Below are 72,089 nucleotides of genomic sequence, written 5' to 3' on the forward strand. Positions count from 1 at the left end.
TAAAATTGTTAATTTAAAAAATTCCATAAAAATTGTTATTAAAATTACGTAAATTTTTCCTGCAAAAGGAATTATCTCTGTATTATACAAGCAGTTTGTAACGTAATAAAGTTACAGTTACCAGATCTCGCGTTTAGAAGGAGAAAAAAAAGCCCATATGATAAATCTAAAGAGCTAAAATAAAAACTAAATTCAACAAACAGTTTCTAAAGTTTTTAAACAGCTGTTTGTGTAATTCACAATTGTGTAGGTTTTGCAATGTTTAATAGATTAAATCGATTTCTATAAACATTATCAATTTTCATGTAATTTCTAAAAACCTAAAATGTTTATGCATATATTTTATTTTTAATAGACAATTTTTTAGAATAAAGTTTTCATTTTTTTATAAACGTAATATAAAGATCATAATTTTTTGATATTTGCATGCATCATCGTATTTATACTTTCAAATCTTATTTATAACAAGAGTGATGTATTTCGTACAAGCTGTCATATCATATAATAAAAGCACTTTTTCATTTATAATTTTATATTTTCAAAAAATCGCTTCTGTCATAGCAATACGATGTTTATTTATATTGTTTATTACGCAACTTGTTCTCGACTGTCATAAGTCATATAAGTTTCCAAATATTATGGTAATTATAATTTTAATATAACTTTCATGTATTATTTTATAAATAATTATATTATATTATTTTAGAAAATATTAGTATTAAAATTATGATTTGCAGTTTATTTTGGATAAATAACTTTTTTTAAGCGGACTTATTGAATATATGCGTATTATTATGTCAATTCAGCGATGCACATCTATATTGACACACAATGATAATATGATACGCAGATATGTAACAAACCTATATCCGCCTTTAAATGTCATATAAATTTAAATTGAATACAGCAATATCGTTTGTTTGTATCTTCATACGTTAGAATATTGTATTTAATTTTAAATATCATAATGTATTTTAAAATCTGATGACAAATTATTATTATTATTATATATATATTAGTGATATTTAAATAATAATGTATGTAACAAAATCCAAATGTGACATAAAACATATTGCGAATCGTAATTTTAATACGTATTATACTATATATCAGTTAAGCTCAGTAAAAATATTATTTTAAAATTCGTGTAAAATTCAAAGAAGCTTTTTAAACAATTATAAAATTATTAAAATTCCTAAAAAATTCCAAAAAAAAAAACGAAAATTTTTTACCATGGGTGTATTTTTTTATGAAATTTGATAATATACAATCACTATTGTAATCTAATCTTAAAAGTGAATATATAACTATCATTTATTATGTCAGAGCTACTTTGTTACTTCTTGCAATTTTAACACGAAACTTCTGGTAATTAGTTTCTTTTCTTCAAAAAAAATTACCTTCTTCCTCCATGTTCACGGATGAGATTTCCTCGAGCTTGGCCTCAATCCAAATTGGTTTCCTCCTACGGGTCGAGTATCATCGACGGCACGTTGCTTTTCTTGTGTACTTCACCTTTTTCGCGACATGTTTATTCGTTGCGTATTGTACGACGTTCCCAAATCTCCAAAATGTACCATCCAGTAAAGCGATCCAATTTCGCGCTACTCGTCTCCGCGTACATCGAATCCGGAGCGGATCATAGACGAATCCAATGCACGAGTGCAAATATTTACCCTCTCGGTGTGGAATCCAATTAAATTTTAAATGCGCGAGTTCACACAATTATCGTTGGCAGATGCACAGCTTCGTTCGACGGTATCATTATTAATTGTTTATTCGTTCTCGATCTATTTCTCTTTTATTTTTTTTCTTCATGAGAGAAATCGGCCAAAAGTATTTGCGCATATCAACAAAAATGATATAGCTAGTCGCAGAATTGAGCTCTTGCTTCACCGTAAATCAATCACGAATTAATTTTCAGTAGATTCAAGAATTAAAAGCGTTACTGTAATTTCAATGCGGTCGAAACTTGATTTATTATATAAGTATTATTTTTAAGAAAGAAAAACCTTTCTTTTAGGCCTCTCCTGCGATCTGAGATTTTTCACAGATTTTCCGTCCAACCGCTTTCGCAGCCGCGAAGCTTGCAACTGGTGGCCGAATTCCCACGTCGGGATCACCGAGACGCTTCCCTACAATCCCTTCGCGGTAACTCCGTTGTAAGCTGCGCGAAAGCTCGTGTCATTCGTGACGCTTTAATCCAGGCATTACCGTCGAGAGACTGTTTGTATTTTCAAGGCGTTCACACGTTTGTTCATCTTTGTAATCCATTTTTATATACGCCAAATTTAAAATTAATTTGTAATACGCACAAAAAACACTTTATTGTATCGGGTTATCATAATTAAACATCGGATTCTTATATGTAATTTTATATTTTTTAGAAAGCGGATTGGAAAGTATAACATTAAAATAGAAATTTGTTTTGTTGCAAAAGCATTCTAAAAATGCATATCTATTTGCGTAAATTTGTATATTTGTGCAAATTTGAATATTTGTGCATATCTACAAAAAATATCTGTATAAAAAATCCAATGTCTAATCCAGTCTAATCATGCATAATCATATTAAAACAAATTTTTTTTAAATGATACAATTTCAAAATCATGTATTTTTTCTTACGAAATCTTAAGGTAAACAATTTTCATATCGTGATATTTTTTTTAAGAATTTTTCATATTTTAAGTTATAAAGATTTGATGAAAAATGTCTACATATGCTACCATTATATTATTATTATGCATCAGGGTCGTTGGCAGGATCGGTCAGTGTGGTTTTGACCTGGATTTAACTGACATGATCAAAATCGGTTTTGGCCACTTGATCAAAATTTGAATCAAAACTTAATAATAAGGTCCAGTAAACAAACTGACGTTATTTATAATCATTTTGACATCAAAATGACAACAAATAACGTCAGTTTGCTGGAGTACTATTTTATTCTACATTACTGCCATTAACACAGTTTTTAAATTAATCCAGCTTAGAATTAAGATAAAAAAAAATAAAAATTAGATTAAAATAAATCAGAAAATTGTATTATATATATATATAATATATATATTTAAAAAAAAAATATATATATATATATATATATCAATTGATTGAGGAGGAGGCAAGTATGACACAATCTTTAAGAAATACAGAAAGTACTGTTGTAATAAATTTAATATTATTTATGAATGCTGAATACAATTTGCGGTACTGTATTATATCTCGTTTTTATAACTTGTTATTCTGGATAAAACATAAAATAATTTTTTTATACATATAAAACTTTAAACAAAACAAGCATTGTTGTATGTAGTAATATGTGACACATACGTCACATGCATAATTACATAAAAAATATATTTTTCAGTTTACTTAATTATTCTTAAAGCAAATTTGTACTTTGAGTTTTTAAGAACATTGCACTAAACTACTAAACAAAATAAAATACCCAGGTAATTGACAATCTGATGTTTATCATTAAATTCAATTGTACCATTGAATTCTTTGCTTTTTAGATTTAAAATTTGATACACGTTTACCAATTTTGTTAACGTTACTAGATTTAATCGATTTCTAAGTTTAGACTGTAGGAATCCGAAATTAGAAAAAGTTCTTTCAATTCCAGCAGAAGAAGCGCAAAAATGCTATCATGAGAAATGTACGAATAAAGATGTATTCTTTATTTTACATACAAATAGCAATAAATAATTTGCTAATTATAAATTGACATAATAATTATAAATAAGACATTAAAAAAAGTTCAGAAATGTCTTTTTTATAAAACACTTTAATAAGCGATACTTCTAAAAATATACACAAACTGAAAACTAAGACAAATATTTTCACTTGCAATAGTGTTTACAAATAAAATGTACACAGATTGTATTTATTTATTAATCATTTGTCAAATAGTTATATATCACAATTTTATTACTTTTTTCATTTTGTGATAAAATAATATTATGTATATAGCAATTTACATAGCACAATATTACTAAATAATTTCTAGCAAACATATTGAATCATAATATTTATGTATAAGTACATAAAATTTACATATTAAAGAAAAGGAAAATTAGAGTTAAAATTTTCTAAAATTGTTCTTACATTTTTTAAAAATATATATACAAAATCTATCAATACTAAACGATTTGACTTATTTTATTAGACAAAGTAAAGACAGAAATGTTAATTTTTAAACAAAATAACATTTTTACCATTGATAAATGAATCACACAAGTGTTTATTTTCGTATTTATATATATTTTTTATTTTCAATATGCATCTGTATGTTCAGCGTATTATTTATATGTGTGTGATTACATATATATAAAATACAAATTCTTAAAGAAATTCCATTTCTCGCTCGATGCCAACAAATTTGAGTTGCTCCGTTGGTCCATATCTAAAAATTGACATTTATAAAGTTCAATTACATAATTGATGAATCAATTAGTGTTATATATATATTATAATATTAATTGATAATATACCTATAATCAAAAAATAATTCTTCACCAGGTTGTATTGCTCTTTTAGCAAAAATACCTATTCTGTGATCACCGTTCACCATCATTACTTTTGCGTAACAATTGGGATTTATGGAATGATTGGCGAATCTTATTTTATTCCCTTTTCTTGTTGCGTCAACGACGAAATCTAGAAAATATTCTTCAATTTATATCATTTTCAATCATTTACTATATTTAATGTATCTACATTGTACTTACCATTATTAAGATTGAAGAGAAAACTGCACATATATTTATCATATACTTTTCCTCTTCTGTCGGCTTCATCTTGACTAATAATTTCGCCGCAGTATTCTGAAATAAATTCATTCTTCGCCGCTGACTCTTTTAGGAAAATTCCCCATCCTGCTACATCTGAAGGTGCCATTAGAAGATGCTTGTCTACAAATAATATTTTCTTATACCTTGTGTACATATTTATTATTTGTAACAAAGTAATATATTTAAAATTTATTAATCTTACGAAGACCACGTTGCACGCTGACATTTTTACAGGATATTTTAGTGATATGGAATTGATCAGCGCCACACGTTTGACAAAGATCCGGGTCACATTCTCTTACAGCTAAATAACACGGGCATTGTTTCGTGTTGCACTGAGCTTTACATCTACAACCAGGAAATCGATTTTGACACTCGCTGCTGCATTGACAGAATTTTTCGCAAAAATTCTGTGCCTGTATGCAGGGACATGAATTGTCGCACTGGCGACCTGGATGATCGCAAGGTGCGAAATTATGAACATGATTAGCACCTATCGAAAAAGATATTATTAAGAATAAAAAAAAAACATAATTTTGACTTAAAAATTTTTTTAAATTAATTAATAAATATACCAGAATCCTTCTTAAGTTGTATCTTCCTGCAATGCATAGACCATAACCGATGCTTCTTTTTCTTTTTACGCGGTGGCGTGAAGTCCTTCAGATTTTCTATAGCGGGAATATCCGAAGCCTCTTTTTGTGCAAATTCATACACCTCCTGGCAAGTTTTCGTTAATATAATTTGTGCTAATGCACATGGATTGCCGGGGAAAGCTTTGTGAAGAGCTCGAAACAAGCTCTGTTCTGAACCTGTCCATGAGAATTCACTTTCAGTTTTACTTCGTTTACCAATTCCTAATAACGTGAAGGGCGCTTGATTTTCAGGCTGTGCTTGATCTTCCATCATTTCTTCAGATTGGGAGTTTTTGTTAACGTTTTGCTTAAAGTCTAATTTAAAAAGAAAAAAATTTCTTAAAGAAAATTTAATTAAAATTTAAAATTTAAAACATACATATGTAATCTAATGAATTATAATATATTAATGAATTATATATTAACCTTGACAACTGCCTCCTTGACCATACTTATTACTATCGTTACTATCCTCGCTGCTCGCTTCATTTCCAGAATCAACACTCGCTTGTTTTCGTACTTTCCTAGGACCACCACGTTTCTCATCGCCTTCTTCTTCTTTTATATCCGCCGCTTGTGCCGCCAGCTTTTCCTTCATCCCCTCCTACATAAAAAGTTATATCAAATCTGACTTTGAGAATAACATTCTATTAAAGTATAGTATAACAACATACCAAATGCATGTAACATTCAGTCCCACATGGCTCTGGAAACGGTTTCAAATCGGGTCCTTTCCGCTTCAGCAAATTCGGACCTGGATGGCAAACTTGAAGACCTACAAGCAACATCATAAATTCACTATGTACTCTTGTCAGCTAATTTGGCATAGTGAATGGAGAAAAATTTAGTAGACACAGCGATGAACGATGAATGAAATATGATTGCAGATGAGCCCTTGACGATGCCTCTGTGCTAAACAAAAAAAAGCTTCCGATCGATAATGCATTAGTTTATATGCAATATTGTTCTTTACCTTGCGGCGAGGTCCCCCTGGCTGCTACGATAAATCAGGAATCACAAATTATTGTAATTAATAAACATTCAATATAGAACACTTAAAATATTATACAAGACTTTAGTAAGTTGTATTTCAGCAAGGTATTTTTACATGTCATTGATTATTTCTAAAAGTATTATCCTGTATTATATAATAAGTGAGTAGATATAATAAGTATTAAAAACTATATTATTTTTGCGATCTATTTCATAAAATACAACTTAAATAATTGAGAACTGTTTTACTGCAGTATACTCACGATGTAAGAAGCAGTCGTACTTGAAACATCTCCTGCAGAACAAAGTATGAAAAGAATGCATCGTTTGTTCTCTAGGTACACTTCTTGCATTTATACCATCTATATTAGGCGTACATTCTGGCGGTAAAACATTTGGATCAAATCTTTCTGTTAATTCAATATATTTTTCTTTTAATTCTTCGGGTCTTCCTTTATCGGGAAACATGCTTGATATAGCCTAAAAATAATTATAAAGCAATTATGTTAAAGGATTATACTATATAATTTTGCATTATGGTATTTATATAAGTTTTTTACATTAAATATATGCATTGATGGAAATGGAGTAACAGCTGTCTTCCCACTTTCAGTTTTTTCTGTTTCACCTTTTGTTTCATCTTTCTTGTCGTTTTCCTTTTGGTTTTCTTTCTCTTTTAAGGGTTCCTTTCCTTTCTTTACTTGGTCCTTGTCTTTATCTTCTTTCTCATAATTTGCTAGAGCATTCACCAAATCGACAAAGATAGAATCATCCATAAAACCAGATTCTCTGTCACCATGGACCTGTAAAACAAAGTTAATAATAATAAAATTCAGTACACAAGATATTTCCAGCAAGAAATATAGTTAATATAACATAATGAATCATTACATCCTTATTGCCTGTCACCTGTCAATGTTAAACAAGAATGAATATAATTCAGTGTCAAGTCCATGGTACACAAAAAAATTTTAGCAGCAAAATATAACCAGTAAGAAAATCAACATGTTGGATTTGCTACTGCTTTTACGTTATAGTATTATGATTTCTAGTCATTGGTTAATTCTCTTACTGTTCACATTTTATTAAAATTATTATTTAAATTTTTTGTATACCATCTGATACTGTGTCATCTGTATGTCTTACTGAAAAATATCCACAATTACTGTCATTTTTTAATTATTCTCCATACCTTTCCATCATAATTTTTTATAAGCTCCTCGATAAAAGTACCATCTTGATCTAAAATTTCATCACCCATATAAGGAATGTTATGCAAAACGGTTTCATCCTCTACCATAAAGTTCTGTTGAATGGGAGCCCATGTATACATGGTTGGTATAGGAGTCACTGCATTAATTATTTTTACAGGACAACTTTGTACATCGCCATCAGGACTAGTAATTTCAGCTTTCTTCATACAAGAAAGATGAGGTGGAATGTCTTGCATTGACAGCCACATTGCCTTTCCATCTGTCCAACGCTTTTGTTCAGCCATAAGAAGTTCTATTCAACATGTAATCATAAATAATTATTGTAATACAAAGTTGTATGTTAATATTAACAAGTAGTCATTATTATTACTTTTTAATATCATGTTTAGATGGCAAGTAAAATAATAACATAAAAAGAAGTTGAAGGGCCAAAAAGATAAGAAGATAGAAGCAGCAATATAATGAAAAAGGCAATAAAGAAAGAAGAATGATTAAAAATTGAAAACTACAATATGGAGACAATAAATAAGAATTTAGCTGCAATATGTAAATATAAATAAACATTAGAAGTTGATAGAAATAGAGAAAAAGAATTAAGATTCTATGGAAAAGAAAATTTAGAATAAAAAGAAATAAAGAAGAGGCAGAAGTATAAATAGACTAAAAAGATCAAATAGGAATAACATTGGAGTAATATTGTAGTTGAGATTAATAAATTAGGATTTAGATAACATAATGGACGGATGGATGTGAGAAGGATAAAAGAAAAAGTATGAACCACTTCCCCTTCTTGCCTTTGTAATGTAAAAGAAAATAAAGATTCTGTTCTCTATATTATTTTTTAGCATTGCAACGGTAAATATTTACCTGTCATAATCTTACGATTCTGGTTCCACGCGATCTTGACTTCGTCCGCTCGTTTATAGCGTTTCATTTGCCGCAATCGCATGTATTCCGACTTTACCCTCTTCCTCCATTCCGCTGTAACTTTGGCTTTCGACATAGTAACATAAATGCACGCTTTTCGAATAAAACTAATAAATGCTATTATACATATTGCTATATATCTTCTTTCCCTTTTACGGCAGATGATCTCCGAAAACAAGTTCGATAAGGCTAATATATTATTGCTAAATGTACGTCAAACCACGTCAAACAACATAAATTAACATAAATCGCCATTCGGTCGTGAAGGGAACGCGTGACGCGAAGACCAGCGATGACTGGAAACAGCTGGCGCCACTATTCAAGTGTAGATGCGCTGTATCGTTGCGCAATGTCGCACATAAATAACGTTATCTTATTGGTCGTGAAGACTGCACTCTCCATGCAAGTTGTTGAATCTCTTCGGTTCTAGGTGGTTCTAGTCTTTCGTGATCGTTCGTCCGCAAATACGAAAAAAGCTAGTGTTTTCCGGTCGTTGCGTTATCGAGTATATTAAGTTTAGGTTAAGTTATATATTAAATTTCATTCTTTGACGTGTGGGCATTAGTGAATGGGTCCGATTGAAGTTTATTGAAATATTTATTTGCGCATACGATTCGAGAGACATATATTGCCTTATTGTAAATCTCACGAAATCCGAAACACTTTTCTTTCTAACAGCAAGCACAACACTAATGGATAAAAGGTTTAGTTGAATTGATTGTTTCGTGAGATTATATGAGTGTTCAAGTAACTGCATTTTTACTTAAAGCATCGACAAAGTACTATCAAAGACCGACGTTTTATAAAAGTTTGCTTCACTGCCAAAATTTGAATGGTTAGTTTATGATATTAATTTTATGACTTCTTTTATTATTCTCATGTTTTCTAGTCATATATATATATATATAATATATATCATATATAATTAATATATATATAATTTATATATATTACACAATAATATTCGATTTTATTTAGATGCTGCATTTCTATTGTTATTATTTGTATTTGATTATATCTATTTATACAGATGATAAAATTATATAAAAGAAAATGTAGTTTGGCAGCAATGTATATGTAAAGGTAGGTATCTACCAAACAAGCATTTTCTTACAAACATTTGCAAATATCTGTGAATATTTTGTATGTAATGTTTTCTCTTTTAATTGTATGTGTTTGAAGATTTTGCCAAATTTATTCAGTTTGAAAATGCTTGCAAACGTTTTACGGAGTTGGTAAATATCCATCTTAATATTATTGTGTAAATATATATACTTATTTATAACACATCTAATAAGAAATATAAATTTAATTATTACCTTATAAGTTTATTACTAAAATTTATTTATATTGCTGGTTGAAACAGTTGATAAAATCAGTTATCAAATTATTCTTTCAACTCATTTGACAGTTATGAAAATTTACTCAGAAGTGGTAACTTTTAACGGAACTTTTATTGATGCTTGAAGGAAGGAAAGAACAAATGTTATTGGACTCTACATACATATATATTTCGTCAAACAAAATATTTTAAAGAAGTAACAAAGCAACTATTTTTTGGTGAGATATTATGAGTAATTATGTATCGTCATTTTAAGAAAATATCTTTATTTTTACTTTGTTATATTATTTAAACAATTTCCTTTAAATTAAATTAAATTAAGTAATTTAGAATAATTATTCTAGAAATTTTTTTAATTCTCTGCAAAGCAATAAATATTTCTATATGTTAGTTGACAATTAAGTAAATTTATTTCAATGTATTTATATATATACACATATCTCTCTATTATAAAATAATTTTTTTCTAACTATATAAATAATTTTTTATTTTTACACTGTTAAAAAAGTTATGATTGATGTAATTAAATCATTCTAATAATAATATATAATCTGTGTGTAATACCTATACAATTGTGCCAAAAAAGATATATGTATATAAATTATTTATTATTATACATTCATATATAGTTTTTTATTATTCTTAAAACTTAAAGTATTTCAAACAATAGCAAAAATAATTATTTTCTTTTTACTGTAAAATAAGTTATTCTTATTTACATAAGTTATATTGATTTTTATGAATAAAAGAACTTTCTGTGGAAAAGTAATTTTCAATTTTATAGTTTTATTAGATAATCTAGCATTTTTTTTAGTGATAATAATATAAATCTTTTATATAATTATAAACGAATTCTTATAATTCTATAATCTGAAGTTTTTTTTATAAGAAAAATTAATACAATTTATGTAAATGAAAATAATTTACTTTACAATAAAAAGAAAATAGCTTTTTTCGCTATTATTTGTAATATTTTAAGTTTCAAAGAAAATTTTATTTACAATTGTGGTTTTATGCTTAATATTATCAATTTTCAAAATATATAACGTCATTGATTATCCATGAAATTAGAATATATATGTAATCTAATTTTGTTATCAAGTCGAATTGCGCAATATATCTGACGAACATAGGCGCTTCTTCGAAGAAGCGTCCACCAATTGGTGAAAATAGAGTGACATAGAAGTGACTCGTAGTAAATGTAGGAGCGCGTCAAATTTTCAGACTGTATTCCACGAAGTAGACGTCACCGCTACGCGGTGTCGTCGTTACCGTCTGCCGCACTGATCCTTGCCAAAAATGTTTTTCTAAGAATTCCTATTTTGACATACAAAACAGAACAGAAGTCTTTCAATGGTGCGCAATCTTATATGTTAAATTTAACGATTAAAGATACACTTTTATTGACATTGACTGGTTTAATTCATGAGAATATTGTGTATAGATTGAACCATTATTGATAGTCTCTCTCTGAGGAGGAAATGATTCTACACAATAAAAATCGAATAGAATACAATTTTTTTTCTTTTTGAGAAAATTGGATATACAAACTTGAAAATCGATCTCGATAAATCTTATTTATCGATGTATATTTTCTTCGTCTTTTACAAAAAAAAAAACGATGGCAGCAATCGAAAGTAAAAGTGAATTTAATATACAACTTTAGCATAACAATTTTATTTTTAACGATTTTTTTAAACGCTTATGATTTATGACCAGTTTTTAACAAAGGATTGTTGTAAAATATTTTTATATTTCGCAAGCATACATGTATAACATTTTTTGTAATTCATACAAAAAAAATATGTACAAATAATTAATTTAATAATTTTACTATTTATATTATTATTTACGTTATTAACTTATAATATCAGTTAATATCCGTTATTTATTTCAGACTGGACTGCTATGTTGATTGCGGTGATTTGGTTACGAGCGTACAAACATGATGTTGAGAATGGTGTGTCCAAAATGTCAGCATCATTTTCCAGTAATGGGATGCTGTTTAAAATGGAATGATGAAACTAATGAAAAAGAAATGAAGGAAGAGGAGGAGGAAGAAAAGAAGAATAAACAAAAGGAAAAGAATGAAGAAGAAAAGGAAGGAAAAAAAGAAAAGGTAAAAGAGGAGGTAAGAAAGGAAGAGGAGGATGAAGAAGAGGAAGAAGATGAAGAAGATGAAGAAGAAGAGGAGGAAGAGGAAGAGGAGGAAGAAGAGAAAAAGGAAGAGCAGATAGCTGCTAATACTATCTGTTCAACGACAGCAACCTATTACGTTAGTAGTCTCCCACTGTCCCATGACTGCACCAGCGGTAGCAATTGTTTTATAAATCCATCTACAAAGATTCAGGAATCCACCTTTCAATCGCATGCAATCAACTCGTGCGGCTCAAATGTTGAAATTACTGATTCTGATACACTGGAACTCTTCTATGATATACAGACGTCGATGAAACATAATCACCATCCGCTATTAACATCGCCAATACATCAATCGAATGATCAAGATCCTTTCATTACAGTAACAGAAAATCTTAACTATGAGATGGCACCATCGGAGCAGTATGTCGCAACTACATGCAAGCTCACTGGCGGCAGCGTCACGATTGCTACACCTGATATACAGTCAGGTGGTTGCTTAATACAACGTACAGAACCCGAAATTCTGCTACAAACTTCGCAAATCAAAATTGAACCAAAGCTTACCGGTGGCGGTTGTCTTGTGCAGAAGAAATTGACCGTTGAAGATGAACGATTAGCGACATCTAAATGTACAAAAAATTTCGCAGCCAATAATCAAACATTTGTTACGCCGCCCAATGGTTATTCAGAATTACCTACGAATATAAGGGTGACATCATCTGAAACGATAAGAGATAACGAAAATAACGAAATAACAAGTACTGAATCAAGGCAGCAAAAGATACCAAACATGATCAAAACAAATAACTGTTGCGATTGCAAAAGTACGTTTCAGCAGAATCATTGTCAGTATCATCATAGACGGATATTTGATGCATCTCTCGCGGATAATCGTGACTCATTACTATTAGAGCCTATTGGTAACAGCGTACAATTCAGAGTAAACGCTACTGTACAGCTACCTGCAAACCTGGGTCAGTGCACTGTAAACATCACAGCGACAACGACAACGCCGCCGAATCAGGTTGTGGCAATGAAATTGCCAGGTCGTGGTAGAAATAACTTTCATGGAGGTGGTCTCGTGCAACCAAACGAGTTGGACTGCGCAATGGTGAATCAGATTGTTGCAGAAAACAAGAGTTATAATAGTACCGAGCAAGTGGATGAAACGTTAACAGCTCCAATGTCCTGGCCACTAACTGCCTGGAGCCCGGATGTACATGTAAATAAATTACGCGAAGTAAAAAGATTATTACAGATTTGTGGTTGGTACCATGAGGGCATCAGTCGGCAGCAAAGTGAAAACCTTTTAAAGGATGCATCCATAGGTCGGTGGCTAATGAGAGACAGTTCGGATTACAGATTCACTTTTGCAGTATCTGTGAAAACAACCAAAGGCCCTGCTTCTATTAGAGTGCACTATTTCCTCGAACATTTTCGGCTCGAAACTACCGATCCTAAGTTAGCATTGTCGATGCCATTTTTTGATTGTCCTATTAAAATGTTGGAGTACTATGTCGCGTATTCAAAGAGGATGGATGAGCATCGTAGGGAAGTGTGGGTTGACTATAGTGGACAACTATATAGCCAGATCTATTTGACCAGTCCTTTTGTTAAAGAAGTTAGATCACTGTCGCATTTAGCCAGACTCGCCGTGAATCGAAACAAGTTGCCTATTGACTGTTTACCACTCTTAATTAAAAACTATATCAAGGAATATCCATATACGCTTTGAGTGTGTAATCAGAATCACATCACGATGTGTTTATCTTCCGATATATATATGTACATATAAGCAAAAATTTATTTTTATATACTGCAATACGGATTTCTCTGATGACTTATTTTTCGATAATGAACCGATTATGCCTTCAATTGTACTGATTGTGAATATCGTGCAAATGTAAAAAAGAATTATGAATGTAATTATATAATACAAAGGAATATAGACACAAATATATGTGCACGAATGCGTGTGTGGATGTAGTAATAATGTGTATATGTATGCGTAATAAATCAATTCTATTTAATAATTTTATGATAGAATTTATTTTATTTTTATATATTTGTGTACATATATAAATATATATATGCGTGCATTATATATATGTATATATGATAAATAAATTCTATTATAATAATTACTTATATTATTATATATTATGCATATTTATAGTTTAAATAATTTAAATTTCTTTCAAGTTTCATTAAAACTTTATGCTTTGATGAAATAATTTTTGCATAATTAATGATGAAATATTGCGTTTATTTGTATTCTTTATACATTGCAATATCATATGTTTGTGGAAACTTTTTATTTGTAATTTGATTTTACTATATAAATTATATAGATTGAGCACGATTTTTTTCGATTTTTATATGTAAAACAGATGTCATTTTAAATTATTATATTTAGCACTAGTATGTAACAAAGTATGAGTATTCAAAATTCTATTATTTTTTAAATTTATCGGATTCGTATTAAAAATAAGTTTTAACTATCAATTTCAAGATATTTTTTATTTATTGTATTGAAAGAAAGAAATAAAAAGATAATATGACAATGGATTTCTTCGTTTTGCGTAAAACATATATTACATGTGTGTGAACAAATAAATGTATATTAGGCCAATAGAGGCAGAGAGGAAGAGAAGATTCCTATACAAAAAAAAATGCAAGTAACAAGAACAGATCCTTTATATCGCTGTAAGTAAAAAAATTTCTAATAAATTACTTAGAAATAAATAAAATATATTATATAGAGCTCTCTGATATATATGCGTCGAGAAATCGTACCGTGTGTCGTATAAAGTCGATTAAAATTAAAATTAATCTAAATCGAAAGAATAAATTTGAGAATGTGTGAATATAGAAAATTATATATTAATAAAAATTATATAAACCATTCCAAAAGCTTTTTTATATATTAAAAAAAATATATATATATTAAAAATAAATATTAATATCTTGTAAGAAATTCAAATTTCGCCCGCGTGGTATCTTTACACATTAGACATCAGAAACAGTCTAAATTTGCCTTTATTACTTAATTATTATAATTTGACGAATATGTTTCATGTATATAGATAATTTATTAAATCTGAAAAAAATTATACCATTATTCACATGTTAAATATATCATGTTTTTAATTTTTTTTGTATCAAATTTTAGTGGTCAAATTGTAGCATGACGTGTCTCATCAGCATGTATTGAACGCATGCGCAATGCCGCCTTACGTGGCAGTGGCATCGGCAGCAGTCACATCCAGTGGATAGCTACATCAAGTTACATTGACGTATATTTCTTGTACTTTTCGTGTGTAAACATTTTCCGGGATATTAAAATTGTTATGATTCAGTTTAAAACACATTTTACGATATAACGTACGTATATCATATATTTAACATAATTGTATACAAAGTTTATTGGTGTTTCCACATGTAATAATTTTGGGCTTTAAAACGTCGCATATGTATTTATTTATTTCTAATTGCTAATATTTAATGTCTTTTTGTACTTTACGTTCTATTTAAATGGGAGCTTACGTTACGCATATACATGGAGCATGTTCACATTTTCTACTTGTATTAAAAAACAAATATGATACTGTTTATGTAGGTTACCTTTCACTTTTTGAACGTGTTAAATTTTTATTTTGTTTATTTTATCTTGTCTATATTATGTATATTTTATATATGTATATTAACAATTATAGATATCTAATAATAAAACTATTATAGTACCTAGTATATTTTTTTCTAAATTTTGTACTATTCTTATATAAATGAGATATCTATATCATAGCATATCGTAATTAGTACACTTTCAATGCACTTAAAGTTTATATTTGTAATAAATTTTGTTATGACAGATGCAGCATATTCCAGACGTAGGAAGGCAGCATCCGTATGCTGAGTCTGTGCCACCAATAAAGAATCAACAAAACTTTATAAAGCCACCGATTGCAGGAGAACAGAATTTATCAAATTCACAAATGCATTCTTCCTTACTGTCGATGCCACCTGGAGATCGCTCCCAAATAATGAGTCCTCCGATGACAGGTATTCCTGGCTCTCAAATACCCTCACGCGTGCCTATAGGATCTCCTCTTGGACATGGGCAAGCTTCTGTGGGTTATCAAGCTCAAGGGACTAATCTGCTAAACGCTAGCCTACACCAGTCTGGAGCAGCACCATATAATTCTGTGCCACCATTGCCACCATTACTACCACAAGTTAGAGCACCTCCAACAGATCCAGGGTCTGATCCATCACAATTTACTCCTCTTTCAACAACAGGACAATCTATAATAAGTTCTCCAGGATCCAACTTTTCTCAAGCTCGACAAAAGCAATATTTACCAACTATGCCTCCAATGGCAGATCAAACTACAGCGAATACTGTAGGACCAAATGTAATACAACCTGGACAAAGACAATATGGCTCTACTATGCCTCCATTACCAGGGCAAAATTTATCCAGTCCTCTAGGAATGAATTGTGCACCACCTGGTACCACTTTAGGCTATCAACAACCAGCGTATCAACAACCAACGTATCAACAACCAACGTACCAACAACCAACGTATCAACAACCAGGATATCCTAACCAAATGGTATATATTAAAAAATTTTACTATTTTAAGAGTAACTAAGACTTTTTATATACAGAAAAAAATGAACTATTTTTCTTTAGCAGGATATGTATAATAATCAAAGAAGCCCATATCAAAGTACACCGAATGCTACAGGATATCAATCAGGATTGCAATCTCAACACTCTAGACGACTTGATCCAGACCAAATGCCGAGTCCAGTATGAATTTAATTTTTTGAATTCATTTTATATGCTAATATTATTTATTGTCTCAAATCAAACTATCTTTAATCCAGATTCAAGTAATACTAGATGATCGAAATGCAAAAAGTGGAGTATTTATAACGAATCAGAAAGGCCTTGTACCACCTTTGGTAACAACAAATTTTGTAACTCAAGATCAAGGAAATGCTTCACCCAGATACATTAGATCCACTATGTATACTGTACCTACTAGTGCTGATATTGTAAAACAGGTATATATTGGAATACAAATATATATATATATATATACACACATGTTCTGACTCTATAAGGCATTTATCATTTCTCTTGGATTTATTCAACCGAGTCAATTTTATTAAGTTATATATATATATATGATATATATATATACATACATATAGTATCTTACACAGACTAATATTCCCCTTGGACTTGTGATAAGTCCAATGGCTCGGATTGTGCAAGGAGAATTTGAACCACCAATTGTAGATATGGGTGAAATTGGACCAGTACGTTGCATACGTTGTAAAGCTTATATGTGTCCATTTATGCAATTTATTGATGCTGGCCGAAGATTTCAATGCATGTTTTGTAAAGCAACTACCGAAGGTAACAATTAATTAAGAATTATTTTGCAAATATCTACAATTTTTGTATTAAATATTTATATCTATGTTTTTTATGTTTAGTTCCAAATGAATATTTCCAACACTTAGACCACACAGGTCAACGCTTGGATCGTTATGAGAGACCCGAATTAATGTTGGGTACATTTGAATATATAGCCACAAAAGATTATTGCAGGGTAAATTAATTTAATATACGTACATATAATAATTATTATTTACATAGATCATTCAATAAAATTATTTTTAAATTTTATAACAATATATAATTAGTAAATAATTAAATTCAATATTTTAGAAAGTTAAAAAGTAAAATAAAAATTTAAATTTATCTAAGTCGTTAAAATTATAAATTTATATGTTAATTTTCATACATTTATTCTTTTTGAAGGACAACATTTTTCCAAAATCACCCGCCATTGTGTTCATAATCGATGTATCGTATAATACAGTTAAATCAGGATTAGTGAACTTATTATGTACAAAGATGAAATCCATAATAAAAAATTTACCTATTGATGATGGACAAACTAAAAGCAACATGAAAGTTGGTTTTATAACATATAATAATACCGTGCATTTTTATAACATCAATCCTTGTCTTGCTCAACCACAAATGATGGTTGTTGGAGATATTCAAGATGTATTTATGCCACTGTTGGACGGATTTTTATGCGATATCGAGGAGAGTGAAGCAGTTATCGACAGCCTTATGACACAGATTCCTCAAATGTTTGCAGACACTCGAGAGACAGAAACGATTCTTGCTCCTGCTATACAAGCTGGACTAGAAGCATTAAAGGTACTTAAATAAATAGTACAATTATAATCTGGAGAAAAAATAAGACAAAAAGTGTATATATAAATTTTTTTCTCATTAATGATTAAATAAATTTAAAAAATTCAGTAATATATACATAATTTTGTGTATATTAATACTATCATAAAACGTACATAATTATGATTCCAGGCATCGGAATGTGCTGGCAAATTATTAATATTCCATTCATCTTTACCAATTGCCGAAGCACCTGGAAAATTGAAAAACCGTGACGATCGTAAGGTACTTGGAACAGATAAAGAAAAGACGGTATTAGGTATGTATTTTACAGCATTAAGAGTAGTCATGATTTGTAACTTATGTAAAATAATTTTATTTTTCACAGTTCCGCAAAACAATGTCTATAATAATTTGGGTCAAGAGTGTGTTGGTGCAGGTTGTAGTGTAGATTTGTTTATCTTTAATAATTCATATGTAGATTTAGCAACAATTGGTCAAATTTGTCGTCTCACTGGAGGAGAGATTTATAAATACTCTTATTTCCAGGTGAGCTATAGAGTACAATACAAGTATACATATATATATATATATATATATATATATATATATATATATATATATTATATTTATTAAAAACAAAAATATTTAGAAATATAATCTAGGGATTTTTCCATTGCAGGCTGATATTGATGGTGAAAGATTAATTACAGATATCATTAATAACATTAGTAGACCAATTGCTTTTGATGCTGTTATGCGAGTGCGTACATCAACAGGTATTAGAGCAACCGATTTTTATGGACATTACTTTATGTCTAATACAACAGACATGGAATTAGGCAGTATAGACTGCGATAAGGTACATTAGTTATCTCATAATTAGTTAATTACTGTAATTATTTCTGTAGAATTACATTAATTATATTAATGTGCGCTACAACAGTATTGAATAAGTTATTTGGTAGTATTTATATGCTTCAATTTTATTTTAATTAATTCTTTTAAAATTTTTATTTTTAAGGCTATTGGAGTAGAAATTAAACACGACGACAAATTAACAGAAGAAGAAGGTGTATACATTCAAGTGGCTTTGTTATATACTTCCTGCAGTGGTATAAGAAGATTGCGAATCATAAACTTGAGCTTGAAAACTTCAATGCAAATGGTTGAATTATATCGCACATGCGATTCAGATGCCATATTAAATTACGTTTTTAAGCAAAGTAAGAAAATTAAGAGTATTATAAAATTATAAAAATAATACTTACTTAAATAATAACATGTGATTATTACCTTTTATTAGATGTTTTTAAATTACTGGATTCTACACCAAAAACGGTGAAAGATAACTTGATCGCACGATGCGCAAACATATTGGCTACATATCGAAAGAATTGTACAACACCATCCAGTGCTGGACAATTAATCTTGCCAGAATGCATGAAATTACTTCCACTTTATTTAAATTGTTTATTGAAAAACGATGCATTATCAGGAGGTAAAAATATATTTTATATGCATACATATTCAGCTAATGTATTTATTTAACATTGTATTTATTTACTTTTTATTTAGGAGCTGATATGACCATTGATGATAAATCTTATGTAATGCAAGCAGTTGTAACAATGCCTATTCCTATATCCGTTGCATATATTTATCCTAGATTATATCCTTTACATGACGTTGATCTTCAAGATACGGAACTGCCTCCATTGTTACGTTGCTCTATCGATAAATTTACAGAAGACGGCGCTTATTTACTTGGTAATATTAAAATTACATAGAACATTGATATACTGTACATATTTAATCAAAAATATTGACTTTTTAAACAATATAAAATTATAAATAGCAATTTAACAAAATCTATTTTTAAATAAAAAAAAGAATATAATTTTTTTTACAGCATCTTTTTATACTCAATTATATGCAATTCTAGTTTTTAAAACACTATCGTATAAAGTATCGTACTACAAACAACTTTAACATTTCATAAACTTGTGATTGTTATATCTTTATTTTTAAAATATGAAAAGCCATATCAGTATTATGTATTTTACGTTTTATTTTACAGAAAACACTATTCATATGTTCTTATGGTTGGGTATGGCACTTTCTTCTGAATGGGTACAGAATGTTTTTGGAGTACCTTCAGTGATCCAAGTCGATACAGATCGTCCGCTGCCGATCTTAGACACTCCTTTAAATAATAGAATCATGAACATTATCAAACGAATACGCGCCGAAAGACATCATTGTTTAAAAGTAAATAATTTACTTAATACATCATTTATAAATAGATTATACTAGATCGTGATACCATTCTATTTTTTTGTTACAGTTAACAATAGTAAGACAACGTGAAAAATTGGAAATGGTTTTACGCCATTTCTTGGTTGAAGATAGGGGAAATGATGGAAGTCCTAGCTATGTCGATTTCCTATGTCACATGCACAAAGAAATAAGAACACTTCTTAGTACTCAATAAATAATTTTTTAATGTATTCACAGCTAGAGCTTGTATTCGAACTCTGGCTCTCTCGCATCGATGATTTGTTATCTCATTACCTAAAAAAATTCGAGCAAGGCTTTGTATTCGATCATTATATTTTTGTGTGCATCTAAACATGCATTGAACGTTACACAGACTACACACACATACACACACACACACACACACACACACACACACACATATACACATGAAATGATTTATATTCACTATCTTGAATAAAAAAAAATTGAAAAGCTATATAAGATTTTATGATGAATAGGCAAATATAACGGTAATATATCCGTCATGCATGGTAAAATGGTTAACATAAACATTCTATATATAAAAATATTTCAAATAATAAATAGAAAGCGTATAACAATAAATTAATATAAAAATAAGGTATCTAAAAATTAATAGCCATCTCCTGTCTCTATATACATTAAAATTTGTGTATATTGCTATCACATTACGTGTGCCTTGTGTAACACTATAAAACTGTGCAGTTTCAATTTTTTTCTATTTAAAATAATAAAAATATGCAAGGTGCTCAAGTGGATGATCGTATATGCATATTAAGCGCGCGCACGAATGTGTATGTGTGTGTGTATGTGTGAGGCAGAGAGGTAGTAAATTTACAGTGTTTGTGTAAATTTGGAAGAAATTGAAAAGAACAAATGTATTCTTTTTTCAGTAAATATAGTAATATATAATTATTTTTTCTGGAAAGAAAAAATAAATTATAATTATGTAATGATTTTATAAATCAATGTTATAAAATAAATTATATATACATATATATACATTTCAGTAAATTATGATCACGAAAGTTAATATTTATTTATTTTTTTTTACTTTACGTACCTCGATAACCGTTTAAATAATCATCAGAACGATTAGTAATATGTAGCATTATTCAAAACTTTTAATAAAAAAAAGATTACTTTTGGTAATTAAATTTTCATTTATTGATATAAAATTTTTAAAAAAACTTGAAAACTTTGGAATGAATACATATGTACTTTTCATCATTTATTTTAAATTTATTTTACTTTTAACCGACATGTATACACAAACTGGCAAATAGATTTGAAAGAACACAATTGATCATTCCGACAGATATCGATACGTACGAAGAAATATAGTTACGTTACATCTTTCAAACGTACAGAAAAACACATAAGTATCTATACAATTGTATTACTTTATACTTTAGATCATTAATGTTATTACGTTAATAAAGTATATAAACTATAAACTTATATGTCAATTAATATTTGTGTTTCAATAATATAATAATATCAAAATTAATGTTATACATTAATGTCATTTATAAAATCCCAGATAATTAAGCAGTGATAAATCATATGGAGCAAACTAATTTATTGCATGAGTTATTGAATAGTTGTTTAGTTGCTGTCATCATATCAAGTATCTTATCATACTGAGTAACATAAATGACTATACAAATACTTAGTTTTATATACAAATACTTAGTTTTATTATACCATACAAATACTTACATAAAATTTTAAAAGCAATCAATTAGAAAAAAATATTAGTACGATACTAGTAATGTGACGACTACATAACGACAACTAATGATTTGTTGGTGTATATAGTATTTTTATAGCAATATAAAATGACGGTAGAGTGATTATAGTTGAATTTGTGTTTCTAACTATAAATTAAAAATGGATAAAAATGTAAATGACATAAATTGTAATTATTATAACGAAATATATATATATATATACATATAGAAGAAGAAAATAATATATTATAATAGTGATTGGATGATAAATTATCGAAACGTTATACCTACCCAAAACAAAAATTTTCTAATAATTACGTTGTATTTATACAATGGCATAATAGGTAGCATCGTTAAGATACATACAAGATTTATATATCAAATAATTGCATTTAAAAAATTTAATTTTTTAAAAATAATTGTATATTGTACATGTGTGTGCGCACGCGCACACGCACATATTGGTTGTGAGGAATTAATTAATTCTCTCTCTCTCTCTCTCTCTCTCTCTCTCTCTCTCTCAACAATTTGCATAAATACCATAACTAACATAACTTTAATATATATTTTAATGTTATAAAAATTTGGTAAAACACATACAATATATTGTATAAACTGTCCCGAAAATAAATGGACGGATTAAGGAAATGTATATTTTATTAATTATTCTATAATTGATTTATCCTCAATATACTTTCTGTTTTGCTAAAAAGGTACGCTCATATTTGCAATAGTGTTAGTGATTAATGTAGGTCTTTACTTTCACTCTTCAGCCATTCGTGCTTAGCACTTGATGTAATCGCAATTCTGATATTTTGCGATATTATTAAGAAAAGTCATTTTGTTACCTCAGTCAGGCGTCGCTACTCGCTACTACCATTGTGTAAACTTAAGCCTCGTCAATTATTATATAAATATAAGGAAAAATAACGATCTCGTAAAATTTTTAACAGTGTAATATTTATTTGAGGTCTTTCATATGGAAGGAAACAGATGTTACGGGGACTTTAATATCACATATGTCAATTGCCTGTGTATTCTATCAATTAAGAATACGCATTTTATTACAATTTAAATACAGTTTATTTTGATAACGATATTAATAATGAACAAATTTGATTGTTCTTACGATCGTTTAAAGTTCGATGAAGCTTGCGTAAATGTGATATCTGACAATGGAAACCTTAACAAGTGGTTGTACTCGCTCTCTATGGATTGTTTATCAGTAAGTACAATTATTATATTTTATATGCATAATTTTTAAAATATAATTTATCTAATGTAAATAATCGTATATTGTCTCCTGATTTGTATTACATTTTTAATAGTAATTTGTAACAATAATAAATTTGTACAGTAAACAATAAAAAGACAAATTTGGTTTCGTCTCACACACACACACACACACACACACTGAAAAATTTCATAAAATTTATTTATTAATTTAAACAATATGGACTTTGATTACAATATCTACTATTTTAAAATCAAATTTTCAAAGAAAGAGCAGAATAGATTATAATTAACAAATAATTTTTAAATAAATTCATGTAACGCAAAATCTAGCTTTTTGAACAGTACATAAGTTTGTAGGCGCATAATAACTAATGTATTTGTAACTCTTCGTCATATTTTTTTAGTGTCCATATAAACGAATAGTGCAGATTTCAAACAATATTAGCCTAAAATTCAGTACAATTGAAACATTAAAATGGAGAATATTAAGCAATAGTGGAAATAAGGAATATGTATCTTCTAAAATTACAAGGTAAACTTGTTATATAAGTTAATTATTTATTTAGTTATTTGTTTTAATTATTTAAGTCAGTTTTATTTAAGTTTATTAATAAGACGTACATATATACACATGTATACATCCATTTTGATGAATATTTTTCTTAGAATTATTTATATAACTTTTCAGAAGTTTTTACAATTTAATATTAATTTAATAATTTTGTAGAAAATTTAAAAATTTTTGCGACAAACAATATAAATTACAACGATGAAATTCAAGAGCACTAATAACGAACTTCATCAAATTAAAAAAATTGAATATCTAAAATAATGTGACTTATACATTTTCAAAATTTTTGAGAATGACCTGATCAGTATCGAATCGTTTGTATATGTATTTCTTTTAATTTTCACATTTGTATATTAAACGTTTTTATCTTAGCCCTTCAACTTATTATTTTTATTTATTCTTATACAGAGCCTATTACTAATTATTATTTAAAATTTTTGTATAAATTGAAAAAATTTAAAAATAGAATTATAAAATCTGAAGAAGTTTAAAGAGTATTTCTCAAAAATTTTTATAAATTTTAAAAAATAAAAATTTTTATGAAACTTTGCGCTAATAAATATAAAAATATATATTACATGAAAATATTTTACCCAGATGTACGAGGATAGTTCGAAAAGTTCTCAGCCTGACAAAGAAAATATGATTTTTGACAAAATTTTTTTATTTTTCGAAATAGTCCCTTTGTAAGTCAATACACTTAGACCAACGATATTCCAACTTCTTTAGACCTTCAGTATAATACAATTTTTCTAATTCTTCAAAATAAGCGTTTGTCTTAGCAAACCTCCGTATTTGACGTGAATCTTTTTCCAGCGATCTTCAGATTCGGGAACAGGAAAAAATCACTGGGGGATAAATCTGGTGAGTACATTGCGTATGGCAGCAATTCGAAGCGCAACTCATTAAGTTTTGCGATTGCAATTGCAAAAGTGTGAGCAAGAATGCATTATCGTGATAGAAAAGCACCTTTTTCTTTGCCAAATGCGGACGTTTGGTCTTAATAGCATCGTTTAATTGCTCTAGCAATGCTACATAATACTCTCCGTTGATAGTTTTGCCTTTTTCTAAATAATCTATGAGCACCACCCCCACACTAATCCTAAAAAATAGTCGCCATTACCTTTCCGGCTGATGGGATAGTTTTTGTCTTCTTTGGAGCACTTTCACCCGCTTCCGCCCATTTGCACTGGTGTTTCGTCTCTGGCGTGTAGTGGTGAATCCATGGTTCATCCACATAGTGATGAATTGTCGCAGAAACATGTTCAAACACTCTTGAGAAACGTTCATTCGAATGCGTTTCTGATGGACCGTTAGCAAACGCGGCACCCATCACGCTGAAAGCTTTTTCATGTGCAAATGTTCGTGTAAGATGTTATGAACACGACCTACTGAGATGTTTACAATGTCAGCAAGCTCACGCACTTTCACTCGTCGATCATTTAACACAGCATTATGGATTTTTTCGATGATTTCCTCAGTCGTTTTTGGGCGTCCTGAACGTTCGATCACGTTTGAATTCAGCAACCTATTTTTTTACTGTTAAAAACAATGGTGAAGAGTCTCTTAAAATGGAATCCAGCGCGTTTTTTATTTCCGTTGGCGTTAAATCTTTCAAAACAAAGTATTTTATCATTTTTTTGCGCGACATTCGATTTTATCCATTTTTCGAGAAATATCAAAACTTGTTTACTTTACTCGACGCAACAGACAAATTACTAATCGCATCTGTCTGAAACTTTTTCGGAGGCCTTCTGAAGAATCAAATTTAAAAAAAATCATGGCCATTTAATACTCTCGGTATCATCTCCATGTCAGGCCAAAAACTTTACGAACTATCATCGTACATGTGTACATCTTTAACATATTACTTCAGATAAAAATTTAGAGTTTTTCATTTAAAAGAAAAAAATTGGAGATGGTTTAGTTTTAAAAACAAAATATTATGCGCTAAGTTTTTTTTAGAACATACCATTTTTATGACTTCCACATATTATTGACATTTTGTTTTAGATGCAACGTTATTATAATAACATTATTTCATATTTTAATTTTTTTAATTGTTCCACACATATAAAAATATTTATATTTAATTGCAAAAAATGTCAAAAAATGGTTTATGAAATATTTAATTTGTATTTTACTCTGACATATTTTTAAGTGACAAGATAATCAAGTAATTCGTATATATTTAAATTTTAATGAATTTACATTAATACTATTTTACATACTAAAATTTTGTTATAAGTTATATATAATAAAATAAATAAATGTTAAGAAAAAATAATATTAAATTAAAAAAAATAGCTGTTTACACAATGTACGATATCCAATTATCTTTGTTGTTGTTGTTTAAATTGTTTTATAAATATGTTTGTTCCGCCAACGCATTGTTTTTTTATCTTATTTTAATTAAAATTTTTCAAATCTTATCTTTTAGCAATATTGTTTGCGAATTAACGCCGCATTTAGGGCAATATGGTTTATACGAATTGGCGGTACAAAACAATACTTGTAATTTTAGAACTATAAAGAATCCAACATATCCATACACAGGTATATATCTAATTATTCGTATGTCTTGTTAAATATCTTGAGATGATTATAGAAATGTCATATGATGTTAAGAATTATACAATTTGATACGTATATGAGATATCAATTGATAAAACGCGTATCTTACGTTAGTTATCATTTTATTTGTTTGTTTAATCTGTATGTTGATAACTGGAATGAAGATTATATTATCTGATATCAATAACATTATAAAAAGATAATTATTGAATATAGAATTATAATAATCAATTAAAAAGAACCAATTAAGCGATATTATAATTCTAAACTTTGGAGGTACCTAACATTTTTGTACTAATTAAAAAAAATAGAAGAATAAAAAAAATAATGATATGCTATTTTATTACTTTAATATTAATGTTGTTATGTTATATATGTCGCTTTTCAAATATAAATTTTGAAACATAAAAGATAATTTAGAAAAAATCTTATATATATATATGATATTTATTATATATGATAGACAACTGTATATTTTTTACTTGTCTTATATTGCTATGTTCTTTACAAAATAACAGTTAATTTTATTAATTATTTATTAATTGACAAAACAATTGTCGCTATTCGAGACATGTTTTTATTTAATTGATTAATAAAAAAAAGTCTAAATTTTAATAAATACACGCGCACGTGCACAAAAAATCTGTATAATTTTATATATTGCAAAATATTTTTTAAATTATATTTTTACAGAGCTCTTCATTACTTTGGGAGTAATTGTATTTATCTTATGTAGTATATCTGTTGGAAGATCTTTATGGCATACGTTTAAAAAGGTCAAGGATGAATCAAATAATAAAGAACTAATGAAACGTCGCGTAAAAGCAATCGATACGTTCAGAGGGTATAAATATATTATTATAGATATTATTAGATAAATTAAAAAGTAATGGCTGTATTTTAATAATACTAAATGACAATATGTTGTTTTCAATATTAATTTATTACATAGTATTTAAAAATTTAGATATAAGAAATAATTTCGATAGAATGAGTAATAAATGAAAAATTATAAAGTATGTATGCAAAGTTTTAGCTAGTCTTTTTTTCTCAAAATTTACCTTTATTTTTACAATACCTATACAAGTTGATCGAAATACAAACGGGACCAATATAACCAAGAATTTTATACAATATATTAACACAATTGCTTATACGATGCAGGGCTAGTACTCTTTTCATGATTTTTGTCAATGATGGCTCTGGTACCTATACCGTATTGGAACACACTATTTGGGACGGCATGTTTCTAGGAGATATAGTATTTCCTTGTTTTATATGGATCATGGGCGTTTGCATTCCTATAGCTTTATCGTCTCAGTTAAAACGTGGAGTTTCTAAGCTACAAATTAGTTATTCCATTTTAAAGGTAATAGTTGTTAAAAAAAATAATGTAATGTAATTTATACATGTTTAGAACATATTATTAAACCACTTAAAAGAAGGCATTGAAAATGTAAAAAAAAGTACCAAATATATTTTTCATCACATAATCTTAATAATATTTTCTACGCAAAATCTGTTAATATATAATTGCTTTTTATCGCAGAGAAGCTTGCTTCTATTTCTAATAGGCGTTTCACTGAATACATTGGGAACAGATGCGCAAGTGGAAAATATACGAATATTTGGAGTTCTTCAACGATTCGGAGTTACTTATCTAGTCGTTGGCCTAGTGTATCTCTGCTTTCCACCCCAACAATCAAAAATTCTTAGGGTATAAAAATATTAAACATTTTTGCAAAGCCCCCATAATATAGATATATATATTATATTATATAAATACGTTATATATTCTTTGAAAGTTGCAATATTTTTCTCTCCTAGTTGTATATTTTTTGAACGTGAGGTATCGGACCAAAACTACATGTAAAATAATTATCTATGAAAAGTTGTAGTAATAGAAATTTTTTTCTTGTTTTTCTTCGAAATAACATAGTTTCTATAGTTTTACAGGTATTTTTTTATATCTTCATCAATAATAACAGTAATAGATATAATATATACAATACAATTCTTAACTCATAGAAATTATAATGTATAATATGCTAATTATTATAGCTAGTAACATGAATTCTTCTTGTATTTATATATAGAACCCATCGCCGACTTCGACAATGCGCAAAATGCAAGACATACTAAGCCTTTTGCCACATTGGTTTGTAATGCTGATTTTAGTAATTGTACATTGCGCTTTAACGTTTGGTCTTCCTGTACCTGGATGTCCCATGTATGTACCTTATTAAAAAATTAGATAGTAATATGTACATTAAAAAATTAGAGTTGGAAAATTTCATTTTCCAACTCTATTTTTTTAATACTATATTATTTGTTATGTAAGTGAACAGTGATCTTATGTATGCTGTAGCGGATATCTTGGACCAGGCGGAAGGCATGAAGATGGTGAATATTTTAACTGCACCGGAGGTGCAGCTGGATATATTGATAAAACTATACTGACCTTAAACCATATTTATCAATATCCAACTGTTAAATCTGTTTATGGATCCGGTCCGTTTGATCCCGAAGGAATTTTAGGTAACTTTGTTGCTTATTATTACAGTTATAAACATAATTATTAAAATATGTATTATGTATTTAATAAAACACATAATAGAGTGTTTTCTGAAATCACTAAAAATATATTCTTTTAATAATAAGTTTAGCCAATACAAAATATCAATCTTTTTTGTAACGAGTGTCAAAGAAGATCATAATTTGTTGTAGTTTTGTATCTTATCAGGTTAAAAATTTTTTAATTATTTAAATAATTCATGAAAAGAATTCCAATTTTGAAACATTTTTTATATTTATAATATATTTTCATAATCTTATGGTACTTAAACTTGTAAAAAAAAATATACCTATGTTTATAAAAAAATTAATGTTATTGTTAATTACAATTATGTTAATTTCATATATCGGTCTAATACCATTACTGTTTATTGCTTTTAAAAATATTTAAACAAAAGATATAGCAAAATTTTTTAGACTGCTCTTATCGTAACATTTAAAAAGTAAAATGGAAGAGTATTTGCAAAATTGTTACTGTTTAATTAACGATAACATGTTAAATACTTTTGAGAATCAGTAACTACGGTAACATTTACTATTTTGATCATTACAATAACGCGAGTAACTAGTCACTTTTAAAAGTAACTTTTTATTCTTTGTATATTTCTTCCAGGATGCCTCACAACGATATTTCAGGTATTGCTAGGTGTACATACTGGTACAATTCTGATGTTATATAAAGACTGGAAAGATCGTGTTATAAGATGGCTTTTGTGGGCAGCAGTTTATGGTTGTCTGGGTTGCGTCTTTCATTTCACTAACATCATACCCGTTAATAAAAATTTGTGGTAAAGTATTAAAATCCGTTCTATATAATAATAAAATTTCGTTCTACTTTAACTTATTACTACAAATAGATTATAAAAATGATCACGTAATGTTAATTCCTCTGTGAATCGATATAATTATGCAGGTCTTTGTCATTTGTATTCGTTACTACTTCTTTTTCTCTGGCTTTCCTTTCTGGTTGTTATTTGCTGATCGACGTTGCCCAAGTTTGGCGAGGTGGTCCTTTCAGAATTCCCGGTGAGTCAAAATATGTTTTGTTTAATTTATTTTAAAATTTTGCCGTTAAATATCAATACGCAATTAAAAATAATCCGAAAAGCATGAAACTATGAAATAAATATTTAAAAACATTAGATAAAGCATAAAAGTATAAAATTGAGATCTAAATACATTAGATAAATTAGGCAAAAATTTTTTCTATATTAGTTAAAATAAATCGTATTTATTTCTTTATTCGATTACGAAACTATAGTTTTCAATTTTGTAGCAAAAATTAAATATAGTATTTAGAGTTACAATTATAAAGAAACAATACAAACGTGTTTTTAGCATTTTTATAATCTTATAATATGTAATCTAAATATTTTAATTCAGGTATGAATGCACTGCTGTTATATGTGGGTCATAGCGTGTGTTATGAAATCTTTCCATTCCATTGGAGGATTGGTGCCATGGACAGTCGTGCTTTATGTTTAATAGAATCAATTTGGGTAGTAATTCTTTGGGGGATTATAGCATATATTATGCATCGTAAACGAACATACATCACACTCTGAATTATATCTGTTTACATTATTATACATATTATATTTTCAATTTAACTCACATTATATAAACTGAAACTTGTTTACAATAAAGCGCAACTTTTAAATTTAATATTTAATTAATAATATATTATTATTGTATAATACGTATGTTTGTATATGAAACTGGCCACATTATACGTTCTCAAAATAAACATAAAAAGATATTTATTAGCATTATCAATATTATAAATAATTTATTTTACAACTTGGATGAGTAATACAGTGATAGATTCAGGTAACAAGATTAACAATATATGTATACATATGTATACATTTACACATATATTTTCAAAAATTATGATTAATATTTTTATAAAGAGCGTTATTACAATTTCTTGTAATGATTCATTCATCTTAAATAAACCAACCACGTGCTCACATAATATAACATATACATATAATTGCGACATGTCAACGTAACTAATCTACTATAGGACCGTTTAACTTTTTTTTTCTTAGGAAATTGTTTAAGAAATTTTGAAAATTAATGCTCATTATAATTAATTAAAAAATTTTTTAAACAAATTCAATATTCCGTTAAAATAAATATTTGAAAAATATTAGAATGCAAATATGTATTTAGTAGATATACATATAATAATAATAGTTAAAAACAAAATTTATTATAAAAAGAATTTATTATATTTTCACATATTGTCAAAAAGAATTATATGACGCAAAATTTCAGTTAATTCGATATTGAAACAGTTTATATTAGCGACTTGTAGCCCATTTTGAAGAAATCCTTTGATTTTTATCGATGGATCATCAAATGGCGACATAAGTATACTATGGATTATTGTAAACAAAATAAAAAAAAGCGCACTAAACAATTCGACATTGTCTAAGCAGAATTTCACCAACCATTTCTCAGTAATCAGTTGCATCAGGACCTGAAAAATAAGAAATTATATTTTTTAAGAGCAATCTTTATACTGTAATATGCAAATAAAAAAAACAAAATTACAAAAGTATATACATATTATGTATAAATCATGTACAGTTTGTTTAAATAAAATTTTAGAATTTAAGAATTATGTGTGTGTGTGTGTGTGTGTGTGTGTGTGTGTGTGTGTGCGCGCGCGCGTGCGTTTGTATGCTCATATATGTATGTGTGTATGTAAACGAGGTGTACATATATATGTGTATGTGTGTGCATATATATGCATATATGTATACACACAATATATACATATATACATATATAATTGGGTTATATCACAACTTATCGTTTGCCACTTTTTTCTCTTATAATTTCTTTACTTTTTACATTTACATAAAATTTAATATTAGGCAACTGCAAAAGTTATTGTGTTTGATATACGTCAAACTGTCGAATAATTTCTTCCGTCACATTGTTTATTCGCGTTTCTCGAATAGTTTAGACTCATAAATAAATTTATTTGTGTTTCTTTATCAATATTAGTTACAACATGCATAAAGCAATCAAGCGTTGATAATCTATAACTTTCTGCGAAATACAAAAACAGATGAGAGAGATACAGAAAGAGAAAACAAGAGAAAAATAATAAAGGAAAAAATTACATGCGTCTAGAATCGAGTTAGCAATAAGAAGTAAAAAAAAAAAAAACAAAATAATCTCCATATTCTTAACACTTTTTATATTTTTTTTCTCTCTTTTCCCTTTTGCGCCTATAACTTTACATTTTTTATATAAAACATGTGATCATATGTAAAATAAAAAAATCACAAGTAAAGAACGAAAGATATGCATATTATATTATATGTCAATAACTATTTTTATTCTACACATATATTATCGAAGTGAGAATAGGTTTAAAAAGAAGTGTTAAAAATAGGATGATCGATCGCGACATGATACAAATATAAAGGTTCAACTGTATAATAAATGACAAAAACGAAAGAAAGGAAAGTGGGAAATCTGGAGAAGAAATCAAGAATGATACACGAATATATGGAAACGATATGTACCGATAGAAAAAAAAATCACGTAGCCCGTAGAGCACCTTGGGCATGCTCAGCCCTGTCTTGTGAAGAGAATCGAGAAAAAAATATGTCCGTGGATCGTGGAGAACGGTTGCTCGCAGCGGCAAACACACCGGCCTCATTCTGCCTTAGGGCCATCAGCAATTATAGTTGGTTTAGTATTCGCATAAGGACATCGGGATAGGAGGAGTCACCAACGAATATCGTTAGTTCTGGTCAATTTGCTGTGCCAGCAGGGCTTGCGGCACGCTTTTCGTACTTTTGATTCTCGGGCACAGTACGTTCACCTTGTAGGTCCAAAAGGGCGTCTTACTGTTGAGGATCTTGAAAGCCAGAGAAGGCATAACATCGTGCTCCTGTGGGCTAGGTAATTTCGTGCTCTTCCACGTCAGAAAATACGAATTATCCTTTGAAGGAATCTCCGGCTGGTGCGCCGGCTGGTGGACCTTCCCGTCCGATAAATTCATGGTATTTCCATTCATCGCTGTGTCGTGAAATTTTCGACAAGATTGCTCGTGAATAGGCGAATATTCGGGAGACGTTAAACCACTGGAATAGTTGGAGCAATAACTGTCGTCATAGTTGAACGCGTTCGTCTTAAGCGGCAAACTGAGGTATTCCTTTCTGCAGGGATCTGTTGTGGTACTGTCAGATAAAATGGAATCGTCGTTCAGAAGCCGAAAGAGTCGCGAGTGCGTTTGCGTTCGTTGATACTTCTTTTGCTTCCTCGTACACTCCGAATCTGTGTCGATCTCACGACACTCTGTATCTATCTCAGATATCATTCGACTTGTATCAGAAGTAACTCCACTGTCCTCGTCGTCAGTATTCTCACGAGAATCTCCGACACTCAACAAATATTTCATGTCTGTCTGACAGAGTTCCTGTCTGTCAGAGTTCACACATCGATCGTCATCGACAATTACGCAACAATCCTTCTGATTTGTTCGATCTTCTGTATCGACAGTTTGATGCGTTTCGAAATTTTGCATCCAGGACCCAAGTTTCGACTCACAATCAGTGGTCTTCCTATCGACATCAATGGATTCGAAATTGTTACAGGCAGATTCTGCTTGGCTACAATTTTTATCGTTTACTGGTCCGTCCTCGATGATTCCCATAGCCATTTCCGATTTAGAAGCGGTACAATCATCGACATTCTTCGACGCTGATTCCACGACGTTAATTCCGTTATATTCTGTTTTTGTAACTGGGAATTCCGCCTCCGTGTTCTGTTCTTTGAAGTTATTTCCGCTAACGTTCGTTGAATCTTTCTTGAAAGTGAAATCTACATGTGGTACCGCGATACTCGTGTTATTTTTCGTGCTCGTTGCTGCGCCTGTTGCGTCTGACACGTGTCTCGTCACAGTAAAATTCACGCTGGTATCGTTGCCAACGTGGAAATTGGCGCAAACATCGTTATCCGTGTCATTTTTAGCGGAACGTCCGCCACAAGATCTCTCTGCCTTTATTTTACTGTTGCCCACCGTCACAGTGGTGATGTCCTCATTATCCTCAGACACGGAAAATTTGAATTTTAGAGGCAAACTCACGCTGACCATCGTAGCTTCGGTGTCGTCAGACGGATCATCGGTCATCTCGAAAGAAGCTTCATTCTGTTCATCGATCTTCTTTTTACTGCCGCAATAAAGACTCTCAGAACTCAACCGTTCCACATCCTCGTAGATTATGCTCAACTGATGTGGAACGACGTTGTCAGTTATCACACCCTGTTGATCACTCTGCTCCGTATTCGATACGCGATTACTTTCAGAATTCATCTTACTAGACTCTTCTAGACTAGAAGCGTCGAGATTACTTTGATTATTCATGTAACCCTTTTCATTATACCCATTCGACTTTGATGTAAAATCTTGTTTTGACGTTGTGCAAGAATTTTGGTCGTTCGAATAATCGTTTTTCTTAAAAAGTACCCTGTCACCGTGAGCACTACTTTCGGAATTGCTTTGCGAATGTCTACATGAATTATCGACATTCGAGCATTCCGAATAAGTAGTGAGGTCGGTGCAATTTTCACTCGAGGAAACATTACGTAGATTTTTCTTCAATTTCTCGTAAGGATTTAAACCTATTGAGTAACCTTCGTATGAATCCGAATCACTATTGGATAGTGTATTATTGGAAGTAGTATCGTTACAATATTTCTGACAGGAATCCGAAAAATGCTCGTTATCAGAGACAGAATCGCTGGAGTCACTAGAATCATTGGAATCGCTAGAATCACTAGAATCACTAGTGTCTATGTATGTATAATTAGGCACATTGATATGCAGACCAAATGTTTTTTTCGATTTTTCGATATTATTAGGCATCATAGTTTTGTTAGGGCCATCCGATGTATCGTCTTCCTCATCAACTATGTTCATTGCCGTCTTAATACCATTTTTGTCACTGTTGTAATTCTCGTAGACATTTTTGGGATTATGTGTCCCAGTCGATTGTAAGTTCAAGTGATTGACTCCCAAATCGTTGGGTAAGGTGTTTCTTGATTCATTGATCGAATCATCTTGCACAAAATAGCTGTCGTCTTGAGCAGGAGACGAATGGACACACGCATAGCGATTATGAACATAGTTAGAGTTATTTTCATCAACGTGCGATTGGACATCGTTGTAACCCGCTTGAGGGCAAATTACAGCAACGTAACCGTATTGGCCTGAAGAATTTTCTTGGTCGTTTACTCGTGCCACGCCCGTAAAGTTTTCATTAGAAACCGGATAAAAAAATTCATATCCAACGCACGCATTTTCGTCTGGATATCGTAGGTAAGGAAAGGAACGCTCGTCCGCTTCGTTCGCGGACTTACTGGATGGAGCATTATATTGCACAGGATAATAGCCCCACCAACCTTCGGAATGCGACCAGAAGGAAACGGGTCGAGGAGAGAAGAATGCATCTTGCTGATTGCCCGGCAAGTTATTCTCTGTTCGACAGGTGTAATCTGCTTGACGATTTTCTTGTGTGGCTACAACAAACAGCACAATCCATTCAAAAAAAAAGTTAAATTCTTTACAAGTAAGACAGAGCCGTGCGTGTCGTCGTTATTTTTCTGCCTGAAATTTTCTTCTCTTAATTACACGTCGCATTATGTACTGCATGATCTACCAAACGAGTTTAGAAATAGATAATTGCCTAGATCGAAAGTATGTCTAAGTTTGTCCGCACTTCCAATTTTATTTCGCTTTCCCTTTTTCCTTATACCATTATGCCTAGTTGATTTTATTTCGGTAAAGTTGGTATATTAATACGGAATAAAGCGAAATTATTCGGCTGAGAAAATGAGAAAACTTACACATCCTGTGTTCATAGGAAAAAACATTAAATATCATATAACACATATCTTACAATCCAGTTAAATGTCATAGTAAATTAAAGTAATAAATTTTAACATTTAATTATTGTATAATTGTTCTTGCGAGAAAGGATAAATGTTCGAAGATAAATGAAGTTTTATTTTAATATCTTTAACAAAACACTGTATATGTCAAGTAGATCGTAACTAATAACTGTTACATGTAAGAAGTAGTTTCCTTTTACATATCTTTGTAATAATAAATGGCATAACATTATACAAAATATATGGCATTATTTAGAAAACATTTACCTTAATAATTTAATAATTATTATTAAGTTATCTGATGTATTTCAATAAATATCTTTTATTTTTTATAGAACAAAAGTTGAGTTAAATTATTTACCACCACTATTATTGCTACATAGTTATTATAGTCTATGTTTAAAATGTCAGACAATATACTAAGACTTTATACGAATTCCTCTTGCTATACGCAGGCGGTAAAAAGATAAATAAAACTATCTATAAAAGAATTTGCAATGAAAAAGCCATTGTACTACATCGCATACAATGCCTGTATCCCTAATAGCATAATTTATGGGCAATATTAATTCAATATTAGCCTAATACATCCCCAATCACGTTTAATCAATGTATTGCCAATAAATTGCTATTAAGCTAAGTAAATCAAATTTTACACCTATTAAAAAATATTTTTTACAATTTTAATCTTAGTCTTCTTCATTATTGTAATGTGGCAAAACATTTCTAAAGTTAAATTTACCCTTTTTATATCTATCTAGGATGTCTATTATTTGAAATTGCTATATTACTTTCTCTCTCTCGATTTCTTTCAAAAGCTTTTAAAAAAATCAACATTTAAAAGATCTTCAAAAAAATCACCGTACTTATCATATATTTTTTATGTATAGTAATTCTTACAATAATAGTTAGTCTGTGTAACACTTTTTGTTTTTGTCTCTCTTTTGTATGTGCGTGAGTGCGTGCGTGCGTGCCGTGCTTGAGTGCGTACGTGCGTGCGAGTATGTTGTGTAAATATATGTATATAAATATCAGTATATAGCCAAGAAAATTTTATTATTCCTGTGAACACAGGATTGGGAAATTTGAGCGTTGTGACGTATGTTATGTCAATAAAGTAGTCATTAGAATATAAAGCACTTATTACGATATATTAATGTACACATATAAATAAGCTTCTACAATTAATTTATGAACAAGGAATATGTATGTCAAAATAAATTATTAATTTGTATATTTATGTTAAGTATCACGTAAGAAGATTATGAAATAACGTAAAATACTTTCCAAAAATTGAAACTTTAACTTTCTTGCACGTAAAAATATATGGAAAAACTGTTTGACATATTCGTAATATTTTAAAAAATGTCCTGTCAACAAGATAAATTCCGTAAAAATATTTTAATCGAGTATATTTACCATTATTTTCTGATGATGTCATTGCCTGTAATATTTTGAAGGATCGAGAAGGAATTGCACTACCCGTGTATTTCTTCGGTTCTTGTACTTGTTGTTCACTAGGTGGCAAATTTGCCTGTGTCTCTTCTGTATAAAAATTATCACAATCCAAATTTATTATATTTCAGTTATTTTAATAAAACTAAAAAAAAAAGATTATTTTTACATTTACACATACTTACCAAACGACTTAGAATTTCTGTTTTGCCGCTTATTTACAACGTTTTGTGGCACTGTAATATAAAACATAAAATAAGAATTTCCATATGTTTATTTGCAATATCTAATCCTCGTTATTTGGATATTAGAAAGATTTAATTGATTTGAAAAGATACAATATATATTGTTATACTTTTGATAAAATTTAACATTAATAAAAGAGTTTTTAAATAAAAATATAAAACAATCTTACCAGCGCAAGTTACTGAAGCATCATTCGAATCTGTCATATTTTGTAAAAAACGAAAAGCTCGTGAAGGTATTGCTGCACCACGATATCTTGGATCTTTCTCTTGATGAAGATAAATCTCTTGGTCGACTATAAAATACAATATGAAAATATAATATTTACCATTTAAGTTTTCAAGTGATAGTTTAATTTAAAAAATTAAATCAATTAGTCTTTAAAAATCATATTAAAAATAATTTACATTACATTGTATTGATAATAATTAATATAAATGTTATGAATATATGTATTTGAAAAAAAGATTTCTATGTATATTATAAATTATTATAACAAAAAATTGAAATAGTAGACACATAAATCATATTATTCTACCTTGTTCTTTAAATTTATTCATGAGTAGTTTTTCATCTTCACTCAATTCCATTTTACGTATTTGTTCTGTACCAACATCGTTTAATTCGTCTGTGTCCGTTATTTTTTGAAGGACACGAAATGATCGCGACTGAATCGGACCAGGTTCGCATTGCTGATTAAGATCGGGACTTCGCTGTTGTACTACACTGTCTCAAAAATTTTATTTATAATTAATAATCAAAATAAAATTGCAAACCTTATAAATAACTAACAAATTTGTTAAAAATTTTTCGATGCACAATCTATTTAAAATTATTTTTTACAACTTTTACGAACTTTAATATATGATTAGTTGTATGTTACTAAAGTTGATTTATTAATTGTCAAGATACAAATCATAACTATTATTTATTAATTAAAAAATGTTGATTCAACGTAATACATATTAATTTATATAAATTTAATCACTTGAATTTGATTTACTTTAATTTAATCTTACATTCTTGCTGGTTTTCCAATCTTAACATTATTTTCCGTAGTTGGTGGCATATTTCTCTTCTCGCTACCTTCCACTACAAGGGGAATAATATAAGTCGTTCCAGCCGATTGTTCTGGCCGAGATGTGACATGAATCTGTGGCTGTTTTTGATTTTGCGGATGATTTTGTGCTTGATTCTCAAATGTATGTTGTGCAGGCCCTTGACCCCATCGTTGCTGATGATGTACAGTTGGAGGCTGTTTGGTAAATTGATGATGACCAGATTCACGCTTCGCGTCAAATACTGATGGTCTATCTTCCATCTAAAGAATGTTAAAATAAAAGTAATTATAAGGCTCAATATATATAAAATAGTATAAATGTAAAGAGGGCAATGAGACAAGTAAATTAACGAATAATTTAATTCAAACAATCATATAAACATATCAAAAGCAAACGTTTCGACTCCGATCGGATCATTTTCAATGTTACATAAAATATGAAGTATTATAAATTAAATTTAAATATATTGTATACATTCTTCATTAAATCAAAAAATATTCTCAATTCAATGCAAGTTTCAGTCAATGTTGGTGTCGTAAGCATAATTAATCCTTGTTAATAATAAAAGAAAAAGAAGTAATATGTTCATAAATAAAAATTCCCAATAGTCACAATAGTAAAAATTATTATAATTAAAAATTAAATAAGATAATTTGCAGCGAACTAAAAAAAATAGCACTGATCTTTGTAATGACAAATAAGATGATGTTAAAATATTCAAAAAATAAAAGCGATATGTTTTTGGAAATAGTAAAAAATTAATTTATCAACTTACTCGGATAGGTACAACGTGTTCGTGATGCGATTGCGAATTCGTTTGTTGTGACGTTACAGAATTGATATTCTGCCTCTGCTGCTGTTGCTGCTGCGGCTGTTGAGGTATTTGTTGCGGTTTCGTTTGTTGATTCTGCGGAACCGAATATTGTTTTTGTTCTTGCTTTTGTTTCGCTTGTGAACATTGTGGAGACGCTTGCTGGACCTGAACATAAATCGGAGAAACTGAGTTCTCTGATGAGTCGCTGCCAACCGTTTTATTCACATTCGTGCGTTTAGCCCATTCAGGCAATTCTTCCTGAGGCTTATTTTTATTCTGCATCCAAGGTGTAGGAGCCTTGGCTAAAGTAACCAGAGTTGGAGTACTCGGACTTTCAGGAGTACTCGACTGACTTGACGTGACTGTGATCGGTATTTTAGTATCCACCTTTGTTATATTTCTTACTGGTTCAGCTTGTTTGTCTACAGCTATAAAAAAAATAAATATTATAATTTCTCCAAATAAATATCACCGATTATTTTTACAACTTAAAGCTGATCGTGACCGTAACATATTTATTTTAAGATTTTTTAGATAGATTGACATCCGGAATAGATTATTACAATAATACGGTATATAATTTTCAGTAAACATGATAGAACAAAATATAAATAAATAAATAATTACCGTTCGACAATGTTCTATTGACTGAAGGTGATTGTGACATCCTAAGGGGTGGCTGGGGTGGCACGTTGGAAGGAAAAACAGGAACCGCGACTTGAGGCACCAAGAGATTCGTTGCGACAGGAACTGCAGGCGATTGCTTTGACTCGATAGCGGATTTTGGTGGTCCCTCTATGCCCTCATCATTAGCATTTTTCGCTACTCTTCTCGCCATTCGTGGACTACGAATCTGCGAAAGATCTAATTTGCCGCCCATACCCGGGGTATAGGTAAAGGGTTTCTTATCCTTCGTTAGCATGGCATTCTGGATGGCTGCTGGTGGTTCATAAACATCGTTGCTAACTACTTGCGGCCTCTTTGCTGTGGCGGTCTAAATATCGCGATAAAAAATGTCAGATAAGTTATTATTACGATTATAGTTTATATCTTATGATTTAGTTCATCTTACCTCGGTAGTATTTATCCTCATAGCTGGCAAGTGACCAGACACAGGAGGTAGAGGAGGTGGCGGTGGAGGTGGCCCTGAAATCATATAAATTATGAGTAATACAATATGATATATCTATAAAAAGTGATATAATTAACATCTAATTTACACTCTCTATTGTAATAAATTTATTAAAATGTAATTTACTAATTATTACGAATTAATAAATTCTTTTGAATTTTAATCCTTATTCATTATTCTTAAGACTCAATATAATGCGATATTTTTTTTTAAATTTATATCTATCTCTTTTTGCCATAGAAAGAAGTGTGGTATATGTACATACCTGCAACCATGACACCCGGATTTCTGCAAACAGAAATCAAACAATTGGATAAATTTGATTATTAAATAATCTATTTCTTAGCTAAATATATATAATGGAGGTCACTTTAACAGTTTTGGATAAATAGAAAAGTCAAATGTTTCATAAAATAGCTTCTCCACAAAATCAATGTCTTTATTAATTGTACTGAGTGAGGCATTTAAAATAGGTCACCTATAGATAAGTAAATAAAAAAACATCATTCCGTTTAAAAAAACAGTTTTTACCTTTGTCTATTCTTTATGCCTCCACCTACAAAACGATTATTGATATCACATTATGTGCCCTTCGAAATTAAGCAACTTTTGTTTGATACTTTCCCTTCTATTATTAAAAACAAGCGAGTTATTCAGGTGTTATTCACCACGAGTTATTCACCTGTTTTAAATGTCTCACCCTGTATCATATATGTATGTATATATACATGAAAAACCTGTGATGTGTTTATAAATTATTTTAATTTTAATATATTTTCTTTCAGTTAGAAATATATTTTGCTAACGCAAACTGTAATTTTGCTATAATTTAAACGCATTGATCAGTTCATTCAGGCTAAAACCTATTTCTTATACTATACAGCATTTTGACATATTTATGATAAAATAGAAATCATTTTAATTAAGAAATCATTTTGATATATTGTTTTCTCGAAAACATATACATTTGAGTAGAATATAATTAATTCAGTCTTCTTCATTTGCATGAGACATTGCTATCTTATCACTGGAATGCAACTACTTCAAAGATGACTCATCTGTGTGTATTCATGCTTTGCGCACGTACGTACATTTACATTTCATATATACATTTAATTTACAGTTTAACATTTTTATTAACGTTAAATAAATATACAAATTGTAATAATTGTAACGATTAAATAAACTTGAATGTGTTCATAAATACAATCTCTGATCTACTTTAAATAATCATTAATCCATATAATGTTCTCTCAAAGCACACAGATGGAAACTATCGTAATAATTAAATTGGGAATGCAAAAAATATTTAATTAGTCACTTATATTTCTTCCATCGATCAAAAACTATGTATAATCCGATAAAAGAAGATTAAAATGTCTTTTAGGATAATACGGTCAGATATTTCCTTAAAAGGGCTAAAACAACATTGATCACTGGAATCACAGTGAGATTGGAAATATCTTGCAGTTGTGTAAATGTAGGTCGTCGTATGACATCGACAATACTACTATCGAGGAATTAAGAAAAATATTTATAAATAATATATATATTTATAAAATTCTACATACGCGCAAAGTAAGAAAGAGATTACAAATTAAATAATATGAACATTTTCCTTATACTTATAATTATAGATTTACTCGCTTTAGCTTGAAATTATATATTTCGTCGATTTATTTTTAAACCATGAACTCATTGCAATTTCCATGTGAATCATATTAATCCTCTATGTAATAAATTCTTGTAACGAAGAATATGATATAATAATTGTAATAAAAAATATATATATATACTTTGTAATAGAATATACGTAGTAGTATTATATATATGTGTGTGTAAATTTATTAATAAAATATTAAAAATGTCTCTAACATAAAATTCATATTATAAAGTAAAACAAGAACAAATAGTATGTAGAATGCATTGATTTTATTAGTGATTATTGTATAAGGTATATGCAAATAATTCATTCAAGAATCAAACAAAGCTCTTCTCTAGTAATAAGTAGAAGAAGCTAAAATTTTTAATAATAGAATTTTGGAGTCAAGTCTAATACTGTGCCGGAGCACAGGCGTTTTTATCTTGGCACGACCAGTACAGCACGTGACTCTTACTTTCAGCAGATTCATGAACGCTTCGTTGAAAAAGATAGTGTTTCTTGTGGAAAATTTGCCAACTTCTTCTACGTTACTTTGACGTAAATAAACTATTCACAATGTGCTATACCGATATTGTTTTTATCAGCACATTTATTTATAATATAATAATTATGAATAAATGTTTATTTTCAATTTTTTATTTTAGTCATTATATAAAATTCATTTAGCATCTCAGTAATTTCCTCCACTAATAAATTTTTAAAAAATTCCCAAAATTAAAAAAAAATTTATCATTTGTAAAAGTCTCCTAAAAAAAGTTTAGCCACAAATATTTTTCTTATTTTCTTCTGTATCACAAATTATGAAAACTATTATTTGCTTAGAGTAAAATTCTCAGAAAAGTTCGGTCATGGCGAATCAAATCGGTCATGCTGATGGCGGCCACGCCGTAACGCTCGGAACCCAGCCAATGAGCCACAGCAAGTAGAAATGTATTTAGGTAGATACACGAGCGAGAGTAATTTTAGCGCGGATGGACTTGCGCAGTGGAGTCTTGCAGATTAAACACTTCGAATCATTTTATTTTTAGGATTTCTAACACCGCGGCAAATACGCGATAAATGTGCGATCATCTCACAATCGATCGTATTGAATGAAGAGATTTATCAAATTCAATCAAGAGTCGAGAACTTGGGTTTGTGAAAAACGTATACATTACCTGTGAAAAAATTAAAATTCTACTGTCAATAATATAAGAGAATATATTATCGTAAGTACCTAACAATTCTATATTTTTACTCAAAAAAGACATCCATTTTATTAAAATGTTCACCAAAGTGTGAGCGAGAGGCATTGCACCCAATTGGACGTAAAAATGCGCCGACTTGCGAAAAAGCTGCGCTCTAAGTCAAATCTTTTTGTCGAACGACATCACTCGTCTCTTGAAATATATGTTCTCCTTGAGACCCACGACAGCAAGGCCGATTTGGCCTTGCGACTGCTCGACCCATTGCAATGACGATCGAAAAACGAGTTCCATCTCTGATCCTTCTTCCGCGAGGTCTGTCTTTCTTTCAAGTTTTGCATGCGCATGTCGACAAAACATAAACATTACATAAAATAATTTTTATCTTTTAATATCTGACAACGTTTAAGATATTTCGAAATTTTAATCATAATTCCAACGTATCAGTATTAAATCAAGAGTAATTCCACTCGATGCCAGATTATATCACGCCTGAACTTAATATTAACTGTAAGACTACCGGCAGTTTTAAGTCGTATATATTTGTGTTCAGTCTTCCTCTCTTTTCATTCTTATTTGAATAAAGTGCGCTACGGTTACATTTTTTATTTCCGAAACGATCGGGAGAGGAAGAGTCACACTTATCTCGACAATGGATTGTAATTTAGAAGAAACGATGATCTTACCCGACAATTGTCGAAGAGTTCATATCCAGGATAATTTCGTAATTCACTGATGTTGATTCCGCACGCTGGCTTATGCCGCTACTCACTAGTCGAGAAAGAGAGAGGGGGAAAAAGAGAGAGAACCGGTTCTCTATACTACTTTTGGGATTCTAAAAGTCGAAGGAGAAGGCGGATATTAAAAGGGATACGAGCAGCTCCGATGCCGACACTAGCGCGCGCCCGCAGCTACTACAGACCGTCGTCGTTTCGAATCGCTTGGTGCTCAGACTTCAGACCTCGTCGTGACTTTACAGACTGGCACGCAGAGCTGACGATGTGACTCCACGGTCTTACATCTTTACCGATTTGATCGCCGCATTGCGTTGCTCTCGCGCTGGTCTGGTCACCGCGCGCCGGCCGTCTTTCGCCGCTCGCTGTCGCCGCTGCTCGCCAAAATAGCTCGATTCTATTTTAAGATCCTGATATGTACAACGTATTTCCTATTATTCGCGATAGCATCAGTCACCAAAGAGTCTCAATCCGCTTGGCATTGATTCACACAAAGATCATTGTATTTTATAGATGTATATTAAAAATATGTATATATAGACGGTATAAAACTGTTCTTAAAAAAATATTAATCCAATTTGAAGTTAAAATCCAATTCAAATTATTTCGTGGCTTCTTTTTACAAGATTCTTACAAATTTCGTAAATATTTTTTTATTCCGAATATAAAATACCAAAATCATGAACAACAACTTCTGGATTATATAAAATAATTTTAAACTTTAAATGTTTTTATGTAAATAAGAAGTAGGAATATATAGAAAGGGAGGTTCATACAAGAAATTGAAAATTACAAACACAAAGGTATTAAATTTTAAATATTTCGCTAGCATCATCAAGTCTGTTCTTACAACTACTAATTTTACTACGGATTCTATTACATTCTATAAAAATTATTTCGATATTTAGATTCATGAGACCTTATGAGAGATGCAATATCTTAGCAAGTTATAATATAATAGACTAAACGATTACATTGCATCAACAAGAATTCATTTAATTAAAAATATGAAGTTATGTATATCCCAGTGAGAAATGACAATGGAATGGACATCGATTCGATGTCCATTCCATTGTTATTTCTCACTGGGATACTTAAATAAACTCTAAATATTATAAACTAAATAACAATAAAGATATAATGCTAATATTCTCAAGTATAATGAAAATTTTTAAGCAGAGTGTCCTGATAAGTTTCTAACTTGAAGATAAAAAAATAACCGGATATACAATATGATAAAAGGAAGAATAATGGTGTCAATCTTAATGAAAATTTTTTCTAGAAATTTTATATAATTTTTTAGAATGTATATCTAAATAATCACATAAATATCTAAAAGAATTTTTCAGAATTCTTATATTAATTTTATAAGTTTAAAAAAAAGTTCTTATATTCTTTTGTCCAAATTAAAATATTTTTCAGAAATGCTAAAAATATGGTATCTACATTTTTTTCTAGAATTCTTTATATATTCTGAAATATTTTAAGCTTTTTCATTCTATACAATTTCCGAAGAATATTTATAATGAAAAAGTTTAAGATATATATTTTTCAGAAATCTTTTAAATTTAAAATATTAAACTAAAAAATATGAAATATGAGAATTATTTTTATCAGGAAACAAACACCTCGATATAATTCAGCGCTGATCCTGATCAGAAGCTACAATCTCATCAAACGCTGCTTCATGTTCCGAAGTGGTAGACATGTATGCTGGTAGAGTTAATCTAAGGACCTTGTCGTATTTGGCTCTTGTTTCCGATGTATAATCATATGGTTCAGCTTCCTTAGTTTCCTCTGCGGTATGCGATGCCTCATCGGGATAATCATTGTCCGGCTTCTCCACTCTAACGTACGAATTTTTGCTGGCAGACGTGCTTGGTTCTAAAGAATCTACCCCTTTCGTTTTAGTCGAGCTTGACGATTTGATGTCGCGGACTCGGGGCGCGGAATCAACTTGAAATTCTTTCGTTTCGTGAAATACAAGCTGATCCTTGTCAGGCTCCTGTCCGGTGACAAAAGCGCATTCCTCTTTTTGAAAACCCTCACCGTCGATACACTGGTAACAGGTCATTTTATCGCGCATAATCTTTTTACAATTCGATCGGTCCTCTTTCTGAAACTTCTGCATAAATTCCTCGATCTCGGCCTTCTTTTTCACAGTGTCCAAATATCCAGCTTCCACTCCTTTCTTTCCTTCCGCATCATCCCTAGATGTTGCTTCATCCGTCGATGAAGCTTCGTAATTTAGTCCTGGAACGTATTCATCGTAAGACTTCTTCGTAATTTCAGAACTGTCGGATGGGTGCTTGTCTTCGTGCGGTGTTCGCTCGGATTTCTGTGGAGTGCTAAACGACCTGGATGTACTGTAAGAAAAGAGCTTGTCACTGGGCTGATACGAGTATGAACACTGTTCGAAATCGTTGCCTGTTTGCGGATCCTTGCAAATCTTGCACGTCATTGAATCCTTCTGTAAAGTTTTACAATTATCAGAGCTGATATTTTCAGAGTAACTCTCCGAAACAGGTTTTGAAGAAGATGTCTTTTGGCCATCATAAGATTCAGAATCGCTATTATATGAAGGAAATTGGTAGTCACTCGCTTCGGAATTGGAGTAATCGCTGCTATAGTTGGGTGAATTGTGAGATGTACCGTCGGAATCATTCGGGACTTGTTGAACTTCTACGGCTCTGTTGGATTTCCGTGGATAAGTAGACTGTTCCGATTTATCTGTGTAAAATTAGTGTAAATAATTTTAAAGAAAAAAGTTCTAGTATATTGCATGTAATCATATAGCTGTAATAATTATATATATAAATAATTATATATATACATAATTAGTAACTTTTTGCTGGAATTTTAACTCTCAATTTTTTAGTATTAAAATAATAAAAAATTTTGGAAATTAGAATTAAACTTTAAAATAATTATACGGGATACTATTAGAGAATAGAAATAGCTGCATTTACAAAGTTAGCCGAGCAATTGAATGTGATTGATTACATTTATAGTAAATAATCAATCATGTTTAATCTTTTGAAGAATAAGCTAGCTACTTTTTTAACTTGAGAAGATGCTCAATAAATTTAAACTGTATAGAAAAAAGTTACTTTTTATTAAATATAATATGTAATTAGAAATTATAACTTAAAATAAAATCTTACCTATATAATCAGGAGCAGAATCGGAACCTTGCGAATAATCAAAATTCTTTGATTTTTCCGATGCTTCACTCTTGTTTGAGTCCTGACTGTCCCGAGTAGAATCCGAGGTCTTATCCGGAAAACCAAAAGTTTTCGATCTGCTATATTTATATAACTTATCGCTGGGTTGATAATTGTAAGTGCATTTCTCATAAGTACCGCCTGTCTTAGAATCCTTGCACACCGTGCAGGTCTTGGAATCCTTTTGTACCTGTTTGCAATCTGATGAAGGAGCATCCTTCACTTCATCCTGTTCGTTCACTGAAGTCTTTTCGGAATAATCCTCGCTAGGATAAGAATATTCATGAGACTCTACACTGCTTGGACTACGATCTTTTTGACGATCAGACGCTTCAAAATCAGAAACTTCGGAATAAGAAGTTAACTCGGGACGTTCATCGCTATCGTTTTCCTCACTTTTTTGAGGTTTTCCAAACGTGCTAGATTTTACATAAGAGTATGCTTTCTCATGCGGCTTTACATACGAGCACTGCTCGTATTTGCCATTGGTTTTAGCATCTTTGCACACCATGCACACCATAGAATCTTTTACGATCTTATCACATTTTTCTCCTTTGTTTTTGTATGCAGTTGGTACGCCATGAGTAGCATCGGTAAAATACTCATCAGTGAACCGGTAAGGATTTCGTAGTTGTCCGTAATTATCTTTGTTTCCTTCGTAATTGGATCTACGATAATAAATAATATTAATGACATCATGTGTAATAAAAAAATTGTATGATTTGCATATTTTAGTTAGTGCAACTTTTTGATATTATTTTTTTTTTTAGAAAAAAAACAGATTATATAAAGTAAAATGATTGTAAACAATTTCTTACATTGATATTTTTTGTTTAAAATTATTTTTTTCTTTTAAATCTGTTTATGTAAAACATTCCTTAAATATTCTTTAAACAATTCTAAGTTATCTGGCTATCATTTTTGAACCATTTTTGGTTAATAAAAAAACATTTTTTCGCATTTAAATGATGTACGTCTCATTTTTTACTTTTGAAAAAATATAGTTTGAATAATGGATAAAAGAGCATATTATTATACGACCGTATAAGTACGAATATTAAAATTAATAAAATTGCCCTTCTTTAAAGTACAAATATTAAGCTTTAACAAACTTTCAATAAATTGACATTTTTATTGTGTCGAAGGATACTTTTAATATCGCTACCTTCGATATCTGAAGATAGTAGGCGCAGATAGATAACTTTCCACTTTCGTATTAGCGGATACACTCTCTTCCGGATGACTGCTATATAAACAACGTTCGTACGTGGATTTAGTTTTTGGATCCTTGCAATTGTAACAAGTCGTAATGCCTTTCCTGGGTTCACCATCCTTTCCGATCGATTTCACCTTGATCTCTTGACAGTGCGCAACTCCCAAGTCAGGAGTCAATTCCTTGTACCTTGTGGAATCTTTATTAGAGAACACATAAAATGGAATTTTTTTCAAGTATTTTTCTTCAATAGGTTCTTTCTTAATAGTAATAGGAAAAGGTTCAGATGGACTTCCGAAACGATCTATAGGTTGATCTTTGCTCAGTTCATAAAAACTATAATCAGGCAGAATCTCCGAAGGAGCACCCTCATAAATGTCATACTGGTTATTCCAAGAATGCGATATGCTCTCTGATGGACTCCAATTTTTCAAACGTTCATAATTTGCACTTACATGACAAGTAATTAGAGCTGATAGCGTTAAATATATCTGCAAATGTATAAAAAAAAATATTTATTTATTTATTTAAATAACTACAGCAATAAAAATATTAATTTTGTTTAATACAAAACAATAAAATAAATACCTAGATATTATAGATATAAGTAGAATACTCTTCAAAAAATAATTCTTTATATTTTACCTTTATCTTGAATAAATTACACAGCTTAACTAATTAATTAATTTTTATTTCATTTTAAACTTAAACATTTTTTAAAGAAACATATTTTTAAAAAGATCAAAAATCAATTCAAAATAGAATTTGAATTCAATATTATACGTATATATAAATAAAAAAATATTAATATTAATATAATTAGTTAAATGCGGTATTAAATTAATATTCTATTTGAAAGTTTCTCTTTCACTGACCTTGCAGCAAATCATTTTCGAAGATCATCAATTATTTAATACGAAACTCGAACAGGTTTGTATTTTCAATTCCAATAGGATAACCACAATCTACATCACTTTCTCATCAAGTGATCGTATTTTCATGTAAAATGCCTTTATATTGACTCGTGGTAAATAACAGATATTCCCTACCTAGCATAAATCTTTATTCTTTTGTTAGAAAAATTCACGAACCGTGACGCGCTCCAATCGAAGTGATCGAAACAATCGGCCGATTACCTAAACTACTTTTGCTTTTATTTACGTAACTGATCAGAGTGAGAGAGAGAAAGAAAGAGAGAGAACACTTACGATGAAAACTAGTGAAAATAATGAGATTGTAGGACAATTATATCAATGGAAAAAGAAAGAAAATGGAAAAAGTGCAATACATAATTTTTACTAATAATAAATTCCAAATCGCAGCCGTACATTTTAAGATATTTATATTATATAAGTATAAATTTTGATAATTTAGAATGTTTAATAATACAAGAAAACTACAGCTCTGCATAAATAAAATGATTATTATCGACTTAATAATTATTCACAGAAATAAAACTACAAATTATTGTTTATTAGCGACAAGTATTGTTCAATAAATATATTAGGTTCAAATAGTATTTTTTCTAAATTTAAAACAAAATAGTAAAATAATGTAAAAACAATATTAAAATAATATCAATAAAAATGTTTCAAATTATTAGCTAAATGAATATTATCGTTTTTGCCCTATTTACGCTTAAGAAGCAAAACTATATACAATGTGAAAGTATTCGAAGATCAATGACCGGGCGTATTATTGTAAATATTTCCGTTCCAGTGCAATCGTTTGTAAAAAAGATATATAATGTATCCCATATCTAAGATATTTTGTACATACTTTTTTCGTAACAAATCTATTAAAGGTAATAATAAAATTGTATTTGCTATTTTAATATTTGCTGGATCTCTTTTTATGTAATGTAAAGGTTACTGCTGTCAGATTTTCTTCAATTAAAAGAGAATAAGAATAAATATTCTTATCTTAAATAAAGCTATACATTATCTTAAATAAAGCTATACATGTTCGAATCAATTCCTTTTCTTTATTCGATCTGTAAAAATACTAAAGCAATAATTATTCAAAAAGTGAAAACTTTAGAAGATATTTTAATTTAACATTTTGTAAATTATATTTTAATTTTAATATTTTGTGTGCGTAAAATAATAAAAATGAAAATTAGATAGAAAAGATTGAAATTAAAAATAATTTTGTCACACTATTCTTAATAGACTAAAAAAGAAAACATAAATAGAACACATTGCGTATTCATTTATTAATATTTTTGTAATAGTATATAAACATTTTAAAAACGTATTGTACATCTCTTTTTAGTAAACGAGCGTATATTAGAGGAAAGCCACCGATATTGACATAGGTCCCCTATAACGTGACATCCCCTTATTTTTCAGAAATTAACCTTTGCATCTTATTAATACTAATAAAAACGTAATCTATTTAGCTAATTAAAGAAATACAAATTCATAATTTATATATTTGTGGCATATTTTTATATCAAATCAACTAAAAATAAATTTTACGAATCCGAGAAGAAAATTTTTACGATATTCTTTTGCAAATTGCGTAATTTAAATAATAGTAACTGTATTATTGATAATTTTATGTCATCTCTTAAATGCTTATAGTTTCAAAAATTAGTTTTCTTTATAGAATAGAATATATCTTTATTCAATAGAATAGGAATATAGGCATTATTGTCTACTATGTCAGTTTTGTGGAGCCCATTTTGTCAAATCCTCACTTTTGCTTAACTTACGGTAAACTTAATTATTGTAAAATTGTAAACAGTATTATAAAAACTGCTTGTACTATATCTGATAGAAGACACTTTTTAGTTTGTACTTATATCCGAAATTGTATTTTTACTCTTAGTTTAAGAAATATTGTCTAAAAACAAAGTGGTATGTTGGTATCGGTGATTTTCCCCTATTTATTACTTAATATGAATTAATTTAACATAATAACAGTTAATTAATATAACAGTAATAGAATTAATTGATATTAAACTTTTTTAATATATAACAAATATAGTATTTATTTGTTAGCAGTGGAATAGTCTCCCAAAAATTTGTATAAATATAATTTTAAGAGCAATAAGACTTTTGTCGTACAAATACAATTAATCATTTAATTCTAATTTTCTGCATGATACTTTATTAATAATAATCTTATAGTGAAACAATATTGTCAGAAAATGATTATCTCTTGACAAATACACTATAACCATAATGTAATTAATGCACCTTAACTCTATGTATATTGACTTTTGTGATAAATTCTAAGTATAATATTAAAAGTGATTGTGAAAAAGTGGAAACTTTGAAAAACACATAGAGATTAACTAGAAATATGATTTGCGAGTTCGATTATCGTAATACAAAGATCATTATTGAAAATGTGTTTTACTCCTTAAAAGGGAAATGTCGTGGATAGACGGAGATATGTGAAACACGCGGCGTGTGATTAAGTTGTTTGCCAAAAACTGCGTCAGTAGGCGCGGGTTTCATTCGAAGCTTCGATGCGATTTTTTGCATAATGATCTTATCATTCTCAATATCTTTAATTGTCTTTTTGTCTTTCTGTTTTCCTTTTTGAGAGTTGTTACGTTTACGATAGTAAAGAACTTCACCAGCTAAAGTGATCATCGCCAGTGCCAATCCAAACAAAGTTGCAATAAATACACCTCCTATAGAAACATTAATTAAATGTTAAATTTGAATCAACTAGAAAACACAAATACTTAAATGTGTCAACGTACTTCATTGGCAAATTAGAACATTGTATACTATTACGTTCGTATACATATAGTTTTTTTATATATAATATTTACATAATATAATATCTAAATTTAGTGATGTATAGAAATAACAACAAACCCAAACTCTCTAACGTAATTCCTTCATTGTCATCGGAATTTGGACATTGAGATTTTAATGTCTGATTCCAATATTTGGCTGCCAACATCTCAAAATACCTGTCTTTTTGTAAATCCAGTATTCTAAAAATAATGTTATTTATATAGTATATTTGTCGCATAGATATTCATGCACATCTCCATTACTTAATCCATTCTATTCCAACATAATTATTAATTACGAAAAACTTTTTGCTGTTTAACTTTCTAATGTATGTAATTGTGATTTCAAAATCTGTCACTATATTTCTTAATTATATAAAACTTACAAATTAAAAATAAGACGGTAATAAAAAAAGAACATACATTCAAATATAACACTTTACTATATATATAATGCTAATGATAAAGTATAATATATTAATTGAGAAACAAGTGAATTAAGCATAATGGAAAAGAGAAAAGAAATAAATTAAAATTAACTTTCTGCTTATTTCTTCTTGTAAATGACTGCCTTGCTGCACGGCAATAGCATACGGTTGTTCGGCAAATACTTCGCCTACTTCCGTTAAATTGCAGTTCTTCGTTACTTCGTATTTTATCTCCGACGAATCATGAATAAACGCAAATTCGGCCTCTTCACTTTCTATCACCTGAAAAATATCATACATTTCAACTAAACATTGACTATTGCGCTTCATAATTCCTCAATATATTTTCTCTTCTACTTTTTTGTACCTTTCTAAAACCATCTTCGGTAGACTTGACTGGTCCCACTTGAGTAATAGCTTGTAGAATATGACCATATTGTTCCTTTATTGGATAATCCCAGACGCGATATTCTACTTGATCGCTGGTGCTATTTAGAGTAATTTCTTTCCATACTCTACAAACAAATAATATAAAATATACATAACATTGCCGATGATCTTAGTAACGTATTTTATAAGGAAATGATCTTTGTTTTACATACGTATATAATTTATCCTCGGCATTCTTCATGTTTTTGAAATATTGATGAGCACTAGAATTCGCTAGAACGGTATAATTTATACGTGATTGCCTTGCCAATTGCTCCAAGGATTGTACAGGCGACTATGTAACGAAATATACGTATATTAGAAAGGGAGAAATGATATGTTTTTAGGAGGATTAATATTTTTAATAATACTTTCTGAACATAATATAAATTCCTCCAAATTAAATAAAAAAAAAAAAAAGAAAACAAAATCTCCGTTGAATAATAAAAGAGACATACTTGCATTCTTTCCACAGTAAGGAAAGCAGCTAAATTTGCAGTGAAAGTCGCAAGCATTAGTACAACAAATAGCCAATAAGCTGCAACCAGAGTTCTGCTTGATAACGCTTTTGGAGCTTCACCACCACCCTGTGGCGTGAAAGATGTTAGTGCGAACCAAAAGCTCTCTTTTAACGTGAATTCTCTGAAAAGTCTGTCTGTTAAATACGACCAAAAAGACAAGATAGGTAAAATTTTTGGATAAAAAATTAAATTTCTGTCTACATACATACAACGAAATATTATATATTCAACACATGCAAAGTAATCGCTAGCATGTAATATATAATATATTATAATAAAACACGCAGCAAAAATCAATATATTATATCAAATACATACCGACAAGGATAGGGGTAAAGTCGTTTATTGTTTCTTGCACTGTATGGTGAATATTTATCTAATATCCAAATCATAATGCCGGTTAAAGTTAACGCTCCTACGATACTAAGCCAAACTTCATGTCTCAATACCGTCATGAATTTAAATAGAGATGTTTTACGGATTGGCTTTCTCATTACTTGAAAATAAAAATTAACATAAATTATCCGTTCCACATTTAATTATCATCTACATACATATCTATTTAGCTAAAACTTCTTTCAAATTGGATTAATAAAATAAAAAAGATAAAAAGTAGAATAAGAATCGAGATCAAGTATTGTAATGTAAGAAGAATGTAAATGTTTATTGAAACACGTGTATTTTAATTGTTGGTATTTATATAAAATACAACACGTAGTGTAAAAAAGATTTAAATTGCATACCGATTAGTATACCGGATTGTTCGAAATAGGGTGCAACAAAATCAATGACTTCTTCTCGCTCTGATGTCATTGTTAATGCCGCCACAGCAATATCAGTTTCCTATTATTAAATAAATGTACATACTTACTACAATCAAAAAATATTATCAAACTACTTTAATTTTTAAAACCTTTTGCGGACACTAATTAATGTTAATTAATGTCAATGTTTTCAATCTTCAAAAGTTTGGAAAGGGCTTCTTTTGCCTACAAATTAATTGCCTACAGATCAATTGCCTATAAGCACTTTTGCACTTTTGTGTTCTAAAACAGAATTTATGATTTTAAAGCAGAGAATAGTATATATAGGCAATCTGTAAGTAAATGAAATGTAGGCAAACGGAGTCTTCGCAAAACTTTGTTGCAAAGATTGAGACTAATAAAATTGTTATTATTACATTATTTTATATTACTACATTGTAACATAATAAAACAGAATAAGAAAAAAAAATAAAATTAAAGTAATTAATTAATTGCAACAGATAATTAAAAGCGATATTAAAATCAAAGAAAAATATCAATGCATGTTAAATGTGAAAAACATCTTAAAAATATACAGAACATTAAAAAAAGTGGACATACTCCTTTAGCCAGATCGCCTATCAGACCGCTCCATTCACCATTAGGTAATTTTTTCCCAAACTCTTGATCTTCAGGAATAATAAGATCGTAATCGAACTGCATCTCCTCGGATAACTTTTGAATAAAATCTATACAATAACCTTCCCACATTTCCTTTGCATCCTCGTTATGCATATCTTGGCCAGTCACTGGGTCTTTCTTGATTACAGACCATGGTATTGCCTATTAACAGATTAATAAAAGCAACATTAACTTTTGCTGCAGTCGTATTAAAGTTACAAAATACATTAAAAATAATCACTCTCTCTCTCTCTCTTTGTAGTTAATTATTATTCGATATATTTTCATTTAATGTTGTTTTTTTTTGTTTAATAGAACGAAACAAAGCTTTAGCGAAATGTGGTTCTTACCGGTGCCGTTCCAATCCGGAAGAATCGCCTGGCTGGTTCTATTTTCCTGCCATCGGCTTCTTTAATTTTTGTACGCCTCGTCCAAGTTGCGAGCGCATCTACAAAACCATGACTAACCATTTGTAACTCGAGCTCCGCTTTGTAAGTGATCATTGCCTTTTCTGACCAATATTCGAAAGTATCGTTACTGTCCAATCTCTAGAACGTAAAAAAAATTAACTTATGTAAATACGCACTCTTAATTACCTTTGCGTTTTTATCTTGAAGATATAAACATATTACGAGTCAAACAAATTTTATTCTCTCAATAGATATTTTAATTACTTTGGCAATACTTACTGTCATTAAGATCTTGTTAAATGTTTCCACTGTGATATTCGAAGTCGAAGTGGAATTAACAGATTTATCACACTGACCTGTCTTTGGAGTTACACTCACACCCCCTCTTTGAACATCACTCATCAAGCTTACGATCAAGCCGATCAAACGTTTGAAGTAGTGTGGGAATATCTAACATAATAATATAATTCTTTTTAATTAATGCCTTTTTATAAATGATATACGCTTATTAAGAACAAACATGTTTCGATTTTAATAAATTGTTAATAAAAATATATATATATATAAGTTCTCTTTTATTTTCAAATAATATTAAATTAATTAGATTTTGCTCGTTTTTTGCAAAGATAAAGAAGAACGGTCTAAATTGATTTAGATCATTTTTCTTTATGATATTAAATTAGTTTTTTTTCACATTTGCTAGATAATAAAATCTTTTATATTAGACAATATTAGATATTCAAATTTCGTAAACTTTTATTTTATTAAAACTGACCTTGAAATTTGAAGGACATGTACAAGACACGTCGCCCATTAAACGACAACAAATGTCAGTTTTCATATTAAGAATGGTAAATGAAACATTTAATTGAAGATCACCGGTGATATACCGAAATTCGTGATAATTATTGTCTGTAAATATTAAGTTCCAAATACCCTCTCTTTTAACAAGTCCTCCTCCAATAGCCTGAAAGATTTCAATTTTGTATCTATTTATGTGTAGAGAGAGAGATATGTAAAAATTTAAGTTAAAGACTTAAAATTTTTACATGTCTACAAATGTTCAATTATCTTAGTATTAAAGTGTTAAAAATAAATAATTTACATGCCAAAAAAAAAAAAAAACGATGACACAGTATTATATCTCTTACCGTTTTAAATAGTTCTTCCATTTTCGCAGTGCTAGCATAAATTGCATAATACGACGGTGACGGTCTCATACCCCGTATTTTTGCCACAGTTCTTTCTGTCAATTCATCGATGACTACCAATCTAAGTATTGAATTTCCGATAAGGTAATAAAGGCTCTGATTTAGTTCTAAAATCATTATTATACATCTCATGTAATTAACATTAACAAACTATTATATAAATTATGTTACGTCCATATTTTTTTAAAACTAAACATTAAACTTTTATTAACTAAATTAAAAACTAAACATTAAATTTTATTAAATCAATTGTTTCTGAAAATTATGAAGTGATAAAGCATTTCTAAGATGCTTAAATTGTAAAAATAATTTTTTTCGACTTTTTTTGTTAAGCTACACATTATTTGCGAAAATACTGTGGAATGTATTTATACATGGATTTAACGCATAAAAGACAATAAATAAAATTGTGCAGTATATTTATTGCACGTGTAATATCAATGTAAATAATGACAAACTGTTAATATTTGTGCACCTCTTTCATCTTCAAAAATCAAGCCAACATCCGTTGCGTTTTTCATAATCAAAAGATCATCAATCGCTTGAATATATGGACTTATACTGCAGTCGCCACGTTTATATATTATTCCTCTTTCGTCCGCAATATTTCGTAGTTTGTCCCAACCAGTCCACGTCATATCTAATACGATACTTATTCCTTGATATAAAACGGCACAGACTGTCACAAAAATGAATAATATTTTTTAACTCTGTACAGCCTCGTTATAAAAGACTATGGTATAAAAGATGCTTTTCTATAAGTGCAACGATATATACTTTACATATAATATGTACATAAATGGCAATAGCATCTCGAATGTAAAATTAGATAACATATAATATTTTCTAATTTATACGAGATATACGACATACCTTTCTCGAAACTCGCATCTACATTTTCGCGATCTACTGTGACAGTAGAAACATGAACAGTAATCATATCATTAGCGAAATTTCGTTCTGCCTCTGGAACCGCATCGTTTAATATACCAAAAATAGATGAATCGGATTCCTCTATTACGACCACTTAGAAATAGGAAAAAGATGTCAGACTCATTAATCATATCGAGGATTATTACTATTATTCAGCTTTATTAATATTTATAGACTATACTGTTTTAAAATTGTTAGTTCATATGAAATAGATGTATCTTGTACGGAGCTAAGCACTTATTACATTAGCTCAAATAAAAATTATAGAAGTTATCTAACATTGAAAATAGAGATTTTATCAAACGTAATATTAATAGTCGCGTTAGCGATCATTGAAAAAGAAAAACAAGAAGAGATATCACGCTTGTACCTACTCCCGCGAATAAACTTTTTGTACACTTACTCAAATTCATTGGCGTTTGACAAAGCATAAATGGCAGAAAGAAAACGAGGATCAATATGGACGACGTTCCCCTTGACATAGCGAAATTGATGAAGGTAGCACGAATGAACAAGGAATACTTTTGCTTCGTTTCAGATAGTAGGTGCCAGGACAATATGATATGAACGGCATGGCACAATAAAGCGACGATGGTTACGCCTGCGCCGATGCCCAGTGGCACGACAGTTTGCTTATGAATATTATATATCGGTACCATCGAATCTCTGAATCCCTTTTTCCTGCTCAGCACGATTATTGGCCGTCGGACCATTGATTTATCGCGGTACGTAAAGTCACGTGTACAATTCCGCGTTAGGATCATTGCGTATTATAAAACGAAGACGACAAATTCATCATTCATATACATGTATATCCTTTACAAATCACTGCACCGCGTTGGATGGATAACTATAGTAATTTTACTTTCCTACGAGGAAAGTAAAATTGTGTTATTACAAACGTTAATGTTATCTAAATCATATTAAGCAAGTGAGTACAATTACTGAATATTAAACTTACTATCCTCATTTATCACATAATCGATATCGTTATCTGCAGCAATCAAAAAGTAGCAGCAATTAAAAAATGCGAAGATAACGTCTATGCTGATCTACAAAAAATGTTACAATTAATTTTACGTGACATAATTTTTAAAAATATTGAACTTAAAACATTGAAAATAATTTAAATACTAAAAGTTGATACATTTTAAGACATTTTGCTTTGTTTTTATAGGAAAAATAATTGAAAAGAATCGGTAAGTTGCATCTTCAAAATCGAAATTGTGCAATATATGTCAATGACTTAATTTTATTCTAATTACTGTAACAATTGCATAATCTAATTACAATAAAAAAAGTGTGAACAATCTCTTATAGCGTATCATTGAACATAATATTACAATTATATTATTATTAACTATTTCTCTTTTTCTTCCTCTTTCTGTCTATACATGTCTCCCAAAACATTTAACAGTCTTTAATGAATAATGAAGCATGATATTAAGCTTCCATAATGCATTGTCCACTACGACAAAATGATCGATACGCATATTATTGATTCACTGTATATAATACATATGTCATACACATCGTTACCGCAGGTAATCGTAAATCGCTCGCTGAAAATTCCGTGCATCTGATCGATAATACGTTATGCTACACTGATATTCTGGAAGATAATATGCAAGAAGTATATGCATGTTTCACAACATTTTCCACTTCTATGTAATGTAAATTATATACCGTAGCATATAAATGGTTCTTTAATAATATTTATTATAGATCAAATATATTTATCAGAAAATGCAAACATAAATTCGAATTTATAGGTTTTTTTTTAGTATAGTATCAGATTCTTCTTCGAAAATGTAAAAAGCATACTTTTAATAATTTTAACCAAGGTTTTAAGAGTTTTAGTATATTTGTACGGTATATTTTTATTGATGACTAATCTTCCTTCTATTCATAGAAATCTTTTTACTGAAAAATGTATTCCTCTCTGTGTTCCTTTTTATTTTTTAATAATACTTTATCATAATGAATGTTTTGTTTTATTTTATATTATTTTTGCATTATTATATATGATATTTTGAATACTTCATTAAGTGCACTTAATTAGAATCTGTATAATTAATAACGTAATCAAAGCACATTAAATCATTTCAAATATTCGCTAAAAATCCGAAACTATTTCAAACAAAAAATTATTTAAATCTTGAAAATGTAATATACTTGAAAGTCTTAAATATTTCAAAAATATTTAAATTAGAGCTATATATTTTTAAGGAAAAACATAAATATATATTTTATATACATAGTATATATAATTTGTAAGAAAAATACTTAAATATATTTAATATTAATACGGCTATCAAAACTTTTAAAGCTTTTTACTTTCATGAATTTTTGGTTTCAAATAATATTAAGAGTCATTTAAATAACCATATTATTGAATTATTTGATACGTTTTAATAAAAGAATTTAAAAGGAGACCAATCTCACTATTTATAATATACTATAGTATTATAAAACACTTATATAAAAATTGTACAATCAATATATTGCATTTATTTATTAGTCAAAGTTACAGTATTGTCGAAATTGTGCTCCAAGATTGATTAGTTTCCATCAGTTTCCACTTGGAAAGACATTGACTCGGTGATGTGCGGTCACGAAGAACAATAATGTTTTAAATCAAGATCGCATGGATGACATCGCAGATGTTTGGACGAATGACAGACAGTGAATCGCGACAGGTGCAGAACGAGATGATTCAATAGTTCTCGCAATATTTTTAGATCATTCCAAAGTTAAGAAGATAAGCTTCCTGAAAAAGAGTGTCGTAACCGAAATTTTTGACGCTAATTTTTTTATTTTGAACTGATTATTTAGTACGACCGTTGAATTCTTTTCTAAATAATTCAAGCGATAATTTATCACATGGTGATTATTATGTAATTGATCATCCCCGTTTATTACTCAAACTTAATTAATTGGTCAAAAATATATAATATATATATTTAAAAAAATATATTTTCTCATATGTATTGTAATTACAGCATATATAATATTTAAATAGCATGATAATATATGTATAATTATCATATATGTATAAATAATATCATTGTACATTTATGTTATACCAAACATAGACTATATAAATTATATATGAATTATATATCATATGTATATTATATATGAATTATAGTAAAAATATAATTTTAATTATAATGTGTCTATTATAATTGAAAAGACATTGGAGAAGCTATAACTGCTACAAGCGTTTGACTATACGAGTGCGGATAACGAAAGTTACATCAAGTAAAGATGCAAAAAAAAATTATTTTCTCTTTTTATTAAACTTGTTTCCGCCACTAAATCTAGTGGGCAATCTTTTGTTATGTCTACAACGAAAAATGCAAATAATGAAAAATAATAATCACATCAAAACAGGCAAAATCATCGATAGTTGATAAAACTGATTGTGAGTTCAATATTTTACCAACTACTGATAACGCGTATTTCTGTATATATACATTTCAATGTATATTTTATAATATATATTTAGTATATTTTAGATAATAAAAATATTTATAATTTTTTAAATTTTAAATAACAAAACACTAAAATAAGAAATAACTATTTGTTAAAATCTTTATTATATATTTGTGTTATAAATAAATACATTTAAATTTAAAATTAACTGTTAATAACTGTTTTTTAAATAATTCATAACTATCATATAAACAGTTATAAATTATTTTAAAAATCAATTACTGTAATAATTGAATTTATGTGAAATTGACTCATTTCTATGAATAAAATTATATATCACATAAATATATTAAATATATTAAATAAATAGATTTACCTACAAATTTTAAGAAGCATTAACTTTGGCAGAATTTAATGTACTTCTCGTTAGATGTCATCAATGTGCATCAAGTAATAATTTAATCGATAAATGTTACAGTTGATAATGTAAGTAGCTGTACATATTAAAAAAATATCCTATAATAAAACACAATTTTCAAACATTTTTTCATTATATACATATATTTCCTCACAATCTTATTATATTATATAATTTTATATAAGTTAAAATTAACTTATTACGAATTGATTTTGAATTAATTTAACTCGTTTCATAATAATACATTCTATAGATTTCTCAATCTCATTTATAATAATTTTTACAGAAAACGCGTGTATCTTATTAGAGATGTCTTTATCTTTTGTAAAAAATAATTTTACACAGGTAACTATTATTGCAATCTATGTGATATGCATAAGTAAAAACTTACAAAACAATTTCAATTAATAATAAGCTTAAACTATTTTTTACAACCAAGCTAAATGTGTCAATTAGCTTATCACAATTGCTTATCGCAAAGTATATACAGGGTGTCTCACATCCACCGAATTTTTTTAAATAACGTATTTTTGAGATAATTTTATGATGAAAATCTTAATATAAAAATGACAAGACTATAATAATATTTAAATTAATCGCAATTAAATTTCGCTAATCACAGAGCGGTCATTTCACGCGCTCAGGCATGATGACATGAGTTGGAGTGTATAGGCAGGGGCGTACAAAGATAGTTAAGGCCTCTTTCACCAACTTATGGTTAAATTAATCAACAACGATACAAAATTCTTAGAAATGCCAAATGGGCTTTTATGTATTAGAATATTTTCTTTCTGTTTCTAAGATAAATTGTGTTTAAATTTTCTCGTTGACAATCGTGATGATTAAATTGACCATCGATTAGTATTAGTCGAAATTGGTGAAATAAGTCACTTAATTGTGTGCAAAAATAATTTTACGTCCTCAAAAGTGTGTATACTTATAATTATTTGTACGTAGGAATCCACTGAAAAAAGAAAACAAGTAGAATGTGAAAATCGTACTTCATCTTTTTCTAATTTTAATTCTTAAAATTAGGAAAAGAATTTTAGAATTAGAAATAACTTAAATAGGAGAGCAAATAACATAATATTATCCAAGCCTAATCGGTTCAAATCCACCACGGTCGAAAACGCTAGGGGTGTAGACACAATAGAGGGAATAAGGAATTTCAACCTATCAGAAATTGGATACATCGAAATATATAGTTTCTAATAAAATTGAAATTCCTTATTCCTTATACACACAATTTCTTGTTTCTTTTATTGTGTCTGCACCCTTATTGACAGAAATGGACATGCGCGCTACGTACGGGTTGTACACTTGCTAGGTACGCCCCTAAGCGTATGGGTAGTAACTGTCAATGGACGATCACTCGGCCAATCGCAGGCGTACCGCGAGTGTGAAGCCTATGGCACATACAAAAACGTAAGGCCGTAAAACGTAATCAGTAAGCGAATTCGCCAATCACAGTAGAGACCGTAAGGCCGGTAGCGAATCCAATGTTACGATTTCCTTAGGCCCGATTGCACCAACACTTTTTGATTTTAAGCGAGACTTAAAACTCTATCTATCTCGTTTTAAAACCGAAAGGGAGACAGAGACAGCTTAAGTTTCGCTTAAAATCAAAATCACGTTGGTGCAATCAGGCCTTACTGATTACGTCTTACGGCCTTACTTTTTTCTATGTGTTTCTAGCTTTTGACCCGACAACGTCGTCCGCTGGGTCGCCAAATGAACTCGACTGACTCGACACGACACTACGACAGTTGTTGCTCGGCTGCACTCGGCTGTTTCTTTCGTACTCGGTAGCAGATTTGTGTCTGACAATAGTGTGGATCAGACTGCCGTGTGATCGTTCACGAGGGCCCGTTCGGGGCCGACAAGAAGACGACTCTCGTCAAGATCCCTTCATATATATATTTAAAATATCCACGATGACACATTTAGTAACGTCGTCGACAACGAGCGTTTCTAGAATAAATGCGGCAGCGGTAATCACGACCGAAACGGCAACATTACAACAGCGTGCTCGTTTACCACGATAGCGCATTGCTGCAGTGATGCGATTTCTAAGGCCGGAATCAGACTACGCATTGAAGATTGAAATTAAAGATTGAAAAATTGAAATTTGGCCAATCAAAATAATAGGAGCTAAGATTCCATTATTCTCGTTGGTCAAATTTCAATTTTTTAATCTTCAATCTTAATCATCAATGCGTAGTCTATTCCGGCCTTAACTCGCTTGCAGCCCTCGATGAGATTTTGATAATAACATCGCGCGTCGCGTCGACAAACCGAGATTCTTGAGAAAATAAGCGAAAACGCGAGAACGATCATCATGTAGATTGCATATACCGCATTTGTAAACGTCAAACGTAATTATCCGATGTGACAATAAATAAAATGCGTAGATAGTATCATTGATGAAAGCTTTTATAATATGATATGTAATTTTACAATAATTTTTTATTTACTTATTAAATAATTTTAATTATATATATAAATTTTAATATTAAAAATTATTATAATATATATGTATATATATAATTACATATAAAATATATATATATATATCTACAATATCCTCTATGATACACGCCGATCGCCCGAGAAAACATTTCGTTCGCTTGATGCGTGCAGCCGTAATCACACTACAGGCTCCCGACTCTGACTCCTGACTATAATTGAACCAATCACAGCAAGGCAACAGCCGATTCTGATTACCGATTCGAGAATAGAAACTCTATTCGATCTGAGTCGGGAGTCTGTAGTGTGATTACGGCTTTAAAAACCTACGAGCCTACGACACAACAGCGAGTCAAGCGAGAAGGATTCTCTCTCTCAGACTCTCTCTCGCTATCTCTTTCGTTCTCAGCGCGCTGAAGGCGAACAAGGAGAGTACTTCGTGCGATAAGGACAGAGCGATAGTCGGCACGTTCTGCTAGCAAATCACATGTACACGAGCTTGCGCTTGTGTGTGTGTGTGTGTGTGTGTGTGCTACCGGTTGCGCCAGGCCGCCGACCGATGGCGCTACCATCGAGAGCTGCAAGCGGGTTGGAAATCGCATCACTGGCTACAACGGGAAAAGGAGAGAGAGAGAGAGAGAGAAAGTGCGTATGATGTGTGCGTGTGTGTGTATGTATGTGTATGTGTGGTGTGTGTCGACTGTCGGATTCTCTTTCTCGATGCGGATACGTCGCGTCGTGCACTTTAAACGAGGTATACATATACACGCCCGAGTTCCAGGAAGCGCGTAAAAGAGGAATACTTCGTCGAGCGATGCACGTGAGAAGAAAGGAAGAAGAAGGAGAGAAAACGCGTTGTCGAAGGGAACACAAGTGAATCTGTAATTGACCGTACATATGTATTGGCGCGACGTAGGGAGAGAGAGAGAGAAAGCGTGAGAGAGACAGACAGAGCGCGCGCGAGAAAGAGAGAGAGAGAGAAAGAGAAAAAAAGAGGAGGGGGGGGGGAAAAAGAACAGGTTACAAGGCAAGCGGGCGCCATTCGGAAGTAACAGTGTCAAAGCACTCGTCGCAGGCACCGTTTGCGAGTTCTTTTAGCGGCGCGCACGGCATTCTAGGACGGGTGCGATGGGACGTGCGAGCGCGCATGTCATCGTCAGCAGCGTGCGTCAACGTGTGTGAAGAGAGTGGCCCTGCAGAGCGGTGCGGAGAGTGCGAACGCGAACGGGGGAGAAGTCCAGACGGACGGAGTCCTCGTTTTGTCCGCCCGTTGGGACGTGCGAGCGCTAAACTCGGGGCTCTCTCGCCTACAGTCTCCGTCCAACTAGCCGAGCGTACGGGCGCGCCTTCTCGCACTCGTGCGCCTTCGCTTCGTGGCGTGTGAGCGAGCGCCGAGCCGCCGACCGCTGGCTGCTCGATTCTCCGCCTGCTCGCTATAGCGGAGAGTTTTCACTGCGACACGCGCGTATACATCCCGCGTACGTGTGTGCGAGAGATTCATATACGCTAGAACGTCAAAGAGAGGAGAGAGAGAGAGAGAGAGACACGGACGCGACCGGCCCACCGTATATACGTGCCGGAGGCGAATCGGGGATTCCAAGGGAGAGCGTAAAAAAAAAAGAAAAATCATTCCTATAAATAATGAAGAGATCCGCGGTGGACACGAAGTGATCGGTCGCGAATTTTTCCGTGTTGTACATCTTTACGGGGAAGATAGAGAAGTGGAGAAGGTGGCGGAACGGAAGAAGAAGAAGAGGAGGAGGAGGCAGAGCGAGAGAGACAGACAGATTAGGTTAGGTTGAACTCACGTTCCCCCCCCCGCCTCCCATTCCTCCTCTGCGGCACCAGGGCGCTCCATCTCACTTCGATATGCATGCCCGTTTCCATCTGACTTGTGCACGCCTGAGGGACGAGGTACACGGCATGACAGAGAGAGAAGAGAGGAGACCGAGGAAAGAGGGCGAGGATAGTGCGCGACTGTGGGATCCGAGGAAAAGCGGTAGAAAAATACAAATGCCGATCGCCGATGGAATTTTGGTCGCTGAATCGACTGCGGCAACCCACCACGATTCCTTCCTCAAAGCTGCCATGTTACGCTTCATCGAGAGATTTTCAGGTTAGCGCGAGATTACACGATTGTTACACACGGCTGTCTGGCATTCCGTCGTATCCGTGTATTTATTCGTGAATTTAATAGATTGCGCGATTTCGATCGGAAGCACTCAACAGTGCACATTAATGCTCTTGTACGCGAGTCAATGTATAAAGATGTGTATTTAGATGAACCAGGTACGAGAAATGCCAGTTACGGTCAAAGGTAGTCTCTGTACTCTCTAAAATTTTTTTTTAGAATGAATTGTCACTCTTTTTCAAGATTGGCTCAATTTTCACTTTCACGTAAAGTGAGATTCCACTCTAAAGAAATTTAAAGACATTTTACTTTTGTACATCAAGTTGCCTTTAGCTGAACTTCTTACACGGTTTATCTCTCTTTTCTTTTTTTTCTCCAAAGAATTTAGAGAGTATTTAAATAATTTTTATCCTTATAATATGTGTATAATTCGCACGCTGATTATTTTCGGTCTTGCAACACAAACTGAAATAATAATATATTCGTGTGTTTAATATAAATATATAGAAAAATGGATTAAACCACGAAATACTCGATGCGCTTTATTTGGTAAAATATGCGATGGGCATCTTACTCTCTAAAACTTTTGAAGTCGAAGCTTACGCTGAAAAGTGAAATCTCATTTTTCAAGTTTGGAAATTACTCTTTTTTTTCTAGACTGGCTCAATTTTCACTCTTCAGAGTGAGATTCCATTTCAAAGAAATTCAGATCAGCTATCGTCAAGATATTTTACTTTTAAGTTCGTTCTTTTTAGCTGAACTTCTTGCACAGCTCTTTTCTCTTTTTCTCTGCAGAAAAAGTTCAGTTAAAAAGAATAGGCCTATTCTCGAGATTAGATCAATGTACAATGACTTTAATATGCACTAGTGCACACTAGTGCATGCAACCGAATTCGCTATTACTCGGCACGAAGTCGCATAGTATCGTGTCGCGACAGTTTCGCACGAACGTTTCCATTCTCGAGGGCCCCCCCCTCCCCCCATTCTCTCGACTTCCACCGACACGACGGAGGTGTCGTCTGATCTTACGTGTCTGGAATTTTTGTCCTCGGAATGTTTACAACTTTTTATACACACAAGCCCTTTATCGTTACCCATATAGCACACAACTCGCAGTAACATTAATGCCCGTTTCTACCAACGTAGATTAATCTTTCTCTAATGCCCATTTCTACCAATGTAGTTTAATTTTAATCTTCGGCTATAACAGTTCATCTTTTTCTAGTTCTAAATTAGAAAAAGGCGACGAAGAATAAGTAGAATCGAGATTAAAGTTAATCTACACTTGGTGGAAACGGAAATAGAAAGAGCAAGCTTATTACTACAAAGTTGCAGTATTTCTACAATATTGTTGAAACGTTGCAGATGTTGCTGGAATGGAATGCGCTGTATGGGTACGAAAGATATCTGACCCTTCCCACGTTAAGCGGCATCTACAATGATATTTTAAGGCATAAATCTTAAGCTTAAGCCCTAAGCCGTAAGAAGTTGACCACACAATCGAATCGATCACAATCGATGCGAGGAGAATAATCTACTGTGATCGGCCAACTTCTTACGGTTTAAAGCTTGAGTTTCGCGCTTCCTTAAAATCCCTTTTAAAAAAATTAATGTAAAATTGTAGGCGCCGCTTTGACTCGAATATACGCTTCGAAAGAATCAAATATAATTCAGAGAAGGCATAATAATATGTCGCAAAAGTAGAAAATAAGTGTTTTAAGATAGCACCTCGGCAATCGAAGATTGTCCGAAGGTACGTTGTTGTTATAATCGCAAATGACACGTTCAGAAATACATTCAGATTATTATAATCTCTCAATGAATTTCGTAAATATACGCAAGAACTTATACGATCTACCGCGCGGTGTTAAATGTAAGTGTATGTAGCCAGCGGAGTAGACAGAATAAAAAAGACAAGACGGTAGACGACGACGCTATAGAGACTTATGCGAGACGGTGTGTTCCCATACGTCTAACGATCATTTCTTTTTCTTCGACCTTCCTTACTCCTTGGATATTCGCGATATAACGCGTCATCATCGCGTTTTACCGAGTTTCAGTAAACTGATCTGACATTCTTTAAAACTATCTGTATAATAATAATTGCATGAGATAGTGTTTGTTCATCGCGATGGCGTGACTCATGCTTATCAGAGTTTGTATTTTTTTATATATTATCATTCAGCATAAGAGTCACACCTAAGAGTTATATATAAATTTGTCAGAGTTATTTTTGCTCTTTTTACTTATATTACTTAAGTAATATTATTTTTGTGTCAGTATGTATATAGTATGTAAAAAATATTAATAATTTAAGAGAATATACATATAACATACTGGTCTAAAGCGATCTTTTTTATTTTCTCGAGAATACTTACCGATGTGAATCTTGATGAAGCGATATATACAATTTTGTTTGTACACTTCATCGGTTTATTTATATATTCTGTGTATATTAATGATTGATTTTTTTAAATAAAATTAACTTTTAGTTAAAAAAATTATATATATATATACATATATATTTAACGTAAAGAATTAGACATTAAATAGAAAAATCTAAACACACACACAGAAATATTCAGATTAGTATAAATCAGTGAATGCAGATGTCTGTATAATAAAGTATTCGCAATGTTTAATTTTGTTGTATATGTGAAAAATGGAAATCTTAGATGTATAATAATATTCATATCATTTGGCGTAATATTATTTTAATTTCTGCTAAAGCTTTTTTCAACCAAATGTTAATCGTTAACCGAATGAAGCTATAAACTTTCCAAAAGTAATTCAGTACGAAATTCCAACAGTCAGTGAATAATATCATTTAGTAATTTATAAAAATGATAATGCACATCCCAAAAGATACATACAAAAGACTATGACATATAAGATTAATATCTAAAAACATTAAAAGATAAATGTATTATATTATTTCTTTCTTTGGTCTGGGACTCTATTCTTGAAAAGAAACGTACACGAAAGGGAAATACTATAGTATACGTTACGTATACTATAGCCAAAAGTGTCGTTATAATATACAATGTTAGTAAATAAAAATTGTCATTTAGTTAAAATTATGTAGTTTAATTAGAAACAAAGAAATATACGACAAAAAACAACAGACCTCTAGTAGATCATTATCAATGTTACAGAATGATCGCAAGTTGTTAACAAGAATGATGTACGAAATTATAAAATTATGAAAAAATATATATATATAATAATATGTGTACACTCTCACTCGCATAGTTGACATTGTATTTATTTCGGTACATTAGTAAAAGTCCATAAATCAATGTAAATCGTCTGGTTATAAATGTAGTGTGTAAAAGTGTCTAATAATTGTTTCTTATAAAATTGTATCAATGTACGATTTATAAAATTGTTAGAACAATGCGATGAGAGCCAAAGTTCTTACACTTAGAAGTTTAGAAATAATATGTTGATTTAAATTTCACTAAACTTTTGATGAAATGTGCATATCCAGCATAAATAAATGTGTATATTACTTTTATGATGTAACAATGTTTTTCATCACTTGATTAGAGTCTCATTAAAAAAATTTTTTTTTTTAATTAAAAATATGAATCTTGATCACTGTGACAGTATAATTAATTTGCACATGGACATAGATAACAATTTTATAATTTAATAATTTTGAACGTTTTATTTAACATTATACCGAAAAATTTTAAAAATAATAGAATTTTGAAACATTCAAAAGTTTCGCAAATTATTTCAAGACTAAAAATTATTTACTTAAAATATTATGTTCAAAGAAATTTGAATTTGTATATAAAAATTCTTTGAAAATATATTTCAAAAAAGGGGTGGTCAACATTTTTTAATAGAAGTTTTAATTTGTTCGAAAGATAACAGGTAACGATAATTGTTGTGTTAATGTATTATAACATAATTGTTGTTGTTAATGTATAACAGTTTTACATTATCTAATATTTAATCAGAAATCTACATTGTTATATCTGCACAGATAAGGAATCCAATCTGCACAATGTCACCCAACAAGATGTAGATTTCTGATTAAACGTTAGATAATGTAAAAGTGTTATGTTAACACAACAATAAATATATTTGCCTATTATCCTTTAAGAAAATTAAAACGTCTAAAATAGTTAAAAAACGTTAACTTTTTTTTTTCAAAAAAATTATACAAAAATTAAATTTTTTCGAACATAATTTAAAAAAAACAATTTTAATTCTTGAAACAAAGCAAAACTTAATAATGTCTCAAAATTTTATTATTTTTAGAAACGTTTGGTATAATGATAAAGAAAATGTTCAAAATTATTAAATTTGAAAATTGTTATCAACGCCATGTACAGAATAGAGAATAAACTAAAATAATAATGTTAAAATATTTCAAGATTTAGAAAATGATTGGATACCTCTTATTCATCATTAAAATCTTAGTTTATTTCTTGTTTAATGTTTATGCCTTGTTCGCTCTCTTTATATTATTTTCAAGTTTCAATATGAATATTTGGTATACTCTCTCTCTCTTCTCTTATCTCATATTATTACTATGAATTTTTATTTTTATTTTTTTTTAATATTCTTATTTTCTCTTTGATTTAAATTTGGATAAACTTAAATTTGCCCTTTAAATAATATTCAAATATTTAAAGTAAAATTGTAATCCAAACTTATACGAGAATATTTATCAACTTAATGAAATATTTTGAAAGTTTTACTTTTTATCAATTTTTATTCATTGTACGTGCAATGTAATTAATAATACTATTAAAAAGAAAATACATATTTAAATATATACGTATAAATATCTATGCTGAATTTATGAAAATTTGCCGCATATATTTTCACTCTAATGTGATAAAGTTGCGTTACGAATTTCTACGAACTATGCTTGTTTTTGTATTGGTATATATAATAGTGCCAAAGTTGATAAATCATAGAGATGTTCAATATTGTATATTAATTACATATTTAAAATATTTGTAAATTACGATCAAACGTTCTTCTTTTTCTATCAATTCTGCATCATTTTCTCTAGATGCAATATTCTGCTTTATTTCTACTCACAAGGAGATGGCACAAATTGCGAAATACGAATTAGAATGTAACCTATACCATTCGGAAGGTGGGGTCGTCGAGAGTGTAAAAAGTGTAAAAGGGTTTGGGTGCATGAGCCCTCGTTTAAGAGAAAATGTAAAATCGAGTAATCGGCCTGCTGCGCGGTGAGTACTGTGAATAAATAGAGGTAAAGCAAGGAGAGCGCGGTGACCGAGAGGTCTAAGGCGGACGTACTACTTTTTACATCTGACAAAGAGAGTTCGAGACACACCACGCAGAATTAAATTTTTTGTTATTTAATCAAAAAACCTCATTTTATATATTTACTTGCGTTTAAATTTGTATTAAAACATTGAAAACACAAATGAGTCGTACGTCACGAACATTTTATAAAATAATATAATATTTCGTTTTATATTTATTTTTTTATTCATCATTTTATTCATTATTATAAAATTCGGAAATTGCCGTAACAATGTTGTGGGTGAAAATTAATGTAAAAGCATTGGAAACACGTAAGTGAGCCGCACATCACGAACATTTTAATGAAACAATAATTCGTG

General features: G+C 30.2%; 8 protein-coding genes across 12 annotated transcripts in view; 4 read left to right on the forward strand and 4 right to left on the reverse strand.

Annotated features, from left to right (window-relative positions):
- Positions 1-4,289: 4,289 nt before the first annotated feature.
- Positions 4,290-8,830, reverse strand: E(z) (histone-lysine N-methyltransferase E(z)). Of its 3 annotated transcripts, none has more exons than XM_018538060.1 (12): positions 8,500-8,830; positions 7,611-7,924; positions 6,979-7,221; positions 6,682-6,898; positions 6,399-6,419; positions 6,100-6,200; positions 5,852-6,029; positions 5,366-5,740; positions 4,993-5,283; positions 4,728-4,910; positions 4,491-4,656; positions 4,290-4,402 (listed from the first exon to the last, which is right to left on the reverse strand). In XM_018538060.1, exons 1-12 carry the CDS (start codon positions 8,633-8,635, stop codon positions 4,342-4,344), a joined length of 2,286 nt encoding a protein of 761 aa, XP_018393562.1. In that variant the 5' UTR covers positions 8,636-8,830; the 3' UTR covers positions 4,290-4,341. The 3 variants fall into 3 exon arrangements, with proteins under 3 accessions (XP_018393562.1, XP_018393561.1, XP_018393563.1); XM_018538059.1 differs by having other exon boundaries at positions 6,399-6,422; XM_018538061.1 differs by lacking the exon at positions 6,399-6,419.
- A 186-nt stretch (positions 8,831-9,016) lies between these two features.
- Positions 9,017-13,778, forward strand: LOC108772540 (uncharacterized). 2 transcript variants are annotated; one of them, XM_018538083.1, is made up of 3 exons: positions 9,017-9,394; positions 9,971-10,119; positions 11,799-13,778. In XM_018538083.1, the coding sequence occupies exon 3, from the start codon at positions 11,847-11,849 to the stop codon at positions 13,776-13,778; it is 1,932 nt and encodes a 643-aa protein (XP_018393585.1). In that variant the 5' UTR covers positions 9,017-9,394; positions 9,971-10,119; positions 11,799-11,846. The 2 variants fall into 2 exon arrangements, with proteins under 2 accessions (XP_018393585.1, XP_018393586.1); XM_018538084.1 differs by lacking the exon at positions 9,971-10,119.
- Positions 13,779-15,312: 1,534 nt separating this feature from the next.
- On the forward strand, positions 15,313-20,976 carry Sec24CD (COPII coat complex component secretory 24CD). Its single transcript, XM_018538062.1, has 15 exons — positions 15,313-15,427; positions 15,916-16,659; positions 16,740-16,859; positions 16,937-17,116; positions 17,279-17,474; positions 17,555-17,670; positions 17,883-18,293; positions 18,462-18,588; positions 18,658-18,818; positions 18,952-19,131; positions 19,294-19,495; positions 19,576-19,770; positions 19,848-20,039; positions 20,350-20,540; positions 20,617-20,976. Exons 2-15 carry the CDS (start codon positions 15,916-15,918, stop codon positions 20,761-20,763), a joined length of 3,162 nt encoding a protein of 1,053 aa, XP_018393564.1. The 5' UTR covers positions 15,313-15,427; the 3' UTR covers positions 20,764-20,976.
- Positions 20,977-23,408: 2,432 nt separating this feature from the next.
- LOC108772562 (heparan-alpha-glucosaminide N-acetyltransferase) lies at positions 23,409-30,958 on the forward strand. The gene is made up of 11 exons (XM_018538117.1): positions 23,409-23,528; positions 23,944-24,071; positions 26,551-26,666; positions 27,378-27,528; positions 27,849-28,053; positions 28,234-28,401; positions 28,781-28,914; positions 29,053-29,222; positions 29,872-30,046; positions 30,172-30,284; positions 30,642-30,958. Exons 1-11 carry the CDS (start codon positions 23,409-23,411, stop codon positions 30,821-30,823), a joined length of 1,662 nt encoding a protein of 553 aa, XP_018393619.1. The 3' UTR covers positions 30,824-30,958.
- Positions 30,959-31,534: 576 nt separating this feature from the next.
- Positions 31,535-44,762, reverse strand: LOC108772517 (uncharacterized protein DDB_G0290301). 2 transcript variants are annotated; one of them, XM_018538052.1, is made up of 12 exons: positions 44,421-44,762; positions 41,153-41,175; positions 40,828-40,901; positions 40,383-40,749; positions 39,717-40,183; positions 38,900-39,201; positions 38,419-38,606; positions 38,050-38,175; positions 37,820-37,870; positions 37,599-37,724; positions 35,691-35,807; positions 31,535-31,746 (listed from the first exon to the last, which is right to left on the reverse strand). In XM_018538052.1, exons 1-12 carry the CDS (start codon positions 44,441-44,443, stop codon positions 31,724-31,726), a joined length of 1,887 nt encoding a protein of 628 aa, XP_018393554.1. In that variant the 5' UTR covers positions 44,444-44,762; the 3' UTR covers positions 31,535-31,723. The 2 variants fall into 2 exon arrangements, with proteins under 2 accessions (XP_018393554.1, XP_018393555.1); XM_018538053.1 differs by lacking the exon at positions 35,691-35,807 and having other exon boundaries at positions 44,421-44,761.
- Positions 44,763-46,107: 1,345 nt separating this feature from the next.
- LOC108772495 (uncharacterized) lies at positions 46,108-49,795 on the reverse strand. The gene is made up of 5 exons (XM_018538027.1): positions 49,781-49,795; positions 48,858-49,396; positions 48,058-48,360; positions 47,633-47,997; positions 46,108-47,198 (listed from the first exon to the last, which is right to left on the reverse strand). The coding sequence occupies exons 1-5, from the start codon at positions 49,793-49,795 to the stop codon at positions 46,108-46,110; spliced, it is 2,313 nt and encodes a 770-aa protein (XP_018393529.1).
- A 2,428-nt stretch (positions 49,796-52,223) lies between these two features.
- Ir8a (Ionotropic receptor 8a) lies at positions 52,224-58,564 on the reverse strand. The gene is made up of 16 exons (XM_018538055.1): positions 58,422-58,564; positions 57,959-58,111; positions 57,561-57,764; positions 57,026-57,192; positions 56,650-56,841; positions 56,154-56,324; positions 55,815-56,012; positions 55,405-55,626; positions 54,784-54,883; positions 54,359-54,536; positions 53,978-54,161; positions 53,693-53,814; positions 53,458-53,605; positions 53,203-53,372; positions 52,742-52,863; positions 52,224-52,551 (listed from the first exon to the last, which is right to left on the reverse strand). Exons 1-16 carry the CDS (start codon positions 58,498-58,500, stop codon positions 52,268-52,270), a joined length of 2,694 nt encoding a protein of 897 aa, XP_018393557.1. The 5' UTR covers positions 58,501-58,564; the 3' UTR covers positions 52,224-52,267.
- Positions 58,565-65,012: 6,448 nt separating this feature from the next.
- LOC108772515 (uncharacterized) overlaps positions 65,013-72,089 on the forward strand; it is a 38,011-nt gene continuing 30,934 nt past the window's right edge. The window contains exon 1 of the mRNA XM_018538050.1: positions 65,013-66,456. Coding sequence (XP_018393552.1) covers positions 66,210-66,456 — 247 coding nt within the window. The 5' untranslated portion in view covers positions 65,013-66,209. The remainder of the gene's footprint in view (positions 66,457-72,089) is intronic.

This window comes from Cyphomyrmex costatus, unplaced genomic scaffold (genome assembly GCF_001594065.2).
Source record: "Cyphomyrmex costatus isolate MS0001 unplaced genomic scaffold, Ccosl1.0 scaffold192, whole genome shotgun sequence".
NCBI lineage: Eukaryota > Metazoa > Arthropoda > Insecta > Hymenoptera > Formicidae > Cyphomyrmex > Cyphomyrmex costatus.

Bases quoted from the DNA above. Each gene is read 5' to 3' on its own strand.
- LOC108772540 (XM_018538083.1), top strand. From the start codon at position 11,847: ATGATGTTGAGAATGGTGTGTCCAAAATGTCAGCATCATTTTCCAGTA.
- LOC108772517 (XM_018538052.1), bottom strand. From the start codon at position 44,443: ATGAACTCTTCGACAATTGTCGG. The intron at 41,176-44,420 runs GTAAGATCATCG...TTCTGTTTGCAG, and splicing joins AACTCTTCGACAATTGTCGG to AAATCCGGGTGTCATGGTTG. The intron at 38,607-38,899 runs GTAAGATTAAAT...TTTTTGAGACAG, and splicing joins ATTGGAAAACCAGCAAGAAT to TGTAGTACAACAGCGAAGTC.
- Sec24CD (XM_018538062.1), top strand. From the start codon at position 15,916: ATGCAGCATATTCCAGACGTAGGAAGGCAGCATCCGTATGCTGAGTCT. The intron at 16,860-16,936 runs GTATGAATTTAA...TCTTTAATCCAG, and splicing joins CAGACCAAATGCCGAGTCCA to ATTCAAGTAATACTAGATGA. The intron at 17,475-17,554 runs GTAACAATTAAT...TTTTATGTTTAG, and splicing joins TTGTAAAGCAACTACCGAAG to TTCCAAATGAATATTTCCAA.
- LOC108772562 (XM_018538117.1), top strand. From the start codon at position 23,409: ATGAACAAATTTGATTGTTCTTACGATCGTTTAAAGTTCGATGAAGCT. The intron at 26,667-27,377 runs GTATATATCTAA...ATATTTTTACAG, and splicing joins TCCAACATATCCATACACAG to AGCTCTTCATTACTTTGGGA. The intron at 28,054-28,233 runs GTAATAGTTGTT...TTTTTATCGCAG, and splicing joins TTAGTTATTCCATTTTAAAG to AGAAGCTTGCTTCTATTTCT.
- LOC108772495 (XM_018538027.1), bottom strand. The intron at 48,361-48,857 runs GTAGCGATATTA...TTATTATCGTAG, and splicing joins ACTATCTTCAGATATCGAAG to ATCCAATTACGAAGGAAACA. The intron at 47,199-47,632 runs GTAAGATTTTAT...AATTTTACACAG, and splicing joins TTCTGCTCCTGATTATATAG to ATAAATCGGAACAGTCTACT.
- Ir8a (XM_018538055.1), bottom strand. From the start codon at position 58,500: ATGTCAAGGGGAACGTCGTCCATATTGATCCTCGTTTTCTTTCTGCCA. The intron at 57,765-57,958 runs GTATGTCGTATA...TTTTTGTGACAG, and splicing joins AGATGCGAGTTTCGAGAAAG to TCTGTGCCGTTTTATATCAA. The intron at 56,842-57,025 runs GTAAGAGATATA...GAAATCTTTCAG, and splicing joins TGGAAGAACTATTTAAAACG to GCTATTGGAGGAGGACTTGT.